Source organism: Pterocles gutturalis, unplaced genomic scaffold, assembly GCF_000699245.1.
Source record: "Pterocles gutturalis isolate BGI_N339 unplaced genomic scaffold, ASM69924v1 scaffold12019, whole genome shotgun sequence".
Taxonomy (NCBI): Eukaryota; Metazoa; Chordata; class Aves; order Pterocliformes; family Pteroclidae; genus Pterocles; species Pterocles gutturalis.
The window spans coordinates 1-72,089 of NW_010133509.1; the positions used below are offsets into that span (position 1 = coordinate 1).

Consider the following 72,089-nt stretch of genomic DNA (forward strand, 5'->3'; position numbering starts at 1 on the left):
TTCCAGCCTTAATGATTCTATGATTCTGTCTCTTGGGCCAGAACATTATTATAGTACTCTGTTTTTAACTATTTGTTACCTTGTAGGTTGATAAGATGTGAAGTAAAAAGATAATATTTCGAAAAACAATATACTTAAGAGAAGGAGATCTTTGTATGCATATGTGAATTGGCATACTAAAAAGATATCAGCCTACAGTATTAATACATTAGTCGTTACAGACTAAGGTTTTATTTGTTACATTTGTCATCAGGGCTAGGGAACAGAAATGGCCAGTTTGCCTTTTAATTTTATTATAGCTTTAATGTTGTAAGAGGCAGGAGAATGAGACAGTAGTCTGTACTGCTTATTACAGAGGCTGTGCTTTCCAGGGGCAGGTGATGGGTCTTGTATTTCTTTCAAACAGAAATCTTAAGAGTCCCACTCACTTAAATATACTGTTTCGTAAAACCAGAAAAAAAACTTTGTGTTTTCCTTGAAATGTTTAATGGGATCTTTTTTGAAGGCTGTGTCCAACTGACTCACTCTAGCTGTCCACAGGGCTTGGAATGGGGACCCCTACCCCAATTGCCCAATGACCTAGTGTTTTCCTCTGACTATGACAACATAGAGTGTTTCATATGCTGCCTTTTTTCCTATAGTCATGTTCCAAAACAGATTAAATACAAATGGTGAAATATTTAAAATTGCTGCAAATTGGGCAGCTCTAATTAATTATTCTTGACTTTGATCAGCAATCATGAGCTAGCCTATAAGAATACTCCATTTTATTTACCCAAAAAAAAAAAAAAAAAACCAAAAAACTTCACTGCTTCACTCATGGAATGGAAATTTTTGTTTGTGGAGTTGGGTTATACACAACAATTGTTGTTCCCCAGATGTGGTTGAATTTAAAGATGCTGGACCTGGGTCACTGCGCATCTGGAAGATGCGATCTGAAACCTTGTGCTTGTCCATGGGACTCTGCAGAGAGCAGATGACATCTCTGACTCTTAAGGCAGCCATGTTGCAGATAAGATGCATTGCTGCCTTCAGCACTACTTGGAGTTCCCTAAGCACTAATGGCTTTATACACAGGTAATAAGCAGAGTTTAGCAGCTACAAATTTTTCTGACTATAACTGATGTCAATTACCTCTCTTCTATAAAGTGGTCTACATAGTTTAAATGTTGGTTTTCATGTAATGCCAAAGCATGATAACATAGTAGATTCTCCACATATTCTCTATAAGAATAATTAATATTCCAGCAGGAACATCTTAAAAGGGAGATTTCTGTAAGGTCAGACAAAGTCAACATCCTGCTTATCCAGGTTTAGTTCTGGAATGAGTGACTACAAAGCCTACAAAGCAAGGAGCCCTCTGTGCCTTACAGTTCTGGCATGGGCTAGTTGTCATTCTCTCTCTTGCTTCTTGGACACTCTTATATGTCTGAATTCAAGTAAAACCACCATAGTGACTCTAGAGCGACTGTCTTCACATGATATAGTCCTCTGATACGCCCGGTTCTTATTATCACAAGACTCAGTCCTGATGAGAAGTGAGTGATCCCGGCCAATACTACTCAAAATTATTTGGCTAATGAGTTTATCAGGCCACATTCTGGTTTTGGTTGAGGAAACATATACAGAAGAGTTTCACTACGTCAAGTTAAGATAACCTAGTTACATCCTCTTGTCAGCTCCAAAACAGCATTATCACATCTTTGTTGACTTTACAAATGTAATATACTGTAATTTGAATCACTGTGTAGAAACTAGTTGTATCTTTATGAATGAAAGTGAGACCTGTTTTATTGTCAAATTCTTCCATAAAGACAGAAACAATGTGAAAGTATTAGATAAGGCTAATCTCTCTGAATGCTCTCTGCATGCTTGATTTTGCCTTCAGGCTTTACTGCAGGCAAATTCAGATTATGCAGTTATAAAATATTATTAAAGCTTAATTAATAAAAGTTTTTTTATGCTCAGAACTGTCTCAGAGCTTCTCAGTAGTGTCAGTAAAATTTAATTTTGTCACTTTAAAGATGAGGTGTGGGAGCCAGAGCTTTGATGTTCTTACTAGCAGAAGGATGTGAAGGAGAGAGGGAGAAAGAAGAATAGGACTAGGGCAGAGAGGTGCAAGGGAACCCCTGAGAGGTCAGTCTTGATCGTCCCATTATCAGTGGCAGAACAGGAGACGATGGGGTTGACCATGTTGGTGGTGTTTAAACCTATTCCCACCAGTGGTTACTAACCCATCTATCGTGATCCCTCCTTTAGCCACAGTCACAGCTAGCCTGTCTCTGCAGACCTTTGACATAAGCAAAATAGGCGTCAAGCCCAAGACCATGCTCATGACCTACCTGACTTTGTACCAGGTGGTCGTACGAAGCTAACGATGCAGAGCACTGCCTCCAGTAAATGGTTAACCCAGGACACAAGTTCATCCTGTAGCTGAAATCATAACTTCATGATATTTAGCCTCATGGGTAGAAAAGTTTAAATGAGATTGATTTTTCAAATTTTCTTGCAGGCATGCAAAAATATGTAATTCTGATACATAACTAAATCTTGCTACTGTTGGCCTTCCAGAAAGAAGAAACTCTGTAGTCTTAAAACATACACACATGCACACACACAAAAAAATTTGCTGTAACATGATGTAAAAATTTGTGATCTAAGTTGTAGCATGACCTTAAGACCCATAAAACTTTGCTCTGAAGATGAATGAACTGAAATGCTCTTCTGGTTTCAAGAATATTAAAATCTACTATAACTCACTAATTCAGAATTTTAGTTGTTAAGTTATTAGCAAAGGTGAGTTTGGTCTTGCACAGTAAAAAACCCCAACAGACTATAGACATCTGAGACACAATTATCTCTACACCTCTGTGTACCTGTATAAAATGTTGCCATGAATGCAAGTGTTTGCTCCAGGTTTCAAAATGTTACGTCTTAAATGCAGCACTAATTTATTTTTAATCATAATTCTAGCAATATGGATCCTATGAGGTTATTTGAAAAATAATTTTGGGAAGCAGGATTAAAAATACCAAATCATTCAGTGTAAAATTAGGGACTTCCCCCCCCCCCCCCCCTTTTTTTTTTTCACATCATTTATCTCTTTCATAGATATTATTGTTTCATAGCTTGTGTGGAGAAAGTAGTTTTCAAAAATGGAACTTGTTGATCAAGCATTTGCCAGTAATTTCCTCTTTTTTTCTGCCTGCTCACACAGGAGGTGATTCTTTCAGGGACGTACTTGGAAGACAGGGTTTTGATTTTGTTATTGCTTGACTCTGTGGGTCTCAATATATGTATGGTAGAGCCTAAATATTTATAAATCATTAATATAATACCCTGAAGATATGTTCAGTGCACAGTAAATTACTTTTATTTAAACTGTCAGCTTCACCAGCTCAGCTTTACCCAGAATCTTTCTTATTTTCTTGTCATGAGTAATAATAACTGAAGTGTTATTTAGATAACAGCTCCGCTTCTCATTACTGTGTAACAAAAAAATGACTGTAGAAAGCTTGTATTTACCAGTTTTTTATTATTATTGTGTTCAGTTAGAGAAGGCAGCAGCCGAGACTTAAAATATACTCTGTACCTGTGGAGAGTCCTGTTGTCCTTAGTAGGTCACAGCAGAAATCCACTTGTACACAGTATGATGCAGGGATGTGGTCTTACACAGGATTTTTAAAAACTGTGATTACCTTCCTACCAAGTGCGGTGAAGGCCTATTCCTTCTCTCAGCAGCATCAAACGGATTAAGGACAGGGACTTAGTATTATACGTGTGATTCCTTTGAGAAACCAGTGGACAAGTAGAAATTAATTCCTTCTTGATTTTAACTTGAATTACTTGTGCTTGTGATGGTTTTTATTAGATGTGCTGAGAACACCACTGTGCCCACAGCTCTTCACAGGAATTCATTTTAGTTTTGCCTTTCTTCTTACAAAAAAAAAAAAAAATTCAGATCTCTTTTTCTTTCCCTGCTGTCATGCAGTAAAGGACTTGACTCACACACACATGCACACTTGCAGATGTGTAGGTGTATTTTGTATGGATTTGACTTTCAAAATATTATTCTGTTTTTCTGATGGATAACTGTGGAGAATTCATTGAGTAACTGGGCTCTCTGTCTCAGGATACTGTCTGAAATTTTGATGAAAAATTAAATTAACCTCTCTAAGGAATGACACAAATATATGTATTCTGCATCAATATGATGAAAGTGCTGGAGGAGGGTTAGCTGGGGATATTGTATGTGATGCAGGTAGACTTTAGCATTAGAATTCTTTCATAAGCCACAGGCCCAAAGTACTTGTGTTTGTTGGGCTCTTTTAACCTTTCTAAGTCATAAAATCAAGAACTGAGAGTAAGTAAAAAACTATATGTCTAACTTAAAAACACAAGCAAATTGTTAGAAACTGTGGGCATCTGATGCAACACAATTGGGCTGAGGGGATTTAATGAATTAGTGATTAGAGATTAATCTCTGTAGCTCATTCTTAGCCTGCACCACTCATGATATAAAGCACGGTTACTTAATTCTCCTTCACTGTGGTTTAAGCTCTTCTTCCTTTGGAGTGAACTGAGAGCCTTTTACCATGACTCAGCTGGTGAGACTATCAGTTGAGTGTGACCCTGTCCTAGGCCCCAGCTTACTGGGTGCCTTTGTGTTGTGTGTGCTGTCCAAAGGCCCTGGTTGGCAGGGGCTGTATGTACCAACTTGTATGCATGTGCCTGTGTGCACTTTAATTTGTATCAATGTAAAGTTTTGATTCTGTATCGTTGTGAAGTAGTCATGGTTGAGTTTCTTCTCAAGGAGCTTTCTGAGGAAAGGCACTTTGTCATTTTCCATTTTGGAGTTTGTGTTATAAATCATCTTTTGACTGGTTTCTCCTTTGTGGTTCCTGTCTGAGATTTTAGTCCAATTATATACTTTACGAATAATTTCAAAATGGTTTTCTTTATCCTCTAGAAATTCAATTCTTAGATCCCTGAAGGTCAGTAACACTCTTAACCTATTAACTACCAGCCTCTGACAAGAATGTGGAAATAGTTTGAGCTATTCCAACTTGACAATATACAGGCTGATTTTATTTGGTATTTATTTTTAAAACAGTTATAAGAAGTCTGGAAAAAATAATACATTAGTAAAAATGGTTCACTGTAATTACACTTAACTCTTCTATAATTTTATCAGTGATTATATAAGATAATATCTGTATGATATTTTATTTATTTGGAAGCCTAAGAAGATGATGTGGTAGATGTTTGTTTTCTAACATTAGGAACTGACTCTCCATAGCCCTGCATTTTGGTTTAATTGCATTATTAAAATGGACTCGAACTGAAGCATATTTTTGTTTTCTTACCATAGTGTACTTTTTTATCTGAAACTTCAGTTTTTCCTTTTTCCTGTTCTCATTTTAAACTCTTGTTTCCAGAAGAAGAAAGAAAACAGAAAATTCTTTATCTGTTCCTAAAGATTAGTATTTCTTTGTCAGACCTTTTCTCTCTGTAATGTCCTTGAAACATCATTAAATATTTGAAGCTGGTACATATGATTTGGAGAAAGAAATTCAGTTGTTTAACTAAAAATCTTCAGTTTTTAAAGTAAAGGAAAAAATCTTTCAAAATCAGGTCTATATTTTCTCTTTCTATGTAAGGAAATCCCATATGATTGTGGCATCTGTGGAAGAGGAGGAAGCTGCATAATACTGTTTTTAATAGATTTTGTCAGCATTTTGTCCTACTTTTCACTTTTTCCCCTTTTAGAAACACAGACCCAATGTGATTTTTTTTTGAGTAACTGCATGTAGTAAGTCCATATTGTTTTTCTGTTTGTTTGTGGGTTGTTTTTGTTTTCTCTCCACTTTTATCTCTTCAGGAAGTGGGAATAAAGATCTAGTTCTGTCCTATTTTTCCATTTGATAAATCTGCTATGCACGTTCCTGCGGTAGTCTGATCTTCTAAGGAACAGCAGCTGCATTTCTGCAGCATTTTATCTCTGCACAGCCTACCAGAACACTGTCATTTCACATATCCAGCAGTTCCCACACAGAGCTGATTTCTTGGAGTGACAGGAGAAAGTCTAATAGCAAGTCTGCCCATGGCAAACGAGAGGTAGATACACAGGGACAGAGGTGGTGCCGACTCATCCCCTTGTTCTGCACAACTGATATTTATACACTGGCTTGTATGCCATGTTTTCCGATAGGTCCCACCGCCTGAAGTTTCAACATGGCCACAAAGTCTGAGGGAGTGGTTGCTTAGTATTGAAGAAATTGCTAGTCATCAAAAAAAAAAAAAAAACCATTGGTATATGGGAAGTGAATGTTCACACTGAATAGTCATTTATCCAGCACAGCCCCATAAACAAGCTGGGTGGAACTACTGTGGTTTTCACCAAAATAACTAAAACAAAACAAAACAAAACATGCTTGATGGATGATAGTGCAGTTTCCTTTTAACCTAAAGTTGCAGCAGAAAAAAATATTATGTTTTCTAATTTTTTATATAATTAACTACCATGCTGCAATTTTCTTCTATAATTGGCATACTTAACTGTATGATTTCCTACTGGTTGAATGATTTGTGTCATCCCTTGTACTTTTTTTGCTTGCTGAATCCCTACCATTTCTGTACTTGAAGCTTGTACGTTCTAGACTCTTTTTGATACTACTTTGCTGTTGTCATTTATTCTTTGTTCAGATGATGAAAATAGGAGCTCTGTGCATTTTCTGTGAGCATTTTCCCTTTGCTACCTGTTTAGCAGGACTTTAGGTGTAGCAGGTCTTTTGCTGATACCCGTAATAGACTTCACACAGACCTGCATAACACTGCTTTATGCCACGTGTTGGTCTTTTTTATATAAATGACTATGTCAGTAGTCAAGAAAATATTTCTTAATGATAAACTTGGAAGCACAGGGAGTCTGAGATTTCATGAAGTTCCTAATACAGCTTGACCTTCTTTTCCTCTCTCCATCATATTTTCGCCATCAGTGGGGTTCTGGGAATTCTTCTATGATGCTGCTTTGCTAGGGAGAGTTGTAAGATAGCACAGATCAGTTCATTGAGATCTTGGATGATGTAAGACCAGAATCTCTTTCTGTCAATAAATGTGTAAAATAAAATGCTAGACAAAATACCAAGAGTGACTATAAGATGTATGCATTGTGTGAAGGGAGTCTTTGTTGTATAGAGGAATTCAGTGATTAACATGAAACCCTGAACTTTCAAATTCAAAATCATATGGTTGACAAACTTCCCCAGAGTTATTTTGGGAATCTCTATCTTAAAGTTCAACATATTCCAGTAAGTACTATATAATTAACACTCTACGTTTGCAAAGCTGGTGTAAGTATAGACTTTTTAATGGCAAGTTTTCTTACTTAATTTCTACAAGAAAGTGTTGATGTGGTAGTAGACTGCAGAATGAAAAACTCACCCATAGATACATCATGAAAGAACAGTGGTGAACAGTAGTTAATTATTCATTTAGTACTTGATCTCAAAAGGTGTTATTTTTTAGATGAATGGAGTGTCTGGCAGATACACCTAATCCAATCAATCTACAGCATAGTATAAACTGAGTAAACAGTCACCTGTCATTTAATGAAACTTTATAAGGAAACAACTTGCTTTTTCTTTCTTTCTTTTGTGTGTGTGGTGTTGGTTTTGCTGGTGTTGTCATTATTATTATTATTTTTATTTTATTTTTATAATTCACATTTTCATGAAACTCATCTGTTCCCCATTCCAGTTAGTGAAATTGTTGGAATGGTGTCAAAGAAACTCCTTACCCATTCTGTTTAAATTCACTATACCATTACATTACCTTCTAATATTCACATAAATATTATTTTTATCAAAATATGCCATTCTGCCTATTGGTTGGGGTGCAGTGCTACATTTTGATATAATGTCTGAACACCAATTAAGGGACACCTGGTATTTTAATTCTGAAATTATTTCTACTGATATTGTCAGAAATGCAGTTTTTCTACTTTCTGATCTATCTGCTTGGAATATTATTGCTTGAAAACAGTCATCAACAGCCCAAGATTGTCCCTTAATTCACTTTTTAAAACTACATATCTAGAGTCTTAGGTAACAGCTTAAAATTCAGCCGATATTTGTAACAGTGGGAGTAGGTAATCAAGAGTCATTATGAGTAGAAACAGGTCAAAAAGTTGCATGCGTTTGGGCCCACTGACAGGATATCTGGGGATAGACGGAAGAGAAAAAAATGAAAAGATAAGGAAAAAATGGAAGTTAAAAGACAGAACTAGACTGAAGGATGGTCTTTGTGAGTGGAAGCAAAGTAGATGAAAAGATGTCATAAGCCTGCACTTATTTTCAGCACTAATACCCTAGAACATTATAGCATTTGCTCGTGTACATAACAAAATGATTTGTGTTTCTTCTCCTGCAAACATAGCATTTTAGTGAACAGTTTAGTATCTCAGTAGAATTGTCCACATTAATATTTTAGCTGTCTGATAGGGCTCAGTAAACTGTCAGTGAGAAATGCGGATTTCATTAAAATGAGCAGGTGAAACATTGCAAACTCATTTTATTTTACTGCTGACAGAAGTATTTTTTTTAACTTGGGGCAGTTATCTTGGGTATGGGAAGGGGGAATGCCCTAATAGATGCTTTCTGGCTGTTCTAATCTATTATGCTTTTGTTTCTTAATCATAGGTTTCTGTGCTTGAGAGGCAGATATTTGACTTCCTTGGTTATCAGTGGGCACCCATCCTGGCAAATTTTGTACACATTATTATAGTCATACTTGGCTTATTTGGAACCATCCAGTATAGACCTCGTTACGTAACAGGAGTGAGTATTTAATTTATTTACTTATTTTGATGCACATGGTGAAAAAAAAAAAAAAAAAGTGTTCTAAAATCTGTTGCTTAAAGTCAAATAGAAATCTTATCTTGGTTTAACTTTCTTCTTCTGTAATACTTTGCATTTACTTATGCTTTTGAGACACTGGTAGCTGTCTTTTTTGAGAGAAGTGGTAATAACCTACAAAAGTTGAAAGTCAATATGGTCACAAACTACATGACAATATGAATTTTCAAGAAGTGAAATCAGTTTGAAAATTATGGCGTCCTCAGAATTACAGGGATGTAGAGCTAGAATAAATGCTAGCCGTAACTTTCCTGGATACACTGGACCTCCCCAGCAGATCCATGATTTATTATAGTTACTCATTATTATTAAGTGTCATGGCTGCAGTGCCTATCTATTATATATATCCCTCCTAGAAATTATAGTCAAGGTAGAAAATGAAGTGTGAGAATATGATCAGAAATACATGTTTGATGGTTACAGATTGAGGGCTCCAGAATAAAAGTAAGGATTTGTACCTTTATGTTTTTAATCCACTTCTTTTCCTTAAGCACCAGTGTTGCTGTACTCTCTGGTACAGTACAGTATTAATTAAATAATAATTTCATACTCTGGGTTGGGTTTTTTGGCGTTCTTTTTTGTTTTTTTTTTCTCATTTGTAGGTCTATAAAGACAGAATAACAAACCTGAAAGCCATAATTCAGAACACTTTTTGTTAGAAATAGATTTGCATAACTATATTGAAATTGACTGCTAATTCAGTTAAAGCTTGTATACTTTTCAGAGACTGACAGCAGTCAAAAAGATTTGCCTGTACAGAACCGTATTTTCACATCAGATGAAAATACCTCCGCTGAATATGTACCCACTTCTGCAAAGTCCATTTCCTCTTATACCGTTCCCACATATACCAGTAATCACTCAGGAGACAGGAAGGTTTAGCTTGTGCCCCTGTGCTACCATCCATATTGCAGTAGAGTAAAGCTAACAGTAATACATTAGCATCTGTGTCTGTGTTTCTATCTCTGTGGTTTCCTATATGCAGAAGATGTGTGTCCACAGGTATAATGTGTTTATGTATGCACACAATTTAATATATTCCAAAACATGTATTGTCAACATTGAAAAATATATTGCGAGCCTTCAATATTTAGTCACAAATCTGGGAATCATGAATGTGAACTGGAATATTCTTCTTACATTTCTAGTGCTTTGACCAGTACAAAAGGCTTGAAAATACATTACAAAAAAAAAAAAAAATAAAATCAAGCAAGTGTCAGTTAAATAAAAAGAGCAAAAATCTCCATCTCAAGACTATTCCAAGGCTTAAAAATGAGCATGAACATAAAATACTTAGCTGAGATAAACAAAAAGCAAGATTTAGGTGGCCATTTCAAAAAAAAAAAATTACCTGCTACAATGATGAGTGCACTCTGAATGGGGAGGAATACCAGCCTTATACACAGGTACCATTCACATAAATTTCTGTATTATACTGTTTGTACCACACCATCCTACTAATTTTCACACATATCTTTTCTTAGAGCTCCCCCTCACCCTCATTGTGTAGCTCATCTGCCTTTGTGAATTTACCTGCCTGCATCCTGTCATGGAATTGGATGGAACTGGTCTAAATTGTTTGTCTTGCTTGGATTTTATAATAGACACCTGAATCTGCCATCTATCACAGACTGCTTAGATAATGAAACAATTTAACTTTTATCCTCCATTTAGTTGGATCAACACCAGAGTGCTGTGATTTTTTCATTTCTACTGCTGCTCTCTTTGGAGAGTGTCTGAAGTCAGGATAGGGGAGATGGTACCGGTCACTGGAGGGAGAGATAAGGGAATTGCATCCTTTTCTTCAGTTCTGCTGGGCCCAAAATAGGCACCTTGTTGAAGCCAGGCAAAACTCAGCGATGTCATCTGACATCAGGAGTAAAGTTATGAGTTCACAGGCAAGAGGAAAGACAACAGCCTATAAGCCTGCAAAGGTGTAGCTATGAGGTTTTCAAGTGAGTAGATGTAAATACTCAGACTTCAATAGATTCTGCAAGAGTCAATCTGTCTTGAGTGGACCCTATAGGACCCTTAATCCACAGTCACATTAGTAGCTCAAGTATAGCTTGCTTCAACAAGACTACAATAAATTTCCTTTTTACCGTGCATGTTTCATAAAGGGTATCACAAAAATGTTTTCCAGAGGTTGTGAATCATAGGTTAAAAAGAGTAGGGAGGTTTTAAGGTGAGATTTAAAGAAATGATTCAGTGGCTTAGGGCGAAGAGGAAATAAGTTTTAGACAGATGGGACACCATGGGTGAAAGTGTGTCCTTGAACTCACAGGAGTCACAGGGAAGTTTAGAAGTGGATTAGGGGAATAGGTGACTGTGTGGTTTCAGGCCCTGGAAAATAGTTCAAATTGCATGGGATGCAGGAGTTGTGGTGGACAAAGAGAAGAGGAAATTGAAGCTTAATATCATCAGAGTGGTTAATCTTAATATAGGTTCAGCAAGAACACATCCATTTTTGCTTGTAAACCTAAACCATTAACCAATAAATGAGTAATTGATGCAGCAGGTGAAACATCTGTTCAGAGGGTGGGAATAAGTGTCTTTTCAAAGGTGTCCTTTCAAAAGATAATAATTAAGCCTTTTTTTTTTTTAAACAATAATGATAAAAGGACTGCTTAACTATACTGAAAGAGAGAATAAGGATTTCAGTAGGAACAAAGGTTAGCCAGCATAATGACTGAGATGTGAATGTGTTTTTTAGCATTGCTATCATCATCAGATCCATCAATGCAAGGTAATACCAATGCAAATTATTAAGGATTCTGGAAAGAAGCAATGTTCTTCACCTGGGTAGGCCTCTGCCTGAAGGTTCAGTTTCTCCCCATTCCGTCTATAAAAGGAGCTGTCTGATATACTCAGTGCATATTCCTTGCTCTGCTATTATTAGTTGCCTAACCAATCTAGTGACCTCCTCCAATGGAGTAACTGCATCAGTAGACAAGGGAATAGCTATGGATGTAATCTATCTAGACTTCTGTAAGGCCTTTGATATGGACCCCACAATTTTCTACCTGGGAAATTGGAGAGATATGGGTTTGATAGATGGACTGTTGGATGAATAAGGAAGTGGCTGGATGGCCACATCCAAAGAGTTACGCTCAATGACTCAGTGTCCAAGTAGAAGCCAGTAAAAAGTGATGTCCCTCAAGATTCCATACTGGGAACCAATAGTTTTTAGTATCATCATCATAAACATGGACAGTGGGACTGAGTGCACCCTCAGCAGGTTTGCTGACAACACCAAGCCAAGTGGTGCGGTTGACAAGCTTGAGGGACAGGATGCCATCTAGAGGGACCTTCACAGCCTTGATGAGTGGGCCCATGTGAACCTCATGAATTTCAATAAAGCCAAGTGCAAGGTCCTGCATCTGGGTTAGGGCAACCCCAAGTATTAATACAGGCTGGGGAATGAGTTGATTGAGGGCTGCCCAGCAGAGAAGGACTTGGGGTACCTGGTGGACAAAAAATTGGACATGAGCTGGCAATGTGCAGCCAGTTGTATCCTGGGCCACTAAAAAGAAGTGTGACCAGCAGGTCGAGGGAGGTGATTCTCCCCCAATACTCAACTCTTCTGAGACCCCTCCTGGAGTACTGTGTCCAGCTCTGGGGTCCACAGTACCAGAAAGACATGGATCTGTTAGAGCAGGTCCAGAGGAGGGCCAGAAAAATTATCAGAGGGATGGAACAGTTCTCCTATGAAGACAGGCTGAGAGAGTTGTAGTTGTTCAGAGAAGGCTCTGGGGAGACCTTTTTGTAGCCTTTCGATATACAAAGGGGACTTATAAGAAAGATGGAGAAAGACTTTTTACCAGGGCCTGTAGTGACAGGACAAGAGGCAATAGGTTTAAACTGAAAGAAGGTAGGTTTAAATTAAACGTAAGAAATAAAATTTTTGCAATGCTGATGGCAAGACACTGGAACAGGTTGCTGCCCAGGGAAGTTGTGGATGCCCCATTCTTGGAAGTATTCAAAGTCAGGCTGGATGGGGCTTTGAGGAACCTGATCTAGTGGAAGATGTCCTTGCCCATGTCAGGGGGTTTGGGCTAGATGATCTTTAAAGGTCCTTTCCAACCAAACCATTCTGTGATCCTATGATTCTATGAAAGGAAAAGAATAAGGAAATGCCACTGAATAAACTGATGTTTTCTGGTTCCTGTGTTATGGAAAACCTTGTCAATCTCATTCTGCTGTTCTCTTAATGTTTCTAGAAAGTATTCTCAGACTATAGAAGGAGGACAAAAAGCCCCATTTGTACTGAATGTCATTCTCTTCTCCAAAGAGAGGAATCCACCTGACAGGTGAAACCCACCTTATAGTTCTCCAGTCTTACTTTTCCCATGGTGACCTCTTCATTGCACAGTTCACATAGACTTTGGTTGTGTGTGAAGTGAAATTATGCAGTGGACACTGCTACTAACATTTTCTAAGGGATTAATTTATTTTGTTCTAGTATGCCCTTCTCTTAGACATAGTACTAACATCCCCTAATAATAGCGAACTTAATAGGGACTCATACAGACCACAGTATACTAGCAGAAAAGAACAAGGATCTCAGTTTGACACAAAGCAAATTTGCAACCTTTAAGAGCAAAAAGAATCTTGTACAGGATAATACCTGGTCACATTAAGTCTGAGAGAAAAGGATAGATTATTACTGGTACATTAGTTAACACGTAATTGCTGATATATATTAAAAAAAAGAGAGAAGCAATTACCTTATGTCTGAGCTTCTTGCAGCATCATCAGTCAATGGCTTCAAAACCCCTAGTGAGGTCTACTTAACACCTTGTATGACAAGTAGCCCTGAGTCTACCAGGTCGGTTTGGGGGTATTTCAATTGTATATTGCAATTTAGTACCTTCCATGTTTTAAAATGTTTAAAGTAGTACATGAAAGTATGCACAGTTCATCTGTCATATGTACATAACAGAATACTATCAAACAAAATAAATCATGCCATAGAAAACTGTAAAGCGAAAAACAACACTAGAGCCATGCTCCTTGAGCTAATTTTTTAAATTTTAAAGACAGACTGTGTATAGTTTATGACTTGGCGAGAATTTTTGGTGAGAAAACATTTCAGGAGACCATTTTGATAAATCTTGTAAGAGAACCTGTTTTCGAGTTTTTTTTTTTTCCTGATGAAACAGTTAGTAATAGTAAAAGAAAAGGATTCTTATACTGAACATTTTTTAATAACTGAGTTCTGGTATTAATTTACCTTATTGACCTAAAACAATTTATTTTCCAGATACTTGTTTTATTTAAAATAAAAAAATGCATGTACTCAAGCTCACTACAGGAATTATTAAAAAATATATTTTGCCTCTTCTATCTTTATATCTGTTGGGAAAATATATACGTATAAACTAATTTAATAAAGAGAAGGATGAAATTAAATGAAATTAAATGAAACAAAATGAAATTAAATGGAACAGTCATTGTACATTCTGGCCAGCCTGCAAGGCACAAAGCTCTTAAGTCTGTGAAGTCAGACTCCTACCTGAGTCTATAAAGGGATTTCTCAGGAAGTACTTTTGTCTCCATTCTGAGACACATCATTCAGTGCTTCACCTTAATTATGCTTATGTGGTGGTGTATTGTGTTGCAACTAAAATGTAGACATTTATAGGAGGAGGTGCATAGTCACACAAAGTTCTCCTATGCTCTACACACCTTTCCTGAGCAAATGATAATTTGGGGACATAAGCAATAATCTTCTGCATAATCATTTTGAGCTAATGCCCAATAATACTATAAGTACAATTACGTAAATAAAGGCCTTGAACATTTTAGTAGCAGCTTTGTCTGTTGGCTGTCACAGGAGACTGTGAATCAGGATACTGGTTCTGTTTCAAAATGTGCCATTGGCAAGATGTTTTGTTTGCTAACATGTCGTTTAAGCACACATAATGATATTCCTCAGTTTTTTTCCTGATTCAGTAGTTTGCCATGGATAATAATGAATGTGAATGTTTATTCTGTAGTTTGCATCTATGAACTTCCATTGTGTTCAGTTACTGAATATGATATTGCTAATACTCAACATAGATTTCTGTAATTTTAGTTGTAAATTAAGCAACAAAATAGTTGGCTGTATAGATAAATAGATATTATATCTACCTATATTTCAGAGAAACCACCCTCTTAAACTTGCATTTCTGCCATAAGTGTGTTTGAAAAAACAGAATTCCTTTTCTTCATATGTCACTAATACCAACAACAGAATGATTTTTTTTTTTTTTTAGGATATTCTGTCACTATACTTCCTAAAATCTTGCTGAATGTGAACCAGAAAGCAAGCTGAACAATGCTGAAGTAAATCCACTTAAAACTGGAAATGGTACTTGAGGGAACCTTTTTCATTATCCATGCTGTTCTCAGTGTAAAATTTCCAGGATTTATTGGTTTCAGGTTGAAAATATCATGATGCAAGTTGATTGGTATTTTGTTACTTACCCGCCAAATCAAAACCAGGAAGTGTGTGACCACAGAGATTGTATTTCCACCTTAGTAGAAAAATCTGTGTAAGTAAAAACTTAAGTAGTGCCTAAAAAGTCAGAGGTAATCCAAATGCATATATATCAACTGGAAAAGTTAAAACAGAACAAAAAAGAGACATGTATCAATGACAAGCAGTAAAAGAGAATGTTGACAGAATAGTAATTTCCCCAAATAGTAGAATTCCAGAAATTAAGCACTATATAATTGAGTGTGTGCCTTAAACAAGGAGGACAGAATAGCTGTTTTATTTGGGAATTGCATGTGTATAAAGAAGTTCTTACACTTGGGAAAGAAATAAGTGGAGTTACACATCCAGTAGTTTCAAGTCACAGTGATATAGGCATGCTACCATTACATTTTCAGTCAGAAAGATCAAAAAGATTCCGAAAATACAAACTACACAAGATCGAGGAGATGATAGCATCCCACAAAGTGGTCATTATGGAAAGCTCTGTCTGCGCCAAAATAGAACAAATGCTCAATCAGGCCAAACGTCAAGAAAATGGTTACTCATTTTACTCTTGGGGGTGTCGATTAAAGATTAGTCCCATAGAAAATTTGCCTTCTTTTGAAAGTAGGTCAAATGAGTTTATTAAAAAATAATTGTATCTGAGTCATCGAGTAATAGTGACTACAATATTAGAGGTCAGTTTGCCTCAGGAAATATCAAGAAGCAAACATCCTTCTCTTACTGAAAAATGGAGAATAAAATCTCAATCATAGTTTAGGAGCTCCAGAGACTCCCAAATTAAAAAGGAGATAAAGCAAAGGAGAAACAGCACACTCATATGGCTACTTAGTAGAGATGCTCAACTAAAATAAGCATCTCTGAGAGTTTGTATCTGATGAAGTTAAAGGAAATTACTAAATTTATAATACAGGATATGATTTGTATATAAGTAAAAAAAAGGCGTTGAAGAGCAAAGTACATGGCCAAGAGTTTGAGGACAAACAAAAAAAGGTACAGAATAGAAATAGAAAACTTAAAAGAGCACGAGTAAACTGTCAAAATGAGAACTGCAGAACCATTTTTTGGACACTCCGGTAAAGCTCCAGTCATGACTTAAGACTTGCAGTGCTGGAGGATCCACCTCAACCCTGAATTATCCCCAAGTTTCATTCATGGTTTCATTTTCATTATGCCAGATAAATTGATGCTAAATGAAACACTGGTATTTTATGGTATAGTAATTACTGCATAGGGGAACTTCCATGAAATGTGTTCCATGACGTGAGTAGCAACGTGGCTTCTCCTTAGCACTTTCCATGATAAGTATTCAATATCATTAACATTATTTTCATTGCAGAATTTATACTAAATAGTTCGGTTGAGGGATGCTTGCTGTTTGTCAAAGTTCACCTTCCTAAAAGGATCATTTGTCCTGGCCACCTTTTCAGTAATCATCTTTCAGATCTCGTCAGTGTTTTCTGAAATATCTCAAAATTCAGAAATACTTGAAGCAAGAGTATGTTATTACAACTTTTTCTCTTGAAAATTCTAATAAAAGATTACTGATAATAACTTGGATATCACAGAAGAGTAGAGTTTGGGATTCTTTTTATAGTCTGTGCTTTCACTACTGGGTGCTACCTTAATAAGAATGGCCTTTGTAAACTTTGCTAACTGCTATTTTATTCGAGAGTTTTGCTCACTTCTGACAGATGCTGTGAAAAATCGGTAGGGAAGTAACTAGAAGACTGCCCTTTGGACTTTAAACAACATTTGTGGAAAGGGATTTCAGTCTAGAGGGAGGTATACTGTTTAATAGAGTGCTTTTGCTGCTGTTATGTTAAATTTTAGTATGCTGTGGATTTAAATGTGCTTTCATTTATATTTAAAAAGACAGGCTCAGCAGTTTGCTTTTGAAACTGAATCTAGCCAACTTTATGGTAGGGGTGGGAATGTGAAGGGAGTAGAAGTTAGTGAATAGCTAGCTGGTCAGTGTCATAGCTGTAGGAGTTCGACTAATCCAAATTTTGAGTCTGGTGCCTTACACACATACAGAATTGAACAAAGAAAAGCTTAAGTATTCTAATGGTCAAAAATTCATTCTTTTGTTATGCTTATTGGTTAGTTTATTGGCAAAGTATTAAACATCAGTTTAAAACAGATGGTCTGCTTTTCTACCTGATAATCAATCAGTCCAGAAAGCTCGTCTGGGCCTTAATTACACTGGACTTTTGATTTTGACTTCTCCTTTTAGAAATATTTTGATAACTTGCAAGAGATCTCAACAGACCTCAGATTCTTCAACTGTTGAGATTCAACTGAGCCTTGGGTAGTAAATAAATTGGACAATCACTTCCAGTATAATATTTTACAGAGTGCATCTGTCTTGACTGTATGGAAGTAGATGAAAGAAGGTAGCCTACAGTGAATTTCTCTGGCATTTTCTGCCTTTTTTGTCTCTTGCCTTTAAAATTTTCATACTATTTAGAATAAAAACCACACAAAGTAATTTTCTTTTTCATAGAATTTTTCTGAGTAAGGTGACTACTTTCATCTGCTCTCTTCAGTGAAACATATTTAGGTGTGAAGCACTGAGGTATAAAAGGATTAATCTAAAGTTATGAAAAGGAAATTCCTTCTGTGTTCAGAAAACCTGACCCAACTTCATCTTAAGAAAGTGTAAAATATTCTTTCAAGATTAAAGAGTACCCAGACAGACAGTTAGTCTGCCAGCTGTAGGGAAGCACAATGGAAAAAACACCCTTGCTGATCAGAGAACTAGTCAAGACATGAAATGGAAACTCTCCCAGTTAAGAGATCCTAAGTCTCTGATTTGTTTAGGACATTGCTTTTTCAGAAGTCCCCTACTGTCAGAGTTCTAAAGAGAAAAAGTGTACCAGCCCTCTGGAGTTTCATTGTAGACAATTGAGTGAAAAGCTGTCAGACTCCAAAAGGCCTTTTAAATAGTAAACATTTTGAAAATACAATAAACTCACTTATTTAAGCATGAAATCTATTAGGTTCATAGAGCCACTGAATCTTGAAAATTAATTTGGAGTATTCTCAGACAATATGATGAAAAACACTCTGGACTCCAGGACAGAGTTAACTTCAACAACAGTTCTGCTTTGAGTTTTGTTTTCTTTTGGATTGAGATTTATTTTCATTAGTTTTCAGAGTGTTTTTTAAGTTTTCCGTTTTAACAAATCCTTGTAAAGATGCTTAGCTAATACAATTTTTTAAAGGGATTTATATGTTGAGCATTAGAAAATGAAAAATTATAATTTGCATCATATAATGAAGTACAACATTGATTTCCAGGAAATTCTACATCGAACATATTCACTGCATGAAGCTGTCTGATATTTTTAACATAAATCCTTAATTATTAGTTTCATAGCAGGTTTAACTGGTGTAGAATTCAGCTACATTCATCCTTTCCTAATGTTTTTATCCCCTTTCAATGAACTGTGTTCACATTTAAAAAGTAGCCATTCAAAATGTCTCTCTGTCATCCATTCCACAGAAAAGGAAGGTGGTATTCCAGGGAGTCTCCACTGAGGAGTACGGTTCTATGTAGAACTGCTAATGACATATAATGTATTTGCTTTTCATTCAAACCAGAGAACGCATTAACTGAATCCTTGAAAAGACACTGAAATAGTGAAATTCCTCTACATTTCGTTTTCTCTTTCTTTAGAATATATCCTCTGGTTTGTCACTAGAATGCCTAGTGGGTCAGGTTTTTTTTTTTTTTTTTTTTTTTTGGTTTGTTTTGGTTTGTTTTTATTAAGAACAAGCAACCCCTTCTGTTAAAATGTCTAATTGTCCCTTTGTAGTTGAAATACTATAAAGAGCATGGAGAATGAACGACTTAACTGATGATGTTTTTAACAGATACTCAGAAGAAGAGATTAGAGAGAAAATCCATGGGGTTTGCTACTGCTACCTAAACTGCAGTTGAAAGCATTAAAATTCTGTCAAACACCCAATAACTCTGGCCAGCTACAGGTAATTAAAAATCAAGCAAGGATAAAGTAATGTTTTCACTGCTCTGACATGGCCTCTATACAGTTCAGTGCCAAATATTTCTCTTTATCTAGAGTAGTCAGATTTCCTTGTATTTCCCACAGTTGCTCCTATACATGTTACTATGGATTTCCACATTGGTTATTTAGTATTTTTTTTCTGGCTCGCGTGTATCAATTACTGCTGACATCTGCTGATCTAAGAGGTTATAGCTCTATCTTTTTATCTTGTATGTGTTCATAGCATGCATTCATAGTATATCTGTCCACCTCAGAGCTTCTAATGTCTTTGTCCTAGTGTCACCCTACTGAAGTAGGGAAGTACTCCCCCCATTGCTTTACAAAGTGGGAACTGAAACACTAAAAGACTCCTTAGTACCAGAGGAAAGACTTCAATAGATCAACATGTGAATCCATTTTTCTCAAATTACAAGACAGTGCTTTCTCCACTGCATCCTGCAAACATAGAAACGCCCCAGACTCTCAGTAAAGTCCAGGAATAAAGAACAGGATCACAGCTACTTAACAGTGTGGAGTAGTTCTGTAAGAAAAAAGAATAATAAAACAGTCTTTGGACAGTATCTCTCTCACCAAAGGAAAGTCTGCTGATGCCTCAAGCTGTCTGTGATAACTTTTTTGTCAGACTCAGTGGATGTTATGATGGCAGCTAGGTCCCATAGTTGCACTCCTTTGAGGAAGAGATTAATAAATTTTAATTAACAGCTTATACCACGATGAGGTAAGCATTAGAAAAGAACAGGAAACATTGCCTCTAGTCCAGACTACCTAACTGAGCCTCACATTCCTCTGCTGTCTCTCTCAACAGGCTGCAGGTTCAGAGCTTGTTCTGAAGCACAGTGGCATAACAATGGCTTTGCTGCTGCTTCTCTTTCTGTTCCAGTTCCTTCTGTATTCCTGTCTATGTCTTCTTCAATTCTCTTCACTGTGATTCAGCCACTAATGTCTACACATATATTTAAAATGGCATTGTACTGCAGGTAGCTAAAACAAAGCTGTCCATTTTAAATTAAATGAAATCTGAGTAGCAGTACTTACCAATATGCTGCACTGAAACCCAGTTCTTGTTTTTGGCCAACTGATTAGGATTTAGTCAGTCATCTCAGTCATTCAGGTGAAGCCAACTTCAGTCGTAGTTGTTTCATATCTCTGCACAGGGTAATCTGCCAGTGCCTGGAGTCTGTCCTTATCTTTTTTTCCAGGAGTTTTTTCTAGAAAATGTGACTGGTTCTCTTCTTTTGTGAGTTTCATCATCACCCTCAGGTTATGCTTCAGGAAGGGTGCATAAAGAAAAACATAGAGCTATACTATCCTATGCATTTACAAATCACTGTTTCCAATTTTGAGAGAACATGGAGATGATTTTCTGCAGTCGTATTCCAAATGTGATTGGTTTTTTTTGCTTTCCAAACAAGAACCTACATAAAAATCTCTTTGTAAATCTCCTTGTCACAAATTTCCATTTCAGAACTTCAGAGATGTTTCTCAATTCCTGTCTGTATTTATCTCCTTTGATTTATAATATTTTCATTATGATTTTCAGTTCCTGAAGCTCCGCAAGAAAAGGTACACACTACTTTTTTCAAGCTTTGCCTGTTGCTATGAGTACCATTATCAATGAAAATACATTTTCTGAATGGCACTAAAAGGCAAGATAAACAATGAGTAGGGCTGTAAAATGCACTATTAAATATGTACCAAATGACTTATTTATCTCTATGTCTATTAACTTAGCTGTCAAGGGCACTCTTTCTTTGCAGTTTGGTTTTAGGGGTTATTGTGTATGCTTGGGCATAGATGTTAAATGCCACATATATTCATGTTGGATAAACTTGAGTATAAATTTAAAAATTTTAAATTTATTTTAAATAAATTTATTATTTTAAATAAATTTAAAATAATAAAGATCATAGTAAATCTGCATTTTATGTGCTCCGAACTCAGCAGGTATGATTTGAATTTTAAATGCTTCTGAGGACAGAATTTTGCATATCAATATAAATTTTGCTTCTAAACAAGTCTAGTACAGTCACATTGTCATTTTACAAGTAAACTCTATGGTTCTCTCTATACCAATTTGAGCTACTGATGGTGCTACTGCTCAGTTTGGTTCCTACCTGCAGTTTCTTCACTATTTTCCAATCATACAGTTCATTAGATTTTTTTTTTTTGTTTGTATGTTTGTTTTATGAAGCTCTACAGGTGTTTTCATTTATTTCAGTGTCAGTTTTGGGTGAGTGCAGACATAACCAATCTTGGTTCTCATGCTGCTTTATTCAACCAACAAGCCACTTAAAGATTGTGTGGTGCTTCTGCTCTGGGACCAACGGGTGTTTTGTTTGCTTTTCTTTATGGGTCAAAAAAAATTAGCATTAAGCTGTGGTGGGTTGACTGTCCAACCAGAAAAATATAGCACTTATTAGAAATAGCTGCAAATGTTTCCAAGTTAATTAAATCATCAGCTTTGGGAAGAGCCTAGGTGTTGATCCCTGCATAAAATTTTTTGTTGAAGGATAGCATTCTTTAACTAATGCATAAACAAGCACAATTATTTCAGCTATGTTTTCTTTCTTAAATGTTTTGAATAAGTGATAAATGTGAAAATAAAATCATTAATTTTAAGGTGGTATCATTTATTTTAACTCTTTGTTGTTAAGTGATTTGGCATTTCTAGTCTAGATCTAAAGTAGTCTTCAAAACTTTCTACGATGTATAAAAACCAAAAAGTTGCTCATAGCCTGTGCCACTGGACACTCTGCATATTTCACCTTAATCATGTATCTGCCTGAAGAGCAATTTTCTGTTAGAAATTCAATATTGAAACAAGTGTGTCACTGGTTTTACTTATGAATTTGGTTTTACCTACTTGCTACTTCTACTTTCCATGAAACAAGAAACAATCTTCTGTCTTTAGTCTTGTTGAAATACCTGTTCATAGATTTGAAATGTTTTTGGTGATATAAAGGGTACAAAGTTTCTGGGGTCTACACCGCTTACTGTAGTAGTTAAGCCAGTTTTGGATTTCGTCTTGATGTACTGTCTTCTGTAAAAATTTAGATCTAATTTCTTTCTTGAGAGACTTACCCTCGTAATAAATTCAGTCACTAGCAATATTAGTGTTTTTGCCTGCATGTCTTAGGTTGATTGACAGTGCGTTGCCCTCATAAAGTTGTCACTGTTAAATTCACATAAGTATAGACACAGTGTGAATAAACAGCCTTTTGTGATACATGCCTGTTTCTAAGATACGTCCTTGATTCTGTGTCACAAGTCTCTCTGAGATGACTTTATTGACACTGGCTTTTTTACCATTCAATAGCTGAATTCTAGCATAACAGATTCTAAATATGTGCAGTTTTACTTATGGCCACAAAAGGTCTGAAAATGACCACTGGTCAACAGTCTACATTTCAGCTCAGATGCAGATAAGACCACGAATAAAAAAGCCTGCATATATTTTACAGAGAACTAAAACTGATATTTAGTTCAATAATTACTGCACAGGACTTAGATTTACCACAGAAATTCAGGAATTGATATTTTAGTTTAGTAAGTGCAACCTATAATCAAAGTGCAAAAATGTATAATGTCAAACAAAATGCAAAATGAAAACAAAATCTAGTCCACTCTGACCTTGTAGAAAGTCACAGGATAAACAAAAGAATCCAGGTATTGTTGACTAAAAAGCCTTTAAAGGGCTGACCTAAGAAAAGGCACACACTGTACACAGCTGTACATAAACAGTTTAGCTGAGCTATGTTACTGGTTAAGAAAAATTGTCTGTGTCTGAGCACTAAATTTTAGTGTCTGAAGCCTGATGTAAATTTAGCAATTGATGTAAGCTGGAAGTTAAAAATAAGTTAAATAATACAACTGCAGTGTCAGAAGCACAGCCACTGACATGCATTTTGGACTTGAAGATAAAGTCTGTATGTTAGGTGACATAAAAAATTAGCAAAATGGTCATGAAATGGGGTAAAGGAGGCTTAATCCTTATATGCTGGTATTTGGACTCCATTGCACTTCAAAAGATGTGACTGCACAGTATACGGATACCTGTACAAACCACATCACTGAGAGTCTGTCGGAACTACAGAGGTCTAATTAAATCAGGGTAGTATTGCATGTGTTCATGCATGACAATGACTAGAGATTTTGAATACAAAATTGCCTTCCCCATAACACTAGCCTTCATTCCACTAGTGGGAGAGAACACAGGACACTCAGATTTGTCCCTTTCTGCCATCTGGGAAACAGGTGCCAAGTAAGTGCTGGCAATGTTGAAAACACTGAGGATTGTTTTATTGTCTTCAGATGGGTTTTTCTCTCTGTGTGTCACCAGAGTGATCCTGAGCTCCAGCTGATGCTAATACCCATATTCTGCTAGTGCCGGGTATCCATGTTCTCTTGGCTCTCACTCAGGGGCTGCATAGGCCTCCCGGCAATCCAGTTGCTCCTCTGCACACTCAGACAAGGGTACCCGGGATCTCACCTTTCAAAAGAAGAAAAATCTTTTGTAAAGCACATAGGCTTTCAGGAAAGAAGTACACTTAAAAACAATGCAAACGTGCTATGGAGTTACTCAAGGAGAACCTGGACTTTTCTTAAAGTTTGCAGTTGCACTAGCATGCCTTGTGAAAACATTATATGGACAGGATATTATTTCAATTCCCTGAACTGTTGAATGAACCTTTCTAGATAAGTCGACCAATGTGACAAGGGTAGTTTGAAAAACTAGAAATGTCCTGTCTTCAAAATTATTCATTTTCAAAAGTTACCCATTAGAAACGTATTTGTCCAAGTGTTTTAAAAATTCATTTTTATCCTACCTTATTTGTTTATACTGAGTGGTTGTGGTCTCTTTAAAGAGACCAGTTGGTTAAAATACTCAACATCATGGCTTTTTACACTGTTCCTGCTTCATATGTATACAAGGGGATGGCTATTCCGTACCTGATTTTATCATCTATAGGTAGGGACAGGCAAAAGATTGCAGTAATGTAAAGCACAAACCAACCAACTGAAAAATGGTTGTGAAGACAGTAATTGTGGGATCAGTGAATAGATCATAACTTCTTAAAAAGTATTCAGATAAGCTTTCAGAGAAAGAAGCTAAACTTATGTAAGATATTTACACTGTATGCAAATTAAAATGCTACAAAAACTAGTAGGGCTAACATAGATTTTGCAAAAGGTTTTATATTTAAGTGATACCTTAAGTAAGAAAGAATAAAATTATGAAGAGCAAATTAAAAAATTCTTGTTAGAGATGAAGAACTACAAGCTCAGCAACTTATATATGTTATTTACTATAAAGTATATGAATATTTTCTTAAATTATTTAATGTTATCAGCAGTTATTTCTTTCCCTGTAGGAAGTCTATCCATAGTTGTGCCCCATGATTTCAAAATAGGAACTGTTCCTGAAAGAAAAAAGAGAATTACAGAAACATTAGAGTAAAATTTTCTTGTCTTCAAAACAAACAAAATAGAATATGGTTTTAATCACACTGTACAATTCTTGGCATTGCTTCTCTATAGGAAACTTTAATTTAGTAGTTACAAACCTTGGTGAATGCTCTCTCTTCACTGTTCATATAAATTAGGTCCCTGTATTAGATCTTGTGTTCCTTAACGTATTCTCTGTCTGGGCAATACTCTGCCATCTCTGGGCTCCTGGGCTTAGCTGTGGTGCAAATTCTCGGCTCAGTTCCCCTTCTCAAAAATGGAGTCTGCACACTTCTGCGGTTTATGGACTCATGTTCTAGTTAACCTGTCTGTAAAAATTATCCCTCTAAGGTTCAGCTCCCTGAGAGCTTTTTGTGTCTTTCCAGGTTTTCTCTGTTCCTTTTAATCTTCTTATCAGCTCTCATATGACTTTCTGACTTTCTTACTAGATCTACCAGGCAAAACAAGCCCCTAGGACAAAGGAAAGCACTCTTTCAACATCTTTCTGCATCTTCTCGTGCAGTATTTTGGAAATTCAAGTTTTTATTCCTATCTCTAGAAATAAAATGGGACAGCCAATTTTTTTTTTTTTTTTTTTTATTTTTTTTTGGCTTGGCTGTCTCTTTGGCGTAATTACTACCTCCTAAGGCTAGGTTATTCCCTGCTAATTTGCTTTGAGCCCTGTTTAGATAGGGTGGTTTTTATGTTGAGCTTGACTGATTCCAGATCCATGTCTGAATATAGTCTTATACGTATATATTCCAGACAAACCACTAGACTCCCTAAGTTTCACGTATACATATTCCTCAGACCATTAAAACTATGCTGATGAGATGAGCTGCAAAATATTGGCTTAGTGATGAAAGGTTTGGAGTGCTCCAGTCACAGACATCCAGGGAGTTAAGCGTTCATTAAAGAACAGTATCTTGGACTTACACTATTTTTGAATGAGTTGCGTAGTAGTGCGTAAGTATTTTCCCATTATTTGAATGATAAAATATTTCAGTATGTTTCTGTGCTTGCAAAACAATAACTCAGATGTCCAATATCGAGTTTAATATCTAATAAACTATGCAGGTTTAACCCAGTTAATTTGGCAATTGCTTTCACTACCAGTAATGTACATTTTCACAGAAACTGGCATTTATTAACATCAGTCATTAGCCTTTGCTTACACTAGCCTCTCTGTGAAATCCAATTAGATATGGGAATGCTTCTAGAGTGGTTGACTTTACCAAGTCAACCATACGTTTACCTCATGATGAAAACAAAGTAGTTCACATTCACTGGCACTTTTCTGTTGGTTTGTTACTATTGCTATAAGCCCAATTTTATTACAATTCAAATTTTATCTGTAAATATATTTGTTTTGACAATGAATTAATTTCTACCAAGATATTTCAAGTCTAGCTATGTGGAGAAGGTGGTAGGTGAAAGTAGAATAACTTGATATATTAGTGACTGCTCATCTGAGATATAAGGGAATAAGATTTAAGGTTCTATAGGCTCTGAATTGTTCCTACCTATCCTGTGCTGGTGCTATTTTATGAGAACATTGTTTGTTCTCGGTTACTTCTGTTTAGCTGTTAACTTTTTAAAGTGTTTTGTATTCAATTTCTCCAATACACTTTGAAAAAAAATCTCAAATGTCAAATCTCATTTTGAATAATGGGAAAGGTTTGTTTTTTTGGTTTGGGTTTGGGTTTTTTTTTATGGGCAGGTTTTTTAAGTATCCTGTGAGGGATTTTTTTTGCTGGTTTAGGTTTGGGTCTTTTCAATGAGGTCTTAGACTACCTAACTGTAACATTTAAGGCTTCCCATCTCATTTAAATCTATCAAAGCAGTCACAGTCAGACCATGCTATTACTTGAATAGGAGGACAGTTTGCATTTCTTTACAGTGTAACCTTTATCATGAGGGAGTACAAAAATGAGAGAAATGTAAGCCCTCTCCCTGTAGGGGTTGACTTTCAATGAGTAATCTATCATCTGTCTCTCCATCAATTTAAATAATCTAGCTGAAGCTCCATGGTGGGTAGTGAGTGCTGAATGTTGATGCATTCAGCATTGTGTTAAGCCAGCCAGGAATATTAATAAATATACTTGTGCGTAGTTTCCTGTTTCATTTCTCTGATATTTGGAAGTACTTCTACTCACTTACTAGGAAACATTTACACAATGAGCATTTACTTGAAAGTTAAATATGAAAAGCAAAGAGATTTTAGAGAATTAGTGTTTTAGTAGAATACTCTTTGTTTATGCCAGTCTTCAAAGGTCCAGTGCCCATTAAGACTAGTTAGCTTATCAGTCTAGCATAGACAAGGCATGCTATTTTCTTAGCCAACAGCACGAAAAGTAGTAATGCACTACTGTCATTGTATCTCTCTTTCAATTTCTCTGGGCCAAATGAGCAAATGTTTCCTTAAAATTGGGTGAACTCAGAAGGTCCTTCAGTGCAACTTAGGAGTGAGGCATGGTTGCAAGTGTTTTTTGTTAACAGAATGCCTTTAGTTGCTGTATTGTTATGACTCAAGGCCCAGTAAAATTTTGAAAACTAACAAAATGACAAGGTACTTCTCATGTTTAATGCCAGTTTAGCATGTGGGTCCTCCTTCAAACAGTTACAGAATTAGTTCACAGTCAACACTTCCTTGGAACCTCCAAATTCTTCTAGGACAGTTATTTGGAGGTTTTCTACAGCTCAATAGAGGTGTGTTAAAGGCTTTTATTTTACTGGGGAGAAAGAGATGAGTGAAGATTGTGACCACTTTCTGTAGAAAGCATCTACAACAGAAAACAGCTTGTAGAAGGAAATACGAACATGGGCAGGCAAACTGCAACATACAGACAGCATCATGATGCCGTAATAAGGCCAGTATAGTACAGAATTAACAGACATAGTGGTTGGAAGGGACCTCAGGAGGTCTCTAGTCTGACCTCTTGCTCAACCATGGTCAACACTGAATTTATATCAGGTTGCTCCAGCTGGGTCTTGAAAACCTCCAAGGTTTCACATTTCTTGGTTTTGATCTTTTATACTAAAGGTAAAAACCCTCTTCAAACTATTCTTAGTGATTGAGATTTACACCAGCTATTGTGAAAAGAGGGTTACCGCCATAGCTTTAAGGACAGGATTGTTGCAGGCTGGGTAAAGATCTGGATAATACAGCCATGCTGAATCATCTTAATATGTCTCCCTTTGAAACTAGACTGCACTGCTTTCAGTTATGCTGCTAATTACATGCACCAAGAACAAGATGACCATATAATAAGGGGGCATTTAGAAAATCAAGGCATATAAAGAATCAGCTATACTGCAGTGAAAACTGATTTCCACCCTTGTAAGGCTTTCCTGCTGTAAAACTTCTATGAGGAGTAGCATGGTAGGAGAATGGAGAATAATATTGTTAACAGTTTAACTATTTGAAGTTTTCCTAATGTGTAGATGAAATATTTATATCTACCAGAGGGAGAAATGCTATTAATCCATTCCTCATGAAAGGCTTCTAGTCAATAGCTGTGTGCATGTTGTGGTTGTCACCAGTGAAAATGGAAAGCTTTTAATATACATAACAGATAACAGTTGTAATTGAAATCCTCTTTCTTTCCTTTCACTAATCCAGGGAATAAACTGTATCTTAAACAATAAATGGCTGCATTTTGGCTAGCTACTTATTTTAAAATGCTTCTCCAATTGTAAGTTTTCTGTCGTCATTTATGTAATTCTGTATGTACTTCCAGAATAAACACTTGTCCAAAAATTTGCCTCAGCTTTTACCAAATGAGAGTTTTGATGTAACTAAATTCTATATTGCCTCAATTTCATTCTAATAAAAATTACAGCCCACAGAATGCAAGGCACAACTTAATATTCCCTGCTAACTTTTTTTTTTAAAGTTTAAGAACCCTTTTGAAAGCAAAAATGGGTACAGAATATCACTATTACATTACTTCGTACAGTCTTTAGCAAGTATCGCAAATATTGTGAAAAGGTATTAAGAATGTTAAGGATGAAAAAGGTCAATGTTGATGCTAGCACAAGATCTAATTAGAAGTTTTTCAGTTCACTCGTTCATTAAAGTAGTTGAACTACCTATTCTTTGATTTTCTGTGAATAGACAGCTGTGTGGAGTCATGAGGGGCTTGCTGAAGTTAACAAAGGTATTCAGATAACTGAGGAACCAACCCTGTATACAACTATGTGCATGTTTTTACTTTTTAGATATCAGTAAAACACTAAACTCAGCAGGACTGCTTAGGCATAAAGATAAGTATGAACATGTTTGGGGAATTGTGGTTATAAATTCTGATCCTCAATATAATTGACTGAAAAGAGGATTTCAACTGGAATTTGATACAGCCCTAAAACAGTACAGCAGAACGACTTATCTTTTTAAATTAAGTCAAATTTAAATGCAAATCTACAATGTTAAACAATTTTTGACTACTGAGCTTTCAAGCCCTCATAAACAGAATGATGACTTTGCATTTCAGATCTATGGAGGATGTGCACTTGAAACAGGAGTTTTGAAGACATCTTACCAAATAAATATAACTGGTCAACCTCGCAAAAACACTTCTTGGGAAAACCTTTATACAACATAACAAATGAATGTACGTTGCTCCCTGTGTCTTCTCTTCCTGGTAGTATGCTAATAAATGACCTTCAGAAGTATGAAACTTCAAGGCCAAAAGACAAAAAAAACCCATGATTATAATAATGCAATTTGAAAATTTGTTGAAGTAGAATGCAAATCCTACACTCCTATTCTTAGTTTACTGTCTTGATTGTTCAGCTAAGTAAAGCAGCCGTGCACACATGTAATTTCATATGATTTGTGAAACAGAAGAAACAACAGAAATGTGTACTATCTTCAACAAAACTAAACAGAAGATCAAAGCATTGCTGTTAATTTTGGTATCTAGTGGTCAATGCGTCAAGAAGTTGTCTTGTATAATGTTGGAGTCAAACTTTTGAGTAACAACATATTTACATATATGTCTTTTGGTTAATTGTGAAGTAAAAAAGTCCAGTTTACAAAATGTGATTTCTGTGCTTTTGCAGTTTTGAAAACGCATTTATGAGCATTATCACCTGCTTATGCAAGTAATAAATTATACGTTCTCTGGAAAATTGCAGACTAATTTCACACCTTTTAGTTTAACTAAGCTTTCTTGGCAGAATGCTGGGATTTGAATTATCACCCAGTAAAATGCATGGTCTGAAAGGTTGCTGCTGTTAATATCATTATTAATCACTTTTGTTACAGTAATTTCTAAGAGTCAACCAAGAATGTGCTCTGTTGTGCTAAACAGGGTACAAATACAGCAATGGTGGGATAAGATAGTAACTCGGAGAGAAAAGTTAAAAATTAAGGAGAGGATGTAGCAATCACAGTGATAAAGGCTGAACTGAGGAGACACTTGTGTCTTATGACAAGGACGTACAGTGGTCATGCACCAGGCTCCCATTAGGAAAGGGATCCCCGTTTACATCTTAGCACCTAGTGACCACGCACTAAGTCAGACTGGACTTCTGTTATGGTTTCTCGGGGCTGTTAAAACTTCTTGGAGGTGCTGGGAATGGGAACTTGACCCCATGCACACCCTTAGGATGCTGATAGACACTGCTGGAACAGAAGAGAAAAGCATGGCCCTGCAGAGGCTCAACTCTGGGAAGTCCAGTCATAACTGCAGAAAGGTCTCAGAGTCTGAGGCTCCCTGTCTGGCTTTTTTCTGTGATTGTTAAGGCTGGAGAGTCTCTCTGAAGTTTTACCTCATTTGCCTGGGGAACAGAGAGGGATCACTGTGGATCTGTTTGCCCATAGACTGTTGTCTGCTTTTTGAATGCTGCCAGAATACAATTATTGGAAGGAGATACAATAGTATGGAATAGTTTATTAAGAGCTTACAGGTAAGTGTCTTTTCAGCTTTGTCTGCTTTTCTAACAAGATGACACATTAGATGCCATACAAGTTGTTAAACATCTAGCCTGTGTCAGATGCAGGACATCACTAAAAGATCACACAGTTTTCACAGGCCAGCAGACGTGAGGATTTATAATCCTTGTCTGGATTATAGCCCTGCTGTAAATACGTGGGAAGCTATTGCTTTCACTACTGACTGTGCCACCTAAGAATTTGGTGTTAAGGGCTGAAAGTAGCACTGATAGGATGCTTTTTCCCCCATAGTAAATGAAAAGAAATAACAACAACAAATCAACAGCATAATTGTAAGAGTAATTCTATGAGACCCTGAAAACAATCAGTATCTATTTTGTCAATACCTTCCTCCCTTTTAAAATCTCATTATATTGCAGATGCAGAACTTAGCTGAGGTCTTGCTTTTTGTTTTTATGACATGGTTTTAATTCTCATAAAAAAAATAGCATTAGAAAATTAAATCATGTTTTTTATCCACTGAACAGACACAAGCATACTGTAGTCGACATCTGTGTTAGCATCTGCATTATAATCTGCTGTGTACCTCATCCTAGGCCAATAGGTGAAAAAATAGTTTAGTTACAATGTTAATATATGTAAATTTTCTGTAATCAAATATTTCTGTCTTTGGCCTATCTGACACATATAATCTAATCAAAAAAAAGGTATTTTTACAGCACTCACTATTGTAGTTTCTGAGTGCCTTGCAAGTATTTTACATTATTAACATTTTAAAACTGAGAAAATTAGGTTATATTTCTATAAAGAAATACATGGAGACAGAGATCATGTCTTTCTTCCAGCATAATCTGCTGTTTTAGGAAGTTTTTTTAACCGCTGTATTTCATCTCTTTTTCTTTTTTTTTTTTTTCTTTTTTCTTCTTCTTAGTCTGTTTTTTTTATACAGGAGACTTTGTAACATCATTGCAAGCACTGGTAAAGGAATTCAGTTTTGATGGGTACTGTCTGTCTGTTAGGTACTTATTATATTGAACAAATCCAAAACACAAAGTTCATTCTTCCATAGGATTGTATTTAACATTGCATTTTGTTCAGACTGGTATCTCATGTTTAGCGAGTACTTAAGTTCCCCTGACTCCAATGGCCTTTGCTAGAAGTTAGTCATTTATCATTACATGTATATTCGAATGAGGATTAAATTAATCATGCTAGATTAGAGTATTAGATCTCAAAGAACTGTAGAAGATTTCTGCCCATGTACATATTACCTGATGACAACCCCAGGATTCCTTCGTTTAATGTCGTTAACTGAAGTTAAGCAGATTGATCCTGTCACAGAAGAGAAATGGTTAAGAAATCTTTGATTTGTCCTCCTGAAATCTTAGAATCCAGTGTGAAATTTCTGAGTGTGCTGGATAAATGTTTTCAGTGGCAGCTTAGTACTTTTCTACTTATCATGTAGCAAAAGTGCTGTCAAATTTTTAACTGTGTGGAGCTTTCTAAAGGGGAAACACAAATGGACATGCAGGAGTAACGTATGGCATGCACACAGAGAGAGTGTAAACATTAGTAAACAGGTTCCACAGCAACTCCAGTATACGTCATTAAGAAATTAGAACGTTGCAGGGAAGTCATGATAAAGTGTAGCATTGTGTCTCTAATTTTTAGCCCTTGAAACCAGTGAAATGTGAGTCAGGTTTAATTATTAACACATTTGGGTGACACAGGGGAAAATACTGAGGGATAAGAAATTAAACAAAACAAGTGACTGCTTGTGTGGGTGGTGAGGATCTGTTATAAAGGTAGAAACAGTCGTCACAGATACAGAGAGAGCTGGTTCCTGAGCCAGTTAAACTGTATGTGGAAAGTCAGACAATATGTAACAATATTGCTAAAAGTGAAAGGAAAAGGATAAATGTGTGGGGAAAACCCCAGCACAGTGGAGTTCGTAGTCTACAGGTATCCAGTTTTACTTTCCAGTGTAAACACAGCAGAATTGTTGCGTCTCTGATTCCCAGAAATCCATGAACTTGTGATTTTGCTTAGAGCTGTATACTCTAGGAACAGAACAGACACCATGAACTGAAGTTCTTGATTCCTGAGCTAACACTAGAGCAAGACGGGTTGCAGTTGAAATAACTGCAAACATTTTAATGCTCGTCAAAAATCCTTTCAGATCAGTAACCTTTGCTGGCATTCGAAAAGGATTTAAAAGTTTCTGTCAGTAAATATGATAACATGATGCTGAGGTGATTTTTTGATTTTGTTTTTGTTTTAATTTGTGGAATCTGTTGGAAAATATGACATTTTTTTCTGATTCCTATGCTTGCAAATGGAGTCAATAAAGCCATCAAAGTTTCTCAGACATTTGGCTACAAAGCAACAGGAGTTTAAAGATAAGACTATAGATGTTTTTTGTAAGGAAATTAAAAGAAGAAAATAAGCAGATATCATTTATGAAAAGAAAAAAAAGAAAAAAGAAAAAAAAGTAGTTACTATGCCAGGGAAAACCAGGACTGCTTACCTGATCTTTCTTAGGATAGCAACACAAGGCAGGAAATCTCATACTACTGGGAAATCTCTAAATATACCAGACAGAAGCAACAACTGACAAGTGTAAAGCTATTCTTGGAATACAGCAAAGCTACAACAAGCTAAAAAAATATTTCAACAGTATGTCTGACAACAGAATCAAAAAATTAAAGACATGAGTTCAGTTGTAAAGTCAACCTTGAATGGAAGTGGTGTTAGGTTGATATTTGAATTTGACTGCCTGCTCAGGTGATGTTTGGATTACTTGCTGGGTATATTTGCACAGTTTTCATTGCATCATTCAGAATTAATTTGAACTAAAACAAAAATATCCTCATAAATAACATTGGAATAGGAACTTCATAGTGGTATCTATAATTATTTTTAAATCACATTAACTGAAAAGGAGTATAACATAGCAATGAAGTAGCATTTATACTGGTGATCTAACAGCAGTCGTATAATGTAGTTAGATACATTTTCCCCTTCCTGGTCTCAAACATTTCCATTAAGAACAAAAATGAACCCTTATTTGAGCAGTGGAGCTAAATTCCTTTGTTGTTATCGGAAAGACAGAACTCTGATTTTCTCCTTTTATTCTCGCAGTGCCGTATGCACATTTAGAATTTATTAAAGTTTTGAAGTTTGTTCTTCTGGCTAGAAAATGCTGATTACAGCTTAAAATGTCATCATAGGAGGTCTCTTTGAGTAAAACAGCATCCCTTTTTTACTAGAGGCATCTAAATTGGTTATGCAGCTTTCCCACTTGAGGATAATATGTAACTAGCAGGAATAGAAATGTACTTTTTTATGCTGGGATCAAATCTCCAATGTTATTTTGTGTTATTAATTGTTTTTCTATCTGAATGTATTTTTTTTCTTTGTTTTGTCTTAGACTTCTAGGCCCTGATTTGAAGTCTTCAGAATTACAGAGGCTACTCTTGTCCATCCATAAATTGACTTAGCATTTATTCTGCAATAAGAATGATCTTATCAGATAAAGGGTAGTTAACCTTAAAAAAATGCATTTTAACCATTAGACAACTGACCTTTTACATACATCTTTCACAACTGATCATCAGTTCAAGAATCAGAAAGAAGTGTTACTTATATTGCATAATAGGTTCCTGTTAGGTGTCTGTTACTGAAAGGGTTAGAGCAGCTCTACTGTGCGTTGCTTGGGAATGAACAATCCTCTTGATAAACTGCCATTTAGAAATACAATGGTTGTCATAGCTATTTCCAAGTCAAGACTGGTTTTCATAGAACTGTTCTTTAGTAAATGTTTGTCTGTGGAGGTGCTACAACCCTTGTGATATAACTTTTAAAAATATGACTATGTGGATAATAGTCTTGGTGTCTTCCAGTTCTGAAACTAAATGAACCCAAGCCTTCTTTTCCTAAGAATTAGTGTAAAATGAGAAAGTTAGGCATAATGCTAACTCTTACAGCATTATATGTTAATTACATCTCTGCATCCCAGACATGCTGTACTTTAAATATCCAGTTTAGGATACTTTTCTTACTTGCTTTCTAACATATAGACAGTGAAGGAAGCAAACTAATCATACAAAAGGTTATGAATTTGCTGGACAGCACATTGACTCTTTCCTTTGACTTCCTGTGATTTCTTTGCTGCTATGCCAAATCCACAATGTTTGGAATGGGTTGGGTATCAAAAGGCATATGGGAAGGAGCTGCAGACTTGCCACACCGAACAGATATTCTCACCCAATCTGTCATAGCAGGGATTTATACATGCTGGCTACAGATCATTTTGAGAAGGGATTCTGAACAATGCAATTCATGCCAGAGACAAGAATTTAGGGGACTAAAATGTTCCTTAAGACAAAGATTCAGGACTTTCCTTTAGTTAGGCAGATGCTTCCTTATCTTTCTTTTGTCAGTAAAAATGTTGCACTGCAAGTTTTTTAAGGCTTGATTTCTGCAGGCTTATGTATAGTGATCTTTCAGTTTCCACAACAAAATAAGGTATTAAGACAGAAATCCCTGCTGAATCAAAACAATTGTACAGACCAGCGTCCGGCTTCTTTCCGGTGAGAGTCAGGGGATCACATCTGCAATCTGCACTTGAGACCTTCTATAAGACTCGCCATTTATTAGTTTGAATCTTCTGCAAGAGCATCCCATGGGATGGCTGAAAAAAAGATCCACTTCATTGCTTCCTAATGTACCTTTAGCAGGCAAAAACGTCAACATACTTAAAATAATAGCTCTGGGGTAAATAGGGAACGTGAGCTGGATATCCAAGCTGCACAACAGCCCCTTGTGATTCTTTGTCTGCTTTCTCCAGCCTTTTGTTCCAAAATGAGCCCCAAAGAATGCCATCATGACAATAGATTCTCAGTTAAACTGGGAGCAGACAAGGTTGCCACAGAATTAATTCAGCTAAAGACACTGCAAATTTTGGAGCTGGGCAGAGGACTAGGGTGCACTGTCCTTTTCTCTCCATCCATTTACCCCCAGGGAAATGTCACCTGAGGTTGGTTGAGACAACCTAGTGTTCAGTAATGAGAAAGAACAGAAATTTCTAAGGATTCCCCTCTTCCTAGGTCTGCCTTCTGCTACTCAGTCCAGTTAAAGCAATGAGTGTTTGCATAAGCCCTGAGATGAATCTGTGTTGATACCGCTAAGCCAAGACTTTCCAATTCCTTTGGACCAATTCTGTCTGGTGGGGGAGAGTTGGTTTCCTAATTTTATAGCTAAATCTATGTGAAAAGTCTATGGGTATTCTAGATTTCCGTCTTTTAATGCCAGACTGCCTTGCGGTTACTTCCATTGCTTTTCTATGGAGGTGTGGTCCTGCAGCTGGGAGGTTGCAAAGATAAGCTAATTTTCTTTTATCTTTCTTGCCATATCATTATTCTTCTGGGACAGAATCCAACTGCCACAGAAGTTTTCTTAATGCTCCAACTCTAATTTCTTGCTGACCACTGCTGACCTGATAATGATACTCTGACATTTTTCTTCTTTTTTTTTTTTTTTCCCCCCTTGGAGTTTTATACTTATCTTTCTGGCTTTTGTTCCCAAGTACTTATGTGTGACATAGATCCTGTCTACATTTAGAATTATCTCTTCTGTCAGTGAAGTTACTCTTTTTGTGCCTCAAAGATGTGACTGTGTTCTCCAGTGACCTCTTGTGGCTTATGTATTTGAACATCAACTTATTTACCTAACCTTTCACGCACTCCTTTCTGGTTTGAGACTTTAACTCTCTTTGCAGTATTAATATTCTTGTCTTCCTCACCCTCCTTGCTTTGGAAATTCTCCTGATTGCTATGGGATGTCAGCAATGAAGGAATGAGGGCAAAAGAATTTCTAACAATGAGGAGAGATGACCAGCAAAAAGCAGCAAGATTTGGGTAATCCACTGAAATATCTTGTAGACAAAAGGACAGCAGAGCTTTTCTATGGGACCCTGTTTCTTTTGAAGTATCGTTAAAGAATGGGGACATCTCTGCTGGATATTAGTGATATCCCAGAATTGCATTTACTCAACAGCTGAAGTTCTAATGGAGGATAGGGGAAGGGAAATTGCTGTATATATTTAATGATTTGCATAATAGTATTCAGGTTTGGCAATAAGTGTTTACATGTAAAGATGTCTAGCATTTTCCATTACAGGATCTTGATATTTAACCACTTTTATGAGTGGGCTGCAGTTAAGCCCTTCAAACTAAAGTTTTGCATAAGTCTATTTATTATTTTACAGTTAAAGCAACTCAGCCTTTCTGATCATTTAGATAAATGGAATTAAAAACAAAAAAAAAGTCAATGATCAATGGATTTTTTTTATAGCTATTACACTACTGATTTCTAATAATTCTTTTTTTGCAATGTCAATATGACATTTGACACGGAAAGAAAGAGGGAAGAGTTGCCACAGGGCATCATTTCAGGCTGTCATTTGTCCTGACTGCCAATTCATCTAGCTTTGTTTGAATGGGCAGTGATTTCAAATTAGGGTATGGCAGCAAACTCTAGGCAGGAGAGCCAGTGTGCAGCCTTCCATCCCACAACTGAGCTGCAGTGCTGAGGGAGCAGGCTCTGCTCATGCTGAACAGACGGATGAACCCTAGGGGCTGTGTGGGCCCTTACTCTGCCTGTGCCTCTCCTGGCTCAAGCAATTGGCACCTGTGAGGGATGGAGAACAAAAGAGACCATCCTATCTTTGCACCAGTTGTGTGGAGAGGAATGAAGCCATCGTTCAATGTGGGGAAAGGGAGGAGGGCAGAGTGCAGAAGCCTCTAGCCTGTATAATTGTGGCGGGTGGGGTGTTAGCTTCTGTGATTTTTTTACCTTGATTGGCACAGATCTGTTCTGAGAGGGTGAGGGTCTCTGATTGCTCACATGTAGATCAGCACCTCCCTGTAATAGTGTTCTAGGGTTTCTTTTTGATCTCAATGTTTCCTTTAAACAAGATAGAAGCATTTATACCTATGTATTAACAGAAGGCTTACTTGGGAGCTAAAAGAGCAATATCCTCTTGCTGTAATCAGCTCATATGGAGGAGACTGCTCATCACGTGTTATTAACTGTGGCTACCTGACTACATGACTCCCACTATCCACACTATAAGAACAGTTGTGAAAATAACTACACACTCACTTTTACATGCACTGGAACAAGAGTTGATTAGAGCTGCAAAGACAGCAGCCAAGACTGAGAAAGTTCCAGAACTGAAGCTACCTCTGTGACCTTTATTTAGCCACCTGTGTTTTTGAATTACGCTACAGTCTTTAATTGTGTGATCAAAGTGAGCTTCTCCTTATTAGTGCACAACATGGGTTTCCCTCACTTGTAATAAATAATATGGTTGCCTTCAGAGCCCCATACTCATTTGCAGCAGAAATTTTTCATCTCTAACACGGGACTAATAACTATTACCCTGCCCAGCAAGGGTCATGGAAGGTAATACGTGCTTAAGAAGTACTCAGAAACTGCAGCAAGTCAGCTAGCCTAAGAAAATTCGATAAACTGAATGTGGATGATACTTGGTAAATAAAGCAGAAAGCTAGACTGAGTGATGAAGGTAAAAATAAATATTAAACAGCAGCATCCACTGAACTTCTGCTCTCATACATAAAAATAATTGGATGTTGATGTAAATTAACATGGGTAACTTCTCATTGTCACTTTTATTAATTTTCCAGTATTTTACTTAAATTTCCTTTGGATGCTTGGAAGCATCTTTTTTTTTTTTTTTTTTTTTCTTTGCATGAAATACATTATTCTGCTTGGACAGGAAATTATTTCTGAAACATCCAAGCAATAAGGACAGCAGCATATTCTAACTTAATTCAAGCATGAAATATAAGCATGAACTTTAGCTTGCATAGTTACACATTTTTTCAATGGTCACAAAGTTATCCTGTTGATCTCAAGGCAACAGCAATTAAAAAATGACAGTATTTTCCTGCTGGGTGTTTCAGTACTTATTTCCACATACTGGGTGGGGTATGTATTTGATCTACCACTCTGGAATGGAACTGGAGAGTAGGAGAAACCTTTTCAATTTTCATTATACCTTACAGAATTTGGAATAATTCAGTCCTGTCTCTTCAAAAACCCATTGCTTTTCCAAGCAAAGTTACCAGTCTGTCATGCTGTTGTCTCCTGTCATAAAACTGTCATCACACTCTCTCTGATGTGGCAATGCTGGGGGCACTGGCAAAACTTCTTGGCTCAGTGGTGCTCAGATTTTGCATGGCAAGCTAGGTTACTGCAATGAAAGTCACATGCCTCTTCTGCCACAATGTGGGAGCTACCATGCCTCTCATTACTAATGTCATCAAATAACATCTTGACATCTGGATATATTCCCACCCTATTTGAGGTATCAGCTGTTTATTCCCTCACTCTTGACTTTTCTTAACTCCTTATAATTTGTTGAGCTATCACCCTTTCAAAAACTTGCTTTTTTTTTTTTTTTTTTTTTTTTTTTATGAAAAGTGCTGGGAAAGGGTCTCTGTACCACTGAGTGTTTATCAAAATAATGGTTATTTTTCTTCCATCTGAGCTGTGCATAGGGTCATATTGCCAGGAAAGATCTGTAAGAATCAAAGAATTGAAGGAAAAACTGGATTGGGAGGAGCCCCTGAAAATAATTTCATCCAAGACCCCTTGCAAAGCAAAGCAAAGTTGTGTAATCTTATGTTTCAAGACAGTGTTCTAACCCTATAGTCATACCGTTGGGTTTCTTGACTGCATTTGCTATATCTCCTAATGTTGTTTTATCAGAAAATGCGTTGTAATTGTTTGTTTTAATGATATATGACAAATTCATATGCATCTTGTACCTTTCAGGTCAGTTTCATTCGCTCACCATGTAATTCTCAAAAAAAATTTTAAAGACCTATTTAATTTAAAGGTTCAATAATCTCCTTAGATTCCAATTTGCTGAGTTAGGGCTGCTATAAAGAGAATATGTAGTCTAACCTTACCTTGAAATAATATATATGCTGAACAATGGTTGTTTTCAGGTGATACATCCAAACAAAACTGTAGCTATATCTTAATTTGGTATTCTACACTATCCACATATTTTAATGATTGACAAGAGCTCTAGAATACTGTACTCTAAAGGTTTCGGGTTTTTTTCATAACTCTTTTCCAAGAAGTTGCCAAGCCTTTAAGTCTTCCATTAATCACTAGTTTGTTGTAGAAAATTATCTTCTGAAGGTGTAAATGTTTCTTGTCAGAACTATTTTAACTAGCTGCTTTCACCTCGTATTCAGTGCTTTTTACTGGTTTTGTTAGTTTGTTTCATCACAGGCAATAAGTAATGTTTCCATGAAGCATTTTCCATTAAATTCCTCGTGAGAATGTGAAAATGGCAAACTTTTTTAACGCCTAAAGAAATAATGTGATGTTTTTACCAGAGACTATTCTGTGATTGAAGGTTCACATTCCAAATAGCTGCAACTTCTTCTTTTACCGTTAAATGTAGATCCAATTTTATTCTATTGTAGTTGTTAGTTCTGACACAGTTATGGTCTCCATGGAAGTTTGTGACCTTGACTCATGCGTTCTTAAAATAATATGGTTTTTAATTAAAAGATTGACTAGACTAGTGATACAAACTGAAAAAAAAATGTTCATTAAGTTTCTGTAGGAATGGTATGTCATCTCTGTAGGACAAACTAGGGCTATCTAAAACATCTCAGCTATGTATTGCCATATAATAATCTGTTTGAATTCCTCCTAGTGGGATCCACTTCCTGCATTTGCAAAACTTTCCTTTTTTCAAAATGTATAAAATGAGGTGAGGTTGCATTTTTGCGTATTTTTTTTTCCTTTGAATTAGTGACATACAATGCACAATACTTAAGCTATAGTCCTAACCTGCCATGCTCTCTGAATTTTATCTCATAATGTCTTTGTTCATCAGTGTTCTATCTGTAGATACTGCTTTTTTTCCCCTTTGACTACCAGTACCATATCTTTCTTTGTAAAAGAGATGTAAAAATGGTTTTGGCAAAACCCATCTTCAGTGAGTGAAAAAAAAAAAAAAAAAAGGCGTAAAGATTTACCCTATTAGTATCTCAGCACTAGCATTTCTTCCTACAAAAGAAATGGCACTTTCAGGGTTATACAGGCTACCCATGTAAAACCTTTATTTGGCACCTCTGTGTACTGAAACTGTCCAACTAGCTGATAAGCGGGCACCATGCCACTGGAGCAGATGGGCATAGCTGCAGAGAGCCAAAATACAATGTATGTGCATCAAGTGTGGATGTTGGTGGCAGACTTCCCAGTCAGTGATGTCTTAACGATTAAATGTCCCAAGTTTTTGCATCTGTAGTTACAGAGATGCCAGACTTACTCCTGGATGGTCTTTGAAAATGTCTCCTGTTTTATTTTTATGTTATAAATAACTTTTTAAGAATGCTTGATCTAGAAGGTACTTGAGAAAAGAAGGTTAACCGTAAAGGAAATAGTAATGATAACCTTTCCCAGTTAAAAAAAAAAAGGGGGCACATGCTCTCACCCAAAACTGAGATGCAAAATGGAGTTCCAGAGGAAGGAGAGAGAAAGCATTATTTAGAGTACTGAAGATATCCAATGGTGAAAAGCGCCAGGTACTTTCAGAGAAAAAAAAAATCAGATACAATCAGAGAAATGCAATTACCATAATTTTACCAAAAAAGAAGGATTTGGAGGTTATGTCATGAATGAAAGAGCCTCAAAAGCATGAGTAAGGGACATTATGCTATTCTTTGATTGTATCACATTTAGGAAAATAGAATTAGCAAATCTATGTTTATTAAGAGGGCTTGTCCACAAAATTACCTGATTACATCACCATTTTATTCTCAGAACTGGAAGAAACTATTGCATGCAATACTTTTAGCTAATGTTTTTTTGGTGCAAGCTGAAGGTGAAGGAAAAGACAGTTTCCCTAAGATACACTGGTTTTTCTTTGTTTCCTCAATAATACAGAGCCAAACATGCACGTAGAGTGAGGTACAAACCTTCCTGAGGAAGACCATAATTTATCCCATAAACAAAGTGTAATGTATTCTGGTGATTTGAGTAAAGTCAGATATTGATTGACTGAACATGTTGTGTTAAAATATATTCATCTTGACAATTGGATGTACCAGAAGGGAATAACGGAAGGGGAATTGTGTTCTTTGCCTTCCTCCCTCCCCTCCCTGTGACTCATTAGTGTCAGTCAGTCACACTCATGTGGGTGTGGTGACAATCTCACAGGTATGCATCCCCTATACAAGGAATTTGTGTCTAACCCTGTGCTTGCCATACAGTTTCATGAAGCTAGTTTTTGTGCCTCTAGAATTTGGCTCCATCCACCCCAACTGTATTAGCCTGCTAAATAAAATTCAGTCTGGCTCCGTAGTACAGTTGGCTTTAAACAGCTGTGCTAGTTGGGATCTCTTTATTTAAAGAGACACTCTGCACATCCAGCATATGTATGTTTGTTATCTCCAAAGAATGGGAATTGACCTTTCCAGTTGACTGGTACTTTTAAAACGGCCACGAACCTCCCAAAACAGAGCTGCCAACCAGTGACTTTGAAAGTTTGTGTGCTCTGTTCCCCAAACCTGAAACACGAACTCTCCTAGTATCTTAACCACCTCCCATATTTTGCCAAAATTTTTGAGTGGTCTTAGGAATTTTTGAAAATTTGTGCTTTAGAGACTTTTTTTTCCACTTCAGAGAGAGGTAAGAAAGCACCAGATGGTCCTCACTTATTTTTCCTATGACAAATATGTCTTTAGCTTCAATGGAATCTCCTTTGGAATATAAACACCGGGGACCAGAATCAAAGCCCTGTGAACTCAATGGTCAGGCTTCCCATAGCTTTGACTGTTAAGGAGTTAAGTCAAAGAAAATTAAAGGAAAAAAAACAATGCCTGGGAATCTGAATACAAACCTCTCAATTTATCAAAAAGATCCTATTGTTAGGATCTTTAAGATTGCTTAGTTTTAGCAAGAAATTTGATGCATTCACTGAGGGAGATGGATTCCCTTTATAAATAGTTGCAGTTGGCACTCAAATACTGAGGCATCAGTAAAAGTATCTAGATAAATGTCAGTAGACTACTGTTCCTAGCAACAGTATCTATTGATTTTATTTTTTTTTTGCATTCTGTTAAAAATGAACACTGAAAGAATTCTGAGTGTCCTGATTTGTATTTTTAATAGGGAATTTAAATGGGCACAGCTACTAAAAACTCCATTAAAATAAACTGTGCAATGACTAACTTATAATCAAGATTTTCCTTTTTGGGTGTTTCCGAAAATGTCAGAGACACCAAGGAAACAGTCAATACATGTGTAGCTCCACCAATATGCTGATGTCTGAAGCAAATTATGGCTTCCCACCTTTCCAGTGAGAAGCCCTTTTCATTAGATTACAGCAAGAATATGTTTCTTATGTTTATTTTATCTGGACAAAACCACCTTGCCTTCCTGGCTGTTCATTGTCCAGTTCAAGCAGGAGGGAGAGGCAAAGTTCCCACCCAGGTGTGGTCACTCAGCAGAATAAGTAGACTCCCCCTAGGGCTTCCTGACATTGATAAGGACCTAGAGAAGTGGTCTTCAGGTGGTGAGGCTGGTTTACCCTGGGTAAAATGCAAGCATGTGGCAGGGTGAGCATAGCACAGAGTCCACATGGAGAAGCACTGCTACCTTTCAGAGGGGTTGGGCGGTCAGTGAGGCTTGTTGGACCACTCTCAAGAACTGCTGCTGTCAGTGGAACCTCTTGGTAGGGTGGTAGTCCCCAGACTGGGCAACGGCAGAGAGAGAGCAACACCATTTCTTTCTAACGGGCTATTCACATGTCCTGCAGAAGAGCAATTACACGGTCTATTCTTGAGCATTTTCCCAAATATTTCTTAACAATTGAAGCAGACCTGTACATACAGAACCGTTCTTCCACCTATCACTTTTGTGCTAAATGTGTGGGATTTTTTTTGCAGCGCATTCATTCCACAGTATGAGTCACTCTAAGTGAAGCCTTGGATAAAGCAGTAGCAGTTTATAGTAGCCAGTGATCTTGTTCGTGTTTCATTTTCATTGGTAATTCATCTGTAAAATGTTCTGTAGTGCTACAAGTTACAGTGAAATTTTACAGCAACAATTCCTAAGATTTAATAATAAAAAATATCCATAGAACACAGCTTGAATTCCTGTGAATGCAATTTCTACACTGATCACTATGTATGAATGCTGAAGAAATACAGGGTTTGAAATGCTTAGTGTCTTAAGAATGGTCTAGAAGGCAGGGTTTGAAAAAATTATTTCAAAATATTTCTAGCCCTTGCACTGAAGAACCAAATGACCTCCAAAATCATAATTTTTTTTGTGCACCAACTATAACAGGAATTTAATAGCTCAAAAAATAATGCCATTTGAAAGCCGTGATTTCAAGTTTTCAGATCTTGTACAGCATTGATTTCTAGTGCTAGTAGCTCTTGAGGTAGATCCTGGTAGATTCCTGTTGGAATTGAAGCAGAGAGGTAGAAGAGGATCAAAACAGCACTATTTTAAGGTTTGCTGTTGCCTGAGCACCTCATGTTATGTCTTGAAAAACAGAGATATTACTAGAATTCCCATACAAAGAAAGCATTTTGAGCTCTGTTTAGGTGAGAATTATCTGTATATCATTTTTCTGTTACTTACATTTAATTAGTCATTTCTATTTTGAGAAACTTTATGATCTCTTTCACAAATAAAAGAAAGAATGATGAAAAAAAATTGGAAAATAACATGAGGAAATCTTCCATCTGTGAATATATGCATGTGTATGTATATGTCTGCAGCTGAGTGGATATGTACTGTGTTGCAGTAAATTGAGTATTCAGATATTTGAAGTTTCTTCCTGCTGGTTAATGTTTCACAACAAAGATGTGATCAAAAGAAATATAGGAATGGAATGATGAGTGAAGCCAAACCAATTCAGTCTCTACTGCTAAGTCAAAAAGAGACAGTAAATATGTCCTGTTAAAATTTCTGCTTTACCTTACTTTCTTTAGTACATAAAATTCACTTTTGTTAAAAAGGTCATAAGCTTTAACATACGGATGCAGAAAAAATCTTAAAAAAAAAATCCCCAAGAAGAAAAGAATTTGAGATAAGAAGAAAATTTCTTTGCTCCCCATTTGTAAGAAGAATGGCAGAAATATTGTCTTAAAAAAAAAAAAAAAAACTCTTTTTAAAGTAAATCCTTAGTTACGGAATACTTCATTTGGTGATAAAGAATATCTGGAACACCCTAGTGTAACATAGTAGATTGACTGAACAATAGTAAAATGTAAATTATGTATTTCTGTATGCTTGCCTTTACGTTTTGGTCATTCACCCTTATAGCATCATATGAAAGGAAATAATTATTTATTATGAATAGAGTGACTACACTGAGAAAATATTGTGTATCTTTTGTATGAAAGCTGTATGAATGGGCCGATATGTCTGCTGCGTTGTTCATGGGCTCTTGAAATGGAGGTTTGTCATTTAGTGTTTAGGGTAATAATATTTTGAGATGGTACAGCTGGGCACTGAAACAGAAGCTGAAAAACAAATGAAAGTAATGCAGTACCCAAATGCAGCTGCCATGTTAGCACTTCTCCCAGTCTTTTCCACTAAAACCTAAAGAGCTGTGAATCCAAGAAACAGAAAATGAACAAATGAATGATTTAGGCTTAAGCTTTAATGGACCATCAGTGTGTGTAGGATACAAGAGACAGTAGTTCTCAGAAGATGTCTCCTCAACAGTCCTTTGAGGTCTCGCAGTCACTCACAGAGGCAACCAGCTCCGGTGTATGCACATCCTGCCGCAGAGCAGGGGATTGGAGCATACAGGGGTGTCCTGGGCCAGGGAAACCACAGGGGAGCACAGAGACCCACCAGGAACCGGCAGCTCTCTTGAGGACAGTTGATGTGGCATGGGCAGGGACAGCAGTAAAGACGGCCACCCCCCAATCTCACAAAAGGCAGCCCTGGGGAGCACCAGAGACCAGGAGCCCTGCCATCAGGTGGGCAAACAGGGCGTGTCGCGGCAGTTCACACGGCAGGGCGCACAGGGAGGGCACCTCTTTGAAGGAGAGGCATTGCACTGGCCGAGTGGGAGACTTGAGGTACACAAAACCCAGTAACTGGGCACTGTTATTTGACCCCCTTCACAGGTAAAGGGCACTCATCCTACCTGGCGCTCGAGGCAGAATGGTGGGCGCCCATCTGAGGACAAAGGCTGCAGCTCTGGCTGGGGGGTCTGCACTGTCTACCCAACAGTGGCTGATGCCTCCACCCAGATGGAGCTGCTGAAGGGAGAGGAAACAGTGCAGACCTCTGACTGCAGGAAGTGCCCAGACCATTTTCCTGGGGAAGGGACAGGTGGTGAACTGCCTGCAGTTTTGGCCAGGTTGAGGAGCTCCAGCAGGAGGTGGCTGAGCTGCAGGAGGCAGAGAAGGCTGCAGCGCATCAGGGAGGATTAGGAGTTAGGTAGCTGGTTCCAAGTGCAGTCTGCTGTGGACTCATTTTTGGCTAAACAGCCAAAAACTCCTCCACCGGCACACACAGAAGGGAGGGGGGCCAATAGTGCAGAAGAATGGAAGCTTGCAATAGCAAGGACCAGCAGGAGGAAGAGGCTTCCCCTAAATCCCGGGGTGCCCTTGCAGAGCTGCTTCTTTGCTCTACAGCCTGATCTGTTCCCTGTATAACAACCAGCGCAACTAAGAAAAGGTGACAGGTGATAGTAGTAGGTAGCTCTCTTCTGAAAGGTACAGAGGCATCCATTTGCCGACCTGACTCACTCACTGGAGAGAGGTGAGCTACTAACCAGGGGCTTGTATCAGGGATGAGTGGAAAAGAGGAAACTGACTGGAAAGGGGGCAAAAGAAAGACCCAGGGAACTACAGGCTAGTCAGTCTCACCTCTGTGCTTGGCAAGGTTGTGGAGGAGATCCTCCTGGAAACTATGCTAAGGCACATGGAAAATAAGAAGGTGATTGGTGACAGCCAACATGGATTCACTAAGGGCAAATCGCGCCTGAACAAATTTGGTGTCTTTCTACGGTGGCGTTACAGCATTGGTGAACAAGGGAGGAGCAACTAACGTAATCTACCTGGAGTTGTGCAAAGCATTTGACGCTGTCCCACATGACATCCTTGTCTCTAAATTGGAGAGACATGGATTTGATGGATGGACCACTCGGTGGATAAGGAATTGGCTGGATGATTGCACTCAAAGAATTGTGGTCAATGGCTTGATGTCCAGGTGAAGACTAGTGATGAGTGGTGTTCCACAGGGGTCAGTGTTAGGACCGTTGTTGTTTAACATCTGTGTTGGCGACATGGACAGTGGGAGCGAGTGCACCCTCAGCAAGTTTGCTGACCATACCAAGCTGTGTGGTGCCGTTGACACGCTGGAGGGAAGGGATGGCATCCAGAGGGACCTGGCCAGGCTCAAGAGGTGGACCTATGCCAACCTCACGAAGTTCAACAAGTCCAAGTGCAAGGTCCTGCACATGAGTTGGGGCAATCCCAAGCACAAATACAGGCTGGGCAGAGAATGGATTGAGAAGAGCCCTGAGGAGGGGGCTGGTTGATGGTTAGATGAGAACCTGAACATGAGCTGGCAATGTGCGCTTGTGGCCCAGAAAGCCAACCATATCCTGGGCTGCATCAAAAGGAGGCATGACCAATAGGTCGAGGGAGGTGATTCTCTCCCTCTACTCCGCTCTTGTGAGACCCCACCTGGAGTACTGTGTCCAGCTCTGGAGTCCTCGGCACAAGAAGGACTTGGACCTGTTAGAGCGAGTTCAGAGGAGAGCCACAAAGATGGTCAGAGGGCTGGAGCACCTCCCCTGTGAGGACAGGCTGAGACAGTTGGGGTTGTTGGAGAAGAGAAGACTCCAGGGAGACTTTATAGCAGCCTTCCAGTATTTAAAGGGGGCTTGCAGGAGAGATGGGAGACATTCTTTATCAGGGAGTGTCATGATAAGATGAGGGGTAATGGTTTTAAACTGAAAGAGGGCAGATTTAGACTAGATATAAGGAAGAAATTCTTCACTATGAGGGTGGTGAGGCACTGGAACAGGTTGCCCAGGGAAGCTGTGGATGCCCCATCCCTGGAGGTGTTCAAGGCCAGGTTGGATGGGGCTTTGAGCAACCTGGTCTGGTGGAAGGTGTCTCTGCCCATGGCAGGGGAGTTGGAACTAGGTGATCTTTAAGATCCTTTCGAACCCGAACTATTCTGTAGTTCTGTGATTCTATGATATTTTACACTGGTGACGTTTAAATTGCTTTGTTCTTTTTGTTTATGTGGAAAAAAAGAGTGCAGATCTGCATAGTGCAGTGTTACTGTCGTATTTTCTGTGTCATCAGTACAAGATTTTTAATGGGCTCTGTGACATTGGGAATTGTGCCTTGGAGGAATTTAGCTTTTGAAACAGCAAGGGTGGTGTGACCTCTGTCAGCCACTGAGGAATGAACCGAGCCCTGAAAGTACCTTTTCCTCTCAGTTGACTGTGATGGAAATCTAGATGCTGCTTAGAGGAGGATATCTGCATTGCAGATGTCTAAATGTGGGCAGATGGATACCATTCCTGCAGTAATGTGCTCTGTAGAAATCCACCTTCTCTTATGCAGAAGGAGTGGAAGATATGTATTCAGAAAAAAAAGTAAATCTCTGTTGTGCATTCTGAGTCCAACGTAATACCGGCACATAAGAAAATGGAAACAAAACCAAAGAAGCCAAAAGAAAAAAGGAGCCAAGTGAGTCCCACTTGAGCTATAACTCCCTGGCTATAAATAGATTGAGGGGTGACGACACGTCATAGCGATGTGCTGGGCTCTGGGCTTTCCCTTCATCCATTTGTGAGCTGACCAGAATGTGCCCCAGCTTTCTTCTTGCCTTTTATGCTTATGAATCCTTCCCACACAAATCAAAGGGAAAATAGAGTTAATATTCTCCTGTATAAAATCAGGGTTCATAACTTAGCCCAAGGAGCTTGAAAGTTGATACATAGCCACCGGGTGCATAGAAGCCTCTGGGAAGAAATTTTAAGCAGCACTTGCTCAATATCTGCAAGCAGTGATTCCTCAGGAGTGAAAAACCAATCCAACAGTAATTTACTCTTTGGTAGTGACCAGTTCTGATGCACTTGACAGTTCAGCCGCTTTCAGTCAGTTTTGGCAGACGACACTAATTATTAAAGTGTAACATAAAGGAAGTGAAATTTCAGAAAGAATATTTACCTGAAGGAGGAATGGGAAGGAGAAAATAGATATACATTTGTGAGTGATGAAAGGCTGACGAGACAAGGACTCACAGTGCCAAAGGGTTAAAAAATTCCCTGATAAACACAAGCAGACAAACTAGACTGTCATTGCAGTTTGAGACAGAAAAGTCCAATAACTCGAAAATAGATTGTAAAAAATCAATTCACATTCGCTTTAGAAACAAAAACTCACAAAAATGGACAGGGCACAATATTTTCAGATTTGGAAGAATCTGAAATGAAAATTGTGTACACTTCTAAAAAGAAAATAAGTAGCAAATCACTAATGACAACAATTCAATTGTTTTGAATTGCACAAGATAATATCTTGTAGGCCTGAAGCCCTTGTATCCCTCAGTCAAATTTGGTTACAATGGACTCACGTATCCAAAAATAATTTGAGAGCAAGAGAAATACCATGTAATGTTCTGTGAAAAAGTGCTTTAAAATAATTTAAAATGCTCATAGCTGTCAGAGTTGATCACTATTTATACTCAAAAGGTATGTGATGTATTTCTCCTTCAGGCAAAGTAACAATAGCATTAGATGTGAGTTCTGGTTACCAGGTTTATATCAAAGGCAGTAGTGTACTACCTGCACCTTTGGTTCGTGTGCTCTGTGGAATTAAGTCTAGCCATTTAATTTCTTTGACCTTCAGTAAAATGGATATAATGTGACTTAGCCAACTTTGAGAGAAGTGTGAAGAGGGATGTATGGATTCTTAATACTGTTATATATATTTTAATATTTGAGTCTCCCATTCCCCAAGAAAAAAGACATCCTATATTAATTTGTGATGATTCATAGCAAATTTTCAATCCTGTAACTACACAGATTTAATAAATCAGAAAGTAGGTAATTCTTCTCATAATTCTTTGTAGAGGGTTATAAATTTATGTTTACTTGAAGAATGTTAAGCCTATTATACCACATAAGAGCTGTATTTATCTAATGTATCTTACGAAAAAAAAAAGAAACTTTTACTGATTTGCTACAACTTCGCAAAATAGTAAGTATTTAAATCTTCAGTCTTAGCTTTCCAGTTATACCTCTTTCCAGTGTGGATTTCCATAAAAATAATAAGCTGTGTTGTCATTGCTATGCCTCCTGTCAGTATCTCCTGCTTGGTCAAGTGTGTGTTCATCAAGGTTCTTGTCTTGTTGATATGTGACTGCTGTAGCACTGTGGTGGTTTCTGTCATTGAACTCCCACATATGAGAGAAAAATACAGCTATAAACCTTTGAAGAACTCTTATAAAATGTGTTTCTAATTAGATACATATAATAGAGAGTACCAGAGAGATCTGTTCATTGACACAGACCTTCAGAGCTGAATTTCCGCAACAATTTACTGAAGCACATAGACAACAAGAGGCATTTATGACGCCATGTGATCCAGAGATAAGAGATGTGCTAGATCTGAAGCATCTGAAATAAGAAGCAGTGGGAAGCAGAAGCATCCTTGTATTTCAAGATAATTATACTCAGTGTTTATCCACAGAATTCAGGCAGCAAACACTTAATATAACATTTCAAAAGGAAGCAGTTTAAAACATACTTTTTAAAGACATTTTTAAACCTTATCTGTAGTCCAATAACAGCAGATGTTTGTTAAAAGAGTGTATCTAAAGGTCAGATAAATTTGTCATGTTTCTGGTGATAGACTAGACAACAGAAAAGAGAAGTTTCAATTCTTCATGTAAGCATAAGGCTCTCCGCCAGGAGAAGCAGCTCCAAAGTGCCTTGGTATGTTTTGCTGGATGTGCTGTGCACAGGGAACCTTTTAATCAGCTGTTGCTTACATGCGATGTGACAAGTTATGCCATGAACAGCCAATCTAATGAAACCTAGTTTCCACTGGCTCTTTCCCACATTTTTACCCCTTCGTGTTGACTGATAAAAGATGATCTTGTAAGTCTTTTGCTGTATGAAGACTTAATAGAGTGTCTCTTCCCATTTGTAGGCCTATTTTCCTGAAAGTTTTGTGAAAAAATATCTTTGAATCTTCTAGTCTTTTGTCCAGTTTCCTTAAAATCGTTCAGGAGCATAGAAGTTATTTCAAGGGAACAAACTCTCCTATGGATGTTACTGCTTAAGTCTCATTTCTTTGGAGAACCAGTCTAAATGCAGTATCGAGAATTTTCGTTATAAGTAATCCAATTATCTTCTTGTGTCAGAAGGAATACTTGCATTAACTCTGTCAGAGTACATGTATACTAGTATATAGCATTGAAGTATTACAATAATTGGCAAAAACTGGCAAGTTAAATGCGACAAAGTTAGAAAAAAAAATGCCAAATTAAAGTTATTGAATCTAAATTAATGTAAGGTTATTGAATCTAAATTAGTGTTTCCTTCGCTTGTTCTGGTAGTTGTAATACTCTGTGTTACATGCAAAGCCAGGTGTACCATGAGCAAGCTACAGGAAAATGAAATGCTCAATATACTTAATGTCTCAGAGTTGGGTTTAAAAAAAAGCCCAGAGTGTGTTAAGACCATGCATATGAATTAAGTTCCTACATTCCAAAGTTTTATGAGCAGCCTATGCTCAAAGAGTAGATGTCTCTTAGAGAGTCCATGAGCTCTCCATTGCTGAAGATACTCAGACCTCAACTGGACAAATCTGTGTACAACTTGATCTGTGCTGGTCATGCTTTGAGCAGTGATTGGACCAAATGACCTCCAGAGGGTCCCTCCTGACCTAAATAAATCTATGGTCTGTGACCAAATCTATGGACCAGACAGAGCTGTCCTGTAAAATATATGTAATCTGTATGCTTTAAATTACCTAAATTTGCTTCTGTGTGAAGCAATTTGAACCTTTAAAACTTTGTTAGCTTTCATGACATCAATCAGTATTTATCTTAATTCTTTAAAATCTATACATGGTCTACCTAATAGCTAGGCTGGCTGGCAAATATTCGGTTATCTATAAAAATAAGAAATCGGAACAGGCCCAAATTTTTCTCATGTTGGATGTGGTCTTTAGATCTCCTGAGAAAGAACAGAATTGTATTATTTTCACACTATCTAGAAGATTAAGTAGGACATTGCTTGTTGAATGATAGACAAAACAGCACTTCCCAGATAAATTCAAGAAGAATCCTACACAGGTTGTTACTGAATTTAGAGAATGAGTTTGTCATTCATGATAGACTATGGTTTGTCATATATTTTTTGTAATGGATAGATAGTATGCAGTTTGAAATATTCTCTGCTTGTTCAGAAGTGATATAATACAGAGGTGTGCAGAAAACAGTGTTTCCTAATTTGGAAAAAGTAGTTTAACAAAATGTAATCAGTACAATTTGGAAAAAAAGACCATAAAACAAGAGGAGTGAGTCTGTAAATAATTGAGAGAAATGGGTTGGTGATATAAAAGGAGGAAATAGCCCTCAGCTGTAACAGGTAGAGAATAGTATTGTGTCTCTGTTGTTTTTCACGCACATGCAGTGCCATGGGTCTGTAGAATGAAATTAGCAAACATGCAGAATTGGATTGTGAACAACTAGAGAATAGCTACAACAGCCATTAGAAAAACAGTTGTAGATCCTAATGTTTATTAGATGATGGAATAATTTGTCAAGGGAAGTTCTCAAGCACAAACATTAGATAAGAGTAGCAACAACGGGTCAAACCTTATTATACAGACCTAACATGTAATGTCTTACAAGTATGAAAAAAAAAAAAAAAAAAGGCAAAGTAGTGGACAGAAGGAAAGAAAACGTACTCCATTACTCACACAAAACAAAAAAAAAACAAATTGTCAGTTTAAAATACGGTCTACCCCTGTGGGTGCTGAATTATAAACCATGCTTTGGAATGTCACAAAATCTATTGATAGAGGCAGCTGTCATGACTAAATCCCTCCATATTTTTGGGGAATACTGCAAAATAACCTACATATATGGTTTATTTTCTTGAGGCTATATATATAGGTTTAGTTTCTTGAGACTAAATCCAGTGTTGCAGAATCCAGTGCCTACTTCAATCATGTTACCTAGTAAGTTATATGTGAATAACCATTTACATAAACAGCTCTGCACTTCTCATATATCATTGGTATTGCAATATTCCCCATTTGAACAATTATAAGAGATTAGTCTCAAATCCAAGTGTCAGATCTATTAAATGTTTTCTCAGATACAGGTTTTCTGGTGTGACTGAGTACTCAGTAGGTCACTCTAGATTGTATCTGTGAAAGGGAAGAATTTATTCTTGATTCTCTTTTATATCTAATATTTTTATTCATATGCACCACATTTATAGTCTGGTTTTGTCTTGGATTGAACTAATGGTCTAATGAACTAAGTTTAACTCAGCTGATAGTGTAATTATTAATGTACTGTTTCTCTCTTCCTCCCTGCAGTACGCTGTCTGGCTGGTCCTTTGGGTTACATGGAACGTGTTTGTTATCTGCTTCTATTTGGAGGCTGGGGACCTTTCAAAGGTAATTTACCATTGGTTACATTTGTGCCATCAGCACTGTGTTAACATGCCCCTGTAAAAAGGCTGTGGTCTGTTGTACTCGTCCTCTGTAGTGTTATTAGAATGAGGGTAGTATGATGGAAATTTGGAGTATTCTGAGTATGTTAGAAACTTTTAATCTGGACAGTAGCAAGTGTGTGCCTTCTGATGCCCACAACAATAATGGTATATATGTTTTAAAATAAAATTACCTCTTTTTTGCTCCCTCAGTAATTCTGCAATGCAAATTTCACCTCTATGAGAGATATTAATCAGTGCTTTCATTAGTAGAAAAGATTACTATCTCAAGGGCAAACAAGTATTTTCTATGCCATTTAAGTTGCTGTTACTTAACTGGATTCCTTTCTGGGATCTTATAGCACAGCATAATAACTGTAAAACAAGATGTCTTTCATTAAAACGTAAACTGTGGTGCCAGTAAAGGTTAATGTTTGGCTACAGCAGTGTTTTTTAACTTTGTGCTTCTGGTAGGAATGATGTGATTGCACACTTATACGCAGTCAAAATCCATAGGCAAAAATATTTTCCCAAGAATTACATATTTATAAGGTTTTATTGACACTGTAATTGGTAACACATAAAGTGGCAGTTGGTAGTGGGCTCAAACCAACATCTCAGACCAAAACTCTTGCTTTCTACGGTGTTCCCAGAAGGTTGGTAATTTGTGGGAGAAAAGATTTAGAACAGATTTTGTTAAAGTAATAAGCTTCAACTGAGACTTGCTGTCCGTGCTGAGTTATGCTCACAGTGGTGTGAACTGACCATCAAGGAGAATCCCACATGTGAAAGAGATCACGTTCTCTTCTTGACTCGGATATTTAATTGCTGTTCATGATTAAAGGGAGCTTAGCCCAGCTGTAAATTGAAGATGTAATTCTCTGATCCTTTGTGAGTTCGATATGTTACGATGCAGAAAGTGAAACACAATTATAGGAAGAATAAATGAGGCAAAGATGTTTCCTTCCCTGTATTTTCTCTCAAATCACCTCCAAAGAACAAACAAATACTAGAGACTGGGATGTTTCATCCCCGTGTATTCTGTTTCTTCAAAAGGTGCAGACATCAAAAGGACCAGAATTTCATTTCTTGAGGGTGTAAAATAATTTTCTGCAGGTAAAATGGAACATTTTCTGTGTTTTATACTTTCAGACAGGCCCAATCTCATTGAAAGCTTGGGAAAAACATAGTAAATAAAGAACTTCCATATATTATTGTTTATTTGGTCAAAATGCTTTCTGTATTGCTAAGTGAACTAGTGTATATAACAAACCCAGCACCCCTTCTACAATTTTACTCAACCTGCAATCCAGCCACCTACATTGCTAAATTTGTAAATGTTGGGATGTTTATAATGTCTGGGGAAGTGAAAAAGGGTGGGAAGGAAGGGAGAAAGGAGAAGCAACTGTTTGAGAACTGTGTTTTAATGGATATAAAACTAGATTAAGAACACTAGGAAGTGCTACTTGAAATAAAGATGGACCAAAACCAGTCTCTAAACCTGGAACTGTTTTTTTCTGAAGTTTAGGGCGATGTCATATAGAGTGTTTCTCAACCAACCATATGGTTCAGGCTTGTTTATCAATGCAGTTAAAATATTTATTTGGCCTTTAGAGGTGTCTGTTCCAATGATATGAGCTGCCTTGAAATACACAGTAGAGAATATTCCTTCTACTTCAGCTGGTTTTCAGACCAACAGCATTGGTAAAGAGAGGGAGAAAAGGAAGAGATTGAGTCATTATCTGCACAAGTTCTCAATCACACAAGGGACATCACTCTCCTCTCCCTTTCAACTGCACATGGTTCATCAAAACTTTCCCACTTGTCCAAATCTGCAAGACCTAGGGCCCAGAAATATACGTCTAATGGAAAGATACCCAGCTGTTTGGATAGATAAAACTTATCTTACTGTTCTAGATGCTTCAGAGGCTCCAACTGTTTTACAGATGTAGGTATCTTACAAAATGGATCATTTTAAGTTTTATGTCTCTCAGTCGTATTCATACGTCTTGCACTGGATCTTCTTTATTATTTATATTTTAATCTGGGAATAACTGCAACTTCAAATCTGTAATGGTACTTCTGTGTATTTTTTTTTGTGTGTGTGTTTGGAATGGCACATAGAACCTTGAAAAAAGCTCTGGGTCTGAATCGGTTCTAAATAGATAATAAAAAGTAACCTTTAGGTAAGTACCAGAGGGATGCCTCTGAGGCTGTAAACCATGAGAGAGGATCATGCACAGCATGGCTTTAGGAATTGATAGGTTAAAATTACAGTCTAATAATAGTTCAGCTGGGTATAGTTTATTTTTATATGTGTAATTTATAGCTTTCTACCAAATAAAATAAAATAAAGGATTTTTTTTATGTTTTGAGAACAGCTTTTATTCTACGAGTATGTACATCAATTTTTCCATCATCACCTGCTGATACAATGGAGAGGACATATTTCAATTGCTAATATACTTTATTACAAAAAGCTTGCTAGTTTCATCCTTTTATTTTAGTTGTGGCGGCAGAGGTCATGACATTTTTACAGCTTCTCCTTATTACACTGAAATAGGCCTGCAAAGACTTGGAAATTTTTAGAACAATGAGGTAATTATCTCTGAAGAGGCTGAGGGGGCTCAAGGATTATTAGTGAACAGCCATGCAAATATGTTTGCATTATACACCATTGCATATAGATATCTTTTGGAAAATGGCATCACACTAAGTATTTTCTATCCTTGAGTCACAGTTGTCTTTGCTGGAACTCTTTCACAGGCAACTGGAATATTTATGGCTTTGTAATAAAGGTTTGTAACAAAGATGAAGTGCAATCACTTGTTCTTAACCTTAATTCTTATGTGGATCTGTGAATGAATGCCTAGAAAACCCGCTTTTCAGACTTACTTTCCAGTATTACTCTTTATTAATATTTAATTAACCTGTGTGTTGTTTTGCTTGCTGGTGAGTACCATACTCAGTAAAAGTAGAACTTTAAGGTTTCAGGAGTGGTAATATTTAATTTGGCCGGTGGCTAAGCAAATGTAGCATACGAAAAGCATAACCTCTTTTCTTGAATGAGGCACATCTGAAGTACACTAGTGAAACAAAAAGGAAAGCATGATAGATAGCATCTCTGAGAATATGTAATATTTCAATGATTTGTTTAAATATATGAAGAAAAGACACAAGGAACTGGATTCAGCTATCTTGGAACAGCAACAAAAAAAAAAAAAAAAGCCTCCAAAACCCAGCAAAAAGTTAACAGTCTGTTTAGCATTTTTTACTTTCTTCTTTAGACAAAACTCCCATTTACTTCTACGGGATTCAGTGCAACCTCTGAATAAAGACCCTCTGTAGAAATAGTGCTGTAAATGCTCATGTGATGAAGAAACAGCACTCTTGCATCAAGGCACTTAATAATGTCTAAGGATCCCATTGTCAGAACAGAAGCAAAATGAGAACTATCAAACTCCTATTTTTATTTTAAAAATTAGTAGACATTTTTTCGCCACAGAAATGCATGGCTGAGGCTGCACTGGTCCCATCATAACTGTGGGAGTGGAGAGATGCTGCTGCTTTCAGTTACTGGAAGTCAAGGTGGAGGCTGGACTTGGGGTACTGGACAAGGGAGACCAGCTTAAGTAAAATGTGGAAAGATCAAGGTTATCTGTGTTATCTGCAAGAAGTAATAACATGCAAAAAGAATTAGAATCCTTTAGTTCAAAGACAATTCAATTTATATCAACATTTAAGTTGTTTGATATTGTATTTAGGGAAATGCTGATAACATTGCATATAGACCTTGCAGTCAAATAAAATGCTGAAAATGTGTAACTCTTCACCTAGTAGGAATAAGGAAGGTTAACCAAAACTTGGTGAAGGCTCCCCTGTAACTGACAGGGAGCAGGAGGAAAACAATATAATGGCATTACTGGGGAATACCTCCGGGGACAGATAGAGCTCTGGGAGTGCAGAGGAACTACTGGAGAAATGAAGGTCTAGGGAGAGACTTTGCTTCTGTTTTATTATCTTCAAGTATTACCCACTCTGTACCTGAACTGCAGGTTTGGCTGATTTCCACATCATGAAAGTGGAGTAATAAAGACAAATGTAAGAAATCTTGTAAGTGGGATTCCCCAACTGCCAATGTGGACTGTGATTAATAATGTACACTGATAAGTGTTTTCATACTCATAGTCATAGTTCATAGAAAAGTAAGACCAGAAGGGACTTCAGGATATGGCTAGTCCCTTCTCCTGCCTCCAGCCAGGCTCAGCAACCAACCAGGACTATGGGAGAGCATCGGATGCAAAAGACCTTAAGGAAGAAATAAACAGTTTAGAAATCCACCCGCAGCTCACACTCATGCATTAGCAACTTTTCACCACTGATAAATCCACCTTTCCCTTGGTGACCTGAGATGGTAGTCCAGGATTAGCCAGATATGGCTGAATTTTAGTGGCTGTAGTGCAGTCCATCCCTTCTCTTTTCCTTTTCCGTTGCATTACACTAATGGTAAGAGGAAGAGGCAGCAGTAGTCGTAGCAGTTCGTGCCAACAGAAGAATTAAAATCAGCCCTGCATTGCTGGTGGGGATAAATGGAAGAGGTGGGAGGAGACGTGGAGCCCATGTTTCCTCCAGCCTTTCCCATTTGTCCCCGCCATCTTATCCAGCAAAGTTATAAGGACCAACCAGAAATAAGCACCTGCTAGTATTTTTCCACTTGAATATCCCAGCACTGGAAAGCACACATCCACCTGTGCATCTGACTTTCACATGCCACCACTTGGATTGATACCAGGTTGCTCTGAAGTGCAGTTTATATCCCTGTGCAAATTAACTGCAATAATGCAAATTACTTCAGGACATGATTTGCATAGCTTGTCACTCATGATGCTTAAAAAACATGTTGGCTATGAGTGCTGAACACTTTATGCAGCTAATATACTCTGGTTTTAAAGGGACAGTTTGATACCTAGATGAAGCTGATGGAAAAAGAAATGGTTCATTCATCTTCAGTGTGACTCAGTTGTAACAAAGCAATTAACTTGGCAACAAGACTGAACTTACACCAGTTGCACATTCGTTCTATATTATTTTATGTCCATTAGTATAGTCATTATCCTTCTTTGATTCCACATTTACTAATTATTTTTGTAAGGCAGTGGTTGTTAACAGTTAAATGTCAATGTTGCACATATTCTAATAAAACAACCTGCAGGATGTTTAATTTTGAACATATTACCTTCCTTGGATGTTGTTTTAACAGATGTCCTGTTAAGATAACAGAGAAATTAAATTAGTTTTCAAGTCAAAGCATCTGGTTAACTTTGTAGGTAAATGCCTTTGAGCAGTAAATCTGACCAGGGCTTTCAGACAAATAGCTATCAGAATGTTTTAAGTAAATTACTTTATTTTTTTTCACTATTACTCAGGGCAGATTTGACATGCTTGATCATATATCTAACAGATGAAAATTGAAAATAGTGCTGGCAACCAGCAGTGTTAGGTTATTCTGAGGGTAGTTTCATGGGTAGATACTATTAAGCATGCTTATGGTTTCAGATAATTTAGTTTTGCAGCACTTTTTAAACATAAAGACCTTTACCAGCTAGAAGATAACTGATTATAAAATTTAATATGTTTATTGCTGTAGACATAGCATATGGTGAAAAATATTTAGATAAAAGTGGAATTTTTTATCTCTTCAATGGTGAAGTAAATTGTGATAGGAAATCATTCAAAGTGTAGAAATATACAAAATATACTTTTATAGTTTTTCCTTGTTGTACAAAGTTTATCCTTTAAATTCTGGAATATATTTTGTGTTGAGTTCATGAATAAACATACATCTGCATATTGATTTATATAAGCACAGTTTTCCCGTAATCTAATAGTTATGCACTGAGTACAGAAAAACATGAAAATGAGTAAGAGTAGTGACTGATCAGATGATAATTCGATAGGATAATTTACATATATGTGTACATATTTTATAAATATGATGTATGTGTGTACATAAGTATTAAGTACCTTAGTTATACTGTTAAGATCAGTAAGCAAATATTTTACCATATGCCTTACAACTGCGTATGTTATAGTTACATGGAGGTTTTAGTATATATCTAAAGACAGTGCCATGGATATTTCTGCAAGTCTTTCAAATGCTACAATGCTACAGCCAAGACACTGCAGGAAAAAAAAAAAAAAAACACCAAATATATATTTATGAGATTGCTTTTTAATGTTTATTAATTATATTGCAGTACCATCTAGTGGCCCCAATTTGATATCAGGGTGCCATTACGCTATGAGCCCTAGACACACATAATATAGCTTGTCCTAAAAGGTGCGCAGTCTTAGTACGTGATGACACAGAACAAGAAGTGGGAACCAACAAATAGGAGACTGCAGGGAGAATGCAGTGTTATATCTTTGAAATTCTTCGTCAGTCTGGATTTTCTCAACCTTCTCATCAAGTGTTCGCCACGTTTATCATCCCTGTGAGGAGGGATAGGCAAGTGACACAAAGTCATACGTTTGTGTGGGTGCCATTTCCTGGTCCTCATCTGTAAGGAAATCACTTTTGGATGCTGCAGTGCACCATTGCTAGCATTTCTCCAGTTGTTTAAGGCACTGAGGGAAAACATGTTGATTTTGCTTAAAATGAAAAATCAGAAGATATAAATTTATTCCCAGTGAAGCAGATGCTCAGAAGATCGCAGCTACAGAGTGCACATTTGCTATGACAGCTCTCCTGGGCAGTTCTCTATGCCTCTAATAGGCAGGACCTTTCCTGTGGGTATCTAAATCAGGCTCTGGAATAAGCTACGGACAAGGGATGAAGGATTATTCACCATAGTTGAAAGCTGGAGGGTCTGCCAGAGCACCTGCTCATCTTTTCTGAAAACATGAAGACATATGAAATTATGTTCTGCTTTTTAAAACTGAGTTTCACTGTCTCATGGAGTCAGCATTTTGTTTAATTATTTATTCTTTTTGAGTACATATGCAACACTTTAAGATAGTCCTTAACAATTTGATGTTCTAAATGTAGGTCCAACAGCTAGAATATACTTTCTCCACATTTATTTTTCCTCCAAGTATAAACAAATAATTGACCTTCTAATTACAATCTGTCAGATAAGCTCCATCTTGTGAACCAGGGTTCTACCAGAAATTTCAAGGCAACACTAAGCCCATGCAGTTTCTGCGGAGCTTTGTATTACTTGGAATTTCTGAAGGAAACCATTCTGATCCTTATATCACTGAAAATGGTGCCAGTGTTAATCCAGTAGGAAATAAAAATTCTGTATTGCCTGTATTGAAAGCAATGTGGACTGTGAAGCACCCTCCTTTTTTATCCTGTTTAATATTGTCTGCATCAAATAGAACAGTGTGAGTGCATCCAGGAAGCAGTGCAGTGTCATTTTTACTATACTCTTTTCTCAGCACTGCAGTGGTAGCAGCAAGCTCACAGACCATAAAGCCATGAACTGAAAATGGCTGCAGTGGCTGATTATCTCTTATATATGACATCATAATATAAATTTTAATGAAATATTGTTAAACATATTGCAGATATAATCTAGGTAATATACTGTATGAAAAATAGTTGCATAAGTATTCATATAAGAATAATGTAGAAATTGGTTCCATGGGTTGTGCAAAGGTTATCTGTGAACTTTAACGTCTACCCAACTGCAATTAATCCTAGGTGCTCAAGTGGCCAGGTAAGAAATACTGCTATGGGCAATACTGAAAAAAATTCTTCCATTGGAAAAGCTTCATCTTAAGTCTATGGAACAAACCACTAGCTTTTATTGAGAAACAAACGTATATATACATACATACATATATATATTTCATCAGTATTTTCCATTTAATTTGACAGCACATACATGCCCTTCTGTGTCTGATTTTTATTTTTTTTTTATTTCTTTATTTTTACAGGCATGAATTCTACCAAAAAAAAAGCAAATGCTGTTCTTAGCTCTTTTTTTTTTGTTTGTTTGTTTCATCAGATGTTTTCTTATGGGTTTTTTTATTTGTTACGGGTTCCCTGGTTTACACTGTGCAAAAATAACCCATTGTTTTTTAGTTATTCTGTCTTGAATAGTTCCTGTCCTACTTGCCAAATATTATCAGTGCCTTTGTGAATGTCTTAAAGAATTTCAATCACATAAATAGTTTCAACTCAGCACAAGGATACACAATATAGCATAATTTGTGTAGAATTAGAAAGCTTTTGAGTTTCTAACTATGCATATTTAATCATTGACAAACAATGATGGATTTCAAAGCACAAGATGTTTCCTGAAAGTACAACTTCTGGCTGTTTTGTTGCCTTCCTGAATTCTGTGGTTTTAATTTTTAATAAAGGAAAAAGTTTAGAGCTCAGACAGCTGTTTGGAAGAAGAGGTTACAGGAGTGCTTGGTAACAACAGACTATGATACTATGTAATTAGTTTTTTCTCTTCATTAGCATATACAACCTGCTACAGTAATGAGAATATAATGATAATTGCCAGACTCTTGGGTTTTTACACTTGGAAAAAGTGTAAAGTACAAATCTGAAGTAATTGGAATTCTTTCAAGAAATATCTCTCTCTGTGTGGTGAAAGCAAGAGCTTGTAACAGACTATGGGGACTTAATTTTGATGTTACATTTCTGGCAAAGCATCTCCAGGAGATAATACTACTTATTCTGATTCAGGTCTCAAAGTGAAAATCAGCCTAACAATCCTTATCATTAAAAGGTGTTTGTCTTTGTCACAGTATGTGGCATTAATGATAGATTCTGCAGGGGAGAGTTGCCTCCATATGAAAAGTCACTTAAGACTAAAGTTTACTGAGAGAGTTTACATGGCAAATTTGTTTGATTCCTGTATCCATTCTGTTTAGCTTTAGGTAATGTTTTAAGTTGTTTTTCACCTGCACAAAAATCTGTCCATTAATAAGAATATATAAAAGTAATATTTTTTTTAACAGTGTGTAAAATTTTGTACTGTGTAAGACAGTTCTCCCTTGTTTCCTATCATAAAGAGGCATGCTTTCAAAGTTGACAAGTATCGAGTACAATCTCTTCCATGTCTCATGCAGAGGCAGTGAAAAATATTACAAGTATAAGTGGCAAATTGCATATAAGTAGAGTGTTTTTTTCACGTGTGACTTAGATCTTTGATAACCCAATCTCTAAACATTATTTTCAAATAATATTCAAATAAGCCACTATTTATTTAAGATGGTGGCTCATAGGTATGAAAACATGGACTCAAGGAAACCATCAAAGCACTGTGAGTGCAGAGGCTGATGATGTGTCTTCAACTCCTTCTCAGCAGAACGTGCCACTGTGTGCTGCTGTTCTCCTGTGCCCACGTGACGTGCCCCTTCCCATGTGTAATTCTTCATTCTGTCTCACTTCTTCTTTTTACACTTTCCCTGTTTTCCTAGACACCTGCATGATGCAGGTGATAATGTGCTGAAACACTGAAGTTCCCTGCTTCTCTGCCTAGACTGCGAAGATAACTCGGAGTAGATACCTGGCTTCTAGACAGCTAGAGTTAAATGAGCTGAATCCAACCCTAAGTGCTTATCACCCCTTGAATTCATGGTAGTTAAGCACAACCGGATGCTTTCCTTTAACACCAAGCTCCTAATATATTTAAAAACCTAATGCCATGGAGCCTAAATTGCATTTAAATTGTAATTTTAGTGTTTAGTCTGTTAGTAACTTCTGAAAATGGGGTTTGAGTTCTAGCAAAAAAATCCTTATGCTTTTTTGAAAATCCTGCATTAATTGATTTACCTTCAAGAAAAGGAGAAAGAATGGCAATGGCAGAGTTTTCATTTATAAACATACTGAAAAACTGCTTCACGTTTTCAGTTGGAGTTGCATAGTTTATTAGGTTCTCCTCCTTCATTGATTGTTGTTTTGTTTCAGAGTAAGCCAGTGATGCTGCACATGAAATAAATTGAAAACCTGCCTACCATGTTCATGAAACAATGGAAGTCAGTTTTGAAAACCTTATACAAAAAGTCATACCAACATGCAAATGAATAATAAGCATCTAGATTTTCAGTTTAGAGCATGGAATAGTTGAATAACATAAACCAAGATCCTTAAAAAGGCAAATGAAGTAAGTGCATGCTTCAAAGCAAAAAGCAATGTCAAGAATTTGTGGCTCTGTATTGATTGGTACTGTAGAAGATACTCATAACAAGAAAAATGGAAAGACTGCATGAAAAATTCAAAGCAAAAGATCTGATCTGAAGATTTCTGATACTGAGCAAGGGATATATATTCAGCCTACTTAAAAATTTAAGGGTATATTTTTATTAATGGCTGTTTCTTTTCTGTAGTATTTTCTTTGTGATGGGTTTCATGGTACATGTTAGATAAGGCAAAAGAGGAAAAAGGTAAACTTGAATATGTAAGTCCTCACGTAAATAAATATTTTATTTTGTTTCTTTACAATTAAGTATTAAACTGTAGAAATGTGGAACTCCTGTATTTTATACATAGAAAGTCATGTGGCACTATGTTAAGTATAAAGTCCTTTGGAATGATGATTTACTTTACCATTAGAATAAAAAAGAAAAAAAAAGATAAGCAAATTCCATATTCATATGTTGCTGATATATTTAGAAATTATACCCATGAGTGCAGAATGTCCAATCTCTTTTGCCCCTCTACTTAGTTGATTTTAAATTACCTATAGTAGAATTACAGAAACATAAAGATGGAAGAGATCTCCTTATAATATTTCTTGCACATAGGAATGAATAATAATATTTAATCTGTCTTTAACACTTGATTACTAAGTAATTCTTTATAAACTAATAAAATGGATTGTGTATCATTACCAAATAGCCTGGTTTTGCATGCAGGAAGTTTTTCCCAGTATCCAACCAAAATACTGAATATCTTTGACCTTTCTGGAACAGACAGGACAAACATTCTTTTTATTATACCATCTATATATTGAAAGACATTTATCATGCTGATTCTTCGTTTCTTCTCTTCTTTAGGCAAAGTACATACATTTCTTTCGTGTTTCCTTATTGCTCATATTTTCCAGGTCTCTTATTCGTGTTGTTCTCCCCTATATTTTTCCAATATACTCTGTGGCTTTTTTATCTTGAAGTGTCAAAAAAAAAAAAAAAAAAAAGAAGATATTCGAGCTGAGACCTTACCAGCACCAAGTAAAGCAGACCAGTAGGACCTCTAGTATTTTATCGATATAAGCTGCCATAAAAGCTCTACTGAATCAGATTTTCTGGGTTTTGCACAGCACTACAACGTTGATTCTCATTTCTGAGTCACTATTACAATCTCCTGCAGTTCTCTTTGCCATATTTTGCTTCCTTGCCAAATGTTACTTACTTTCAATCTGTCTGATTTCTCCTGCCTACAGGAAGTACTTTGCTCTTTTCTGTATTAAATTTAACTTCTTGTCCTTCGGTCATCTCTTCAATTTGTTGAGATAATTTGGATTGTAGTCCTGCTCCCTGCAGTGTTTGCTATCCTTGCTCTGCATGATACAAGCAGTGTTCAATTCAAATCATTCATGAATGAATCAGTTGAATCCGGAGTGGATACCCACCTTCCACTTCAAACCCTTTCTCAGCTTAACAGCCAAACACGAGTAAATATTTCTTTGTGAACAGGTTTTAAACCAGCTGTGCAACTGGTGCATGCTGATTTACATCTATTACACACTTTCTTAGTTTGCATGTAAATGACATCAGACAGCCCAGTACCAGAAGCCAGCATAAAGTCAAGTAGGTCCTATCTACTTCTCTTCCTCCCCAGAGCTGCCACATCCAACTCACATGTCATAGCGGAAGAAGAAGAGGTTTTTTAGTATTAACTGCTCTGGAAAGCTCATATAAGTATCTTTTTCATCTTACAATTTCATAAGAACACAAGGATTGACCAATTAGCAATTTTGTTACAGAACCTCAGGATCAAATACAGATTCATTATTCTAAAACTGTAAAGAAAAAGTCTATCTGTCCTTCTGATTCTCTGTGGTTGCTCCTTCAGCTTTTTAATTAGTTCTGCTTTTTTTTTTTTTTTTTTTTTTTTTTTTTCCCCCCCGGGGAAATAGGGCAGAAACTTCAGGTGAAATTGTTTCCTATTGAAGTCAATGCTTTTTTTTTTTTTTTTTTTTCTTGTTCTGTTGACTAAAATGAGGCCAGGAGCTGACATAGACTCTTCAAGGGCTTCTCAAAGTGTCAAGTCTTATCCCTAAAATCATGATGATGTTTTGAGAATTCTGCACATCAAAAACAATTTCATAATAGAAGAGAAGATTTTAGTTTCATTGATATGGAAATCATGTCATGGAGCATGCATCATGCAAGCATTTGGTGTCTAAACCAACACTGTGTAAGGCATGCATGGATAATTTCCATCCTCGTAAAAGTGTTGTTAAATTAGATTTAGTAAAAAAGACGTACTGGTATTTATCATCACAAAATACAGATAAACATATGAGTAATGTTATGAGTTCTGTTTTGGTTTTTGGCTTTCATATTTCAGTGAACTTGGAATATAAAAGATGTGCAAATGTCAGGGGATCTGAATCTGTACATGATGAAGTAAACATTTATTAATCTATTAAATATCATCTGCTCAGTGAATGAGCCAGTTATTTAACTGCAGAAAAGGAACAGGACTGTCTTTCAAATCACTTGACTAACCTTGGGAGATCTGAGTCAATTTTTCAGCTCTGACCCAGGTTTCCTGTAAATCAGAGCTTCTGCCTCAGCTTCTGCTCTCAGTTCTTGCCACTGTAAAACAAATATGACAGCAGCTGCCTGCATGAAAAGGACAGGACCACAGTGAGGTTAAACTCTGTTTTTTCAAGTGGCTCACAGTACTGGTGGAGATGCCTCACTCTGATGGTTCACCATGTGTAGTCCTGCTCGCACTGTGGAATTATTTGAAGTGTTGTTCATAGAAATGGGTCCCATTAATTTTTCTCATGTATGAATTTTTCCCTTACTCAGTGAAATTACATCTTATTGCTAACAAGAAACTAGTCATCAATACATTTAACTTTCTGCTAATATTTATGATGACGATGGTTTTCATACTTATGAAAATTACTTATAGAATTTTTTATGGGGAAAAAAAATCTCTTATTAGAAACTGTTCATGTCACCACCTAATGACTGACGGTCAGTTTGGTCCAAAGATGGTTTTCTTTTTACTGATTCGATGAGTATAGTTGTATTAGATGAGTCTATTTGGCATAGAGTTTCCATGCTAGGGGGCATTTTATTTATTTATTTATTTATTTGTTATCTGGTGAGATAAATCTGAAAGGTAAGGAAAATCAAAAGCAAGATTAGCCACTTTTACTACTTCTTTCTGTGTCATTTGAAAAAAAAAAGAGCTATCCTGAAAAGTCACTGATAAAAAACTAAAGAACTTCAGGGTTCCCGAAAGTTGCATATCAGCATTTTTTAAAATTATATTTTCCTGGGTTTTGCTCACTTATTCACAACAGTCAGTAAAAAAATATAGGTAGGAAATGTGTATCAGAATTCTTGTAATGATTTCTTTTGTCTGGGTTTTGGGTGAATAGACCTGGAAAACAGAGTAAGAATTCAATCTGTTCTATATTAACAAAACACATTTGTAACTGTACCTTCTTTTATTAGTTATCCTTGGGTTTGATGTTATAGAAGCCATACAAACAATATTTTTCTGGAAACAGTCTATTCACATACTTAACTAAAGATAAAAACTGGTCACAATGCAGTCTGGCAATTTAAATTAGTCCTTACATCTGTGTTTCCTTTTTTGTGGCACAGAGGAAATGGGGAGAAGGAGAATGAGGAACTGAACAAGTTTGTTTTAGAATTTCATTGACAATTGCTTAAAGGTTATTCATGTATCTCTTAAATTATATTTACTTTGGGGATTATGCAGGCTAAACATTTGTACAGTATTCTAGCTTCCTAAAACAAATATTCTGGCTTAAATAATGAAGGTTAACTGCAATGCTTTTAAATTAATACTGATGCACTGAAAGTTTCTGTTTGTCATAACTTAAGGTGTCATATTTTGCTAAAGAAAAGGTGATTGCCCCTGACAAAAACGATGAGAAATCTCTTTGAGAAAAGAAACCTTCACAGTCGTTCCTGTGGCATGGAATGAAGTACATTTGATTTATTTTTTTTTATAAGAATCTCATGGAAAAAAAAAAAGTCTGATTTATGTTTAGGCATCACTTTTAGGATACTTTTCGAAGTATCTGAAAAAAAATTGTAAACAATAGATATAGGATTCACATCATCCATAGCTGAACCATAGCAGTAACTGAAGGTAGAGGTATGAGCAACTGTTTTACATCAGAGAAGAAAAGAGGGATAACCTACCCAAAAAAGAAGAATGTAGATATCCAGAATGTGATTAAAATCTTCTGTTCATATACTTTTAACACAGAGGCCAACACCTTTCTAGCAAAAATGTGATGGGACCTTTAGCAATCACAAACACTTCAGCATTAGACAATTTATCACGACTATCAGTAAAGGGAAGTCTATCAGAGGAATGATTATTTTTCAGCCCAGTGTGGTGTTCACCTACACCTACCCTTCCAGGAGACCTGAGGGCTTTCTACGGAAAAGCATACTGAGAATAATGTGGTGCACATGTAATTGAATAGAAAGCCAAGGATTTTGCTATAATGTTCTCTCTGTAAAATGTTTCTAATTTCTCTTTCTTTTTTTTTTAGTAGCAAAATATTACTTGATAATCAGTAAGCATACAGGAAACAAAAGATAGAAAACAAAGAGAGAATTTTCACAAGAGAAGAACTGGCCAATGGATTCTAGCAGGATTTGTGCTAGAACCTTTACTCCAGCAGAATATTCAGCATTGGTCAGGCAAAAGTGATGAATAAAGTAAGGTGGCAGAAATAGCTGAGTATATAGAGAGCTTCAGGTTAGTCAAAAGTTAAGAGGCTGGATAGAATTGCAGACCGATCTTGCAATCTTTGTATTTTACAAGGTAATACTGATAGGACAATTTGTCCCTGATGATAAATATACAGTGGTAGGATCTAAATTAGCTGTTACCACTTAGGAAGAAGATCTATTATGTGACTAGCTGTCCAAAAATATCGGCTCAACACAGAAAAAACAATGTTAAGACCTGCTAGGAGAGGAGCACCAGGCAAGGAATATCATACTCCTCACAAAAAAACATGGTGAACCCCAGGATTAACTACTGTATTCAGTTCTGTTCATTTGTATGAAAAATAATGAATAAAATTGTTCAAGAAGAAGGAACAAAGATGCCAGAATGGTTGGATGGGGAGTGAATGACTGTCACAGCTTCTTGGAGTAAAGGATATTTTTCTCCAGTGTCTGTTTTACACTTACAGTCTATGGTTCCCCTGCTTTTTTCTTTTCAGGAAATATGACATGTTTTGATTTGCTGCTTGTAAATATTGCGCTCTTAAAAACAGCAATGAAGAAATCCACAGCAAAAAACTTAGGGACAAAGACAACTGGCAAAAATTATTTAGGAATTTTCTTGTAATTACTTGCTTTTGTTTTTGTAGCTGGTGAATCACCCTGCTTACCTTCCCTCCCTCTCCTCTTCTTCTCCAGTAGAGCAGAGAGGAAGACAGCAGTGATAATCCTCTTGGACTAAAATATTTTACACTTGTTTGGTAGGTGATAAGTGCTGCATTCCAAGGGGATTAGCACAGTGAAACTTCACTAAAGGAGTGAGAGTTTCTGCATGCACACTAAACAATTCAGACCCTTGTTGCACCAACAGTAATATCCATACTTTTTCTGTGAGAAAAGCTAATACAGGAACAACAACCTCATGAAGTTAACCAGAGCCCATTTTTTTTTTAATAGATTATATTATTCTACTGAAGCTACTGTGCACGCTTAATTGTTGTGGTTTGATTTATTTTTTTTTTCACTAGTTCACACTAATTTGTGAACTTCAGTTAAATCTGAACTGAGTTAGTAACATGTGTTGTGTCTTCTCAGGAAAGAATGTTCTACTCCAGATGAAACATTCGTAATTATCAACATTACAACCACCATAAAATCTTAATAAACACGTATCCTAATAAATGCAGAGTATAATATTCCAAGTGAAACATTTTACATTTAGTGGATTCCTATAATTTCTTTAAGCATTTCAATTTCATTAAAACCAGTCCTTGAAAAGACATACTGAATTTTCAAGAAAGGCAACTGATAGAGCAGTTTACATTTCCTCTCTGAATCTGTAAGCATTTAAAAATACTGTTGCGAGCATTGAGATTTGTTTCTTACCCTAGTGAAAATAATGTAATAAGTACAGCATGCTTAAAATGAGAAATCAATTTGATGATTACAAGCTGTTTTAACTCCCTTCTACCAGATATGTCAAATTTATGGTTTAAAAAATGCTGTATCTTGGAATTTCTTCAGTCTACATAGAATAACAAGGCAAATAACCTATTCTAACATTGAATCCAAACAGATTCAAAGGACCATGTGAGATTTAAAGGACCATATGGAAAGAGCAACTGAAATTATTTTCTGCTTTCTTGATGTTTAAATGCAGAAAGTAATCAAAAATCCTATGGAAAATGTTAATTTATGGACATTTTGCATTTTACTTCATTTTTCCTGTTCTGTCATGTACTATTCCTAGTCATGTCCTAATGCCCAGGCAGATACCAGATGGTCTCATACAGACGATTTTACATTGTGAGCTTTATGCTAGAGCCGAGTGCTCCATCTGCAACAGACTTCTAGCTACCCAAGATGGAAATGCTGCTTTTCATCCATTTCCCTGGCAGAGATTGAATGCATTATTTTTTTTAAAAGCCATTGTTTGAGCACAATTATATTTACTTCTAAGCCCCACTGCGCAATGATGTCCACTGAATTGACGCCAACAGATTGAGGCATGCTTGTTCCCACTTGAAGATTACTTGTCTTTGTCATCATTACACAGGTTATTGCCATACCCGATCTCAGTATTGAAAGTGTTGGGGGGAGAGAGGATTTGCATAATTATCTTTTATTTCCCTTTAAAATGTGGTTTATGCAGTTCTTCCTTCAACAGCATAGGATTACAGACTAAGGAAATGTAGCCACATTGCATGGACCTGTTGATATGTGATGTAGTGGAGAAGATGACAGAATGATAGGCCAGAGTGATGGAGAGCATTCAGCCTGGATGTGTAGAGATTGCTGGGAATATTTATATACCTTCACTTGAATATTAAGATGCCTTCCCTTCACCAGTTCTCTTTGCAGGTTTTGTCTGTAATGACTTCCAGTGTACAAGGTGCTCAGACTATATATACCATAGGCTGTTTTAGGAGAAATCTCAATTTTTTTCATAATTTAATTGAAATGTTAAAAAAAGAATTAGTGAAGTCAGAATTCAGAAAACATCAAATGGAAGAGTATTTTGTCTTCAGTGCCTTGACATGAATTGCACAGCTTAAATGGTAGGCAGTGCATTTAAAATAAATATTAAGCTAGGAGAGGAAAATCCTAATACATCACACTACTGTATTTTTCTGAAGAAAGGCTAATTTTTATTATTTGAAAAAAAAGGTATCAGTGATGACTAGTTAGACCTTGAATTTAAAGCTAAAATATTGTAATTTTTTTTTTTATGCCATGATGTATAAAAAGCCATCAAAACTGCATTTACAGTGCTTGCCTTAGAACAGGTTATTTCATGGCTTTGTTCCGGCTTTCCAATATGAAATGCATTTATGATGGCAGAAGATAAAATGATGCCTCCTCTGCTGATTTAGGCTATAAGATTTAAATGCTGCAGTATCTGGAAAAATTGTCTGCATCTTAATGGTAATTGTTAGTAATTTGTTGGACTGCTAGAAATCTTCTCAACACATGCAAAATAGAAGAATAAAATATTTCTACGCTAATGCTGCAACACTAAAAATATCTAAATATTGTCAGAGAACTGATTCGATGGTTAGCACCAAAGTTTTTCCTTTTCATGGAATGTAAGTTTTTAGCACATTAGACAAAAATAATACTTGTGGCAATAAAAATGCACAGTATTGGAAAGTCCATTGAATATATTTCCATGTAGATGAAATATTGTGTGACTTTTTACTTTCATATTTGTGCTTCTAAAAGTGCAATTAAATTTTTTAACATAGGGTGATATCTCGTAGCCAAAGTTACACCTTAATCACCAACCTCAAAAGCTGAGGAATGTTCACTGGAATTAGTTTTCTTAAAACAAGTCCTGTAATAAAGAGGTTTATGTTTCATCTCTTTGCTTAAGAGACATTTCCAAGTAGTCCAAATAATGGATATAGGATTTTGGAGGTGGATTTTTTTTGTTTTTCAGGGCTGACTGTCTAAAATTCTCTGGAGATAAGGACAATATAAGGACAGTATCCATGTGTGAGAATGCTGAGGGACTGTGTATGGGGTGACTCTTGCAGCACAAGCAGGCTCAAGATAATAAAAGCTGATGCAAAAAATGGTTCTATGCAGAAAAGCATGAATATAA

The 72,089-nt window shown here is 36.7% G+C and overlaps 1 protein-coding gene across 1 annotated transcript; it reads left to right on the forward strand.

Annotated features, from left to right (window-relative positions):
• Positions 1 to 878: 878 nt before the first annotated feature.
• LOC104467482 (sodium/potassium-transporting ATPase subunit beta-1-interacting protein 2-like) lies at positions 879 to 53,525 on the forward strand (the record flags this gene model as incomplete). The annotated part of the gene is given in 4 exon segments (XM_010081269.1): positions 879 to 939; positions 5,461 to 5,483; positions 8,700 to 8,837; positions 53,445 to 53,525. Coding segments are annotated over 4 exon segments (303 nt in total), but the record flags the coding sequence as incomplete, so codon positions are not given.
• Positions 53,526 to 72,089: the final 18,564 nt, after the last annotated feature.